The sequence below is a fragment of the Tiliqua scincoides genome, chromosome 11 (assembly GCF_035046505.1).
Source record: "Tiliqua scincoides isolate rTilSci1 chromosome 11, rTilSci1.hap2, whole genome shotgun sequence".
In the NCBI taxonomy this organism is placed as follows: domain Eukaryota; kingdom Metazoa; phylum Chordata; class Lepidosauria; order Squamata; family Scincidae; genus Tiliqua; species Tiliqua scincoides.
The window spans coordinates 4278523-4348754 of NC_089831.1; the positions used below are offsets into that span (position 1 = coordinate 4278523).

The window sequence follows — 70232 nt, forward strand, 5'->3', positions numbered from 1 at the left end:
GCACCTGGAGGAGGTCCTGGAGGACGTCATCAGTGGGGGGGTGGGAGATGGCAGCTGTGGGCGTTCTGGTCCTGCAACTTCATCTAACTCAAGGGCCAGGCTCTCTGTGTCCCCCTCAAACTTATCAGAGGATGAGATGCTGCTTCTACAGCAAACTGTTGATGATGCTGTTTGTGGAGGAATAGGAGATGATAATGGGGACTGTCCTAGGTCAGAAGCACTTTGGCTTTCTCCCTTAGGGTCTGCAAGTAAGCCTCCTTCTTGCTGCTTGTTTGCTGCTCCACAGACAAGAGGGGCTGAATGCTCTAAGCCTGCCCCATCCCCACTGCCAATCTCCCATATACTTCTTGACTGTAGGACTGCTGCCACCTTGAGGGAGAGTAAGTTGTCGCCCATTGAGAAAACATTGCTCGTTGAGGAGGTGGGCTCAGCTGTGCACTCCATCACCTGCAACTCCATCGGTTCTTCGGTGATATCTGGCATCTCCCCAGAGCTTTGGGATTTGGATGCAAGCCCTGGGGCAGGGCTCAAAACTGGAAGGTCTTTGTAGTATAGGAACTCAATCCGAGGTGGGGTCCAGTCTGGAGGAAACATGTCCATGTCTGCATCCTCCTCTTCCCTCAAAGGAGAGCAGCCACTGGCCCAAGCGCTGGTATTCCTGCCATCTTCAGCCACCTCTGCTAGTGAGCATTCAGGCAAAGACACACGAGAGAGCCTGCGAGAGTCCAACTCCAGGACTTGCCATTCTGAGCAACCAAGGTTGAGCTGCTGCTCTTCCTCTCTGGAAGTGCTACTGGGTTCCTCTTCCTTTCGCTGGTGGGCAGTTCCTGAGCAGGTGACATACGTCTCAGGGGCCGAAGCCCTGCGTTTACAAGCTCGTGCAGGCATCCTTCGAACACAAACCAGAGGTCCTGAAGAAGAGAGAGGGGTTATTACCCAGCTGCATGCACAGCTGCAGTTCCACAGGCACACAAGAAACCTTCAGAACAAGGACCTGAGTGCAGAATTCAAAGGGAGCATCCCAGTGTCCTATGGCTAGTGGAGCACAGTGGGTGAGAGATGGAGCTGGGCTGGTGGAAAGCTCGCCTCTGACATGAACTCACTAGGGCAATGGTTCCCAAAGTCCCTCTTAGGAAGAGGAAACTACTTAAATCTTCGTGGGGGTGGAAGGATGGCAGCAACATGATCCCCAGGATCATGCTACTGCCAGGGAAAGGGGGGTTCTGGCTTACCTGAAGCCAGTGCTAGCCTCCAAGGGGCGCAGGGAGGCCTGTGGTTGACTCTGCAGAGCTCCCCAAGCTTTGAAATGAATAAAAATTGCAATTGGAAACTGGAAGCTTCCAGCAAAGTCCTACAGCACCTGTGTCAGAAATCAGGGTTCATTCACCACACCCCTGGTAATATAACCACAGGTCAAAGAAATTATCTTAACCAGAGATGTCAAACCTCTGTGGGCCAAATGCAACCCCTGGAAGGAATTTATCCAGCCCGTTATAATTGGGCTTTCTATATCTTGAAAATATGAACATGATTTGCACATTTTCTCTTCCATCATTTGCAGCATCATGAGTTTCTATGCAAGAACCAAGTGCTCATTTCTGGCCATTATCTGCTTAATGATGTCACTTCTGGCCCTTGGCAGACACCATGAATGCTAATTTCGGCCTTCTATATGAAATGAGTTTGAAATCCCTGATCTTAATCAACACTTTTCCCTTATTCAGAGTCAAAAACACCAGCAACTTTAAGAATAAATAGAATTTTATTAGAAAATCAGATGTCACAGAATCAGAGAGCTTATGCTCAAAATGGTGAGCTCAAATAAAATTAAAGGTTTCCCCCATGGTATTCTAACCTAAAAAAACTCTCAAATAAATTGCTCTGGTACTTACACTTTCAGATGCTACTAAATGTCCAGCAAAGAATCTACAAATGCACCTCCTGCAAACTTATCAATATTCCCACAAGGCAAAAGAGGAAGGGGGGAGGCCCCAAAAGTGCTAGAGAATCCTCCAGCAGCTGCTCTTATAAGCAGCCTGCTCCAAAGAAAACCCTCTTCCATGCTGGGGGAAAAAAACCCTCAGCTGTACTTCATCCCCAATAACAATGTTTCTCAACCAGTGATACTTGTACCACTAGTAGTATGCACAGGACCTCCAGACACACACCACCTGGCAGTGAGACCAGCAATGCAAAGCAACAAGTAGCAGTAGGAGGCTCAGCGTGGCAGGCAAAACTCCAGCATGTGCTTTTCACGCACTCATAAAAGCCCTCCTATCCACCCAGAGCCTCCTACTGGTGTTTGTTGCATTGCCTCTGGCCTCCCAATCCAGAAGTAACTGGCAATGACATTATTGCCAGTTACTTCTGGTTGTACTCCCAATAGATGGCCCATGCAATGTGGTACAGTGTGGGGAAAACACTGAGGAATGCTACAAGAACTTAAAGGGAATTCAGTCAGCAACTAGACACTGGGTGGAGCTCTCCACCCTACCTCATAAAAAGACCAGGGCAAACCTCATTTGCATGACAGTCCCCAACAACCTCCACCCCAGTTCTGCTCTATTATGCAGACCACTCATATGCACTCATATGCAGACCACTCATATTATGCAGACCACTCCTTGACCACTCATTTGCTTTTGTAAACCCACAGTACTACATTATACATTTAATGAAACCAGTGATTTTGTCCTTAGACAAGACTTCCTCTCTCAGCCTCAGTCTCGACCATCTGCAATATGGGAATAATAAAATCTCAGAAAAGTTTGCATTACATAGCTACTGCCTCTTTGAGGGACAGCACGTTGCCCCAGTTGAGGATGCAGCTCCATTACCTGGGACTCCACAAGTTTTTTGGTAATATCCAGTATCTCTCATGAGCCTTTTGGGACACAGAAAGAGGTCCAGGGGCAGGGTTCACATAAAAAATGACATGTGTGAAACAATTTGCATACTCAGAATGCAAACCAGAGCAAGGACTGTCACGTTGGTTAGTACAAAGAAATTTTTCAAGTTGTGAGTTTTCCAAAAGTCATTTGGAGCTGCATTGTTTTATGATGGGTAATGTCGGGGAACCCAGAACTTCTGTGTGCACATGTGATCAGTTAGTAGGGTTCCTGTGCCCTGCAGAAATATTTTAACAGAAATACTAAAAATAATAGTCGTGTGTGTGTCCCCGTCCCCCCCCGTGGATACTAAAGAAAATACTAAAACTTGAGAAGCATGCAATGTTCTTATTTCGCATCATTCGTATAGGTGTAGAATTCAGTTTGTCTCACTGCAGAATGTGGATTTTTGAGGGGGGTTCAGAGATTTGTTTTTTTAAGCCCAGAGCACACACCTTCCTAGTTCTTGCTCCCAACTCTGGTGAAAAATCTCACTGAGGGATTGTTGTTTATATAGAATCAATCACTTAGAGAGAGAGAGAGAGAGAGAGAGAGAGAGAGAGAGAGAGAGAGAAGATCTTGATCATTGATCTGATCATTGTGAGCTGGAAGTGACAAATAAAAGGCACTGAATAAGAAGAGCCCCTTCAATGATTTTTGTTTAGAGAAAACATCTGTGTAAACAAGAGCAGAGACCTTACTGGACAATTAGGGGCTATTCACAATATCTGTCTTCCTAAGGACAGGAGTACCTTTTGAAGAGAGCACCTTTCAAGAAGGGGGAGAGCGGAAGAGGACACATTTAATTACAGCCTTTTTACTAGGCTTCCCTAACATTCAAAAGAAAGCAGCGCCCCCTGTTGGAGTGTTTTATTTCTACCTTTCTTACCTATCTGTGAGCATAGATATACATATAAAAACCCAATGGCAACAAAGAACAAAGGCAATCTATGAGACAGTCATAAGAGTCCTTGGTCTTGAAAACATGGGGCTGCACTGCACCCACACTTCTAACTGCCATATCTCATGTGCTAAGAACTTTGAAAGAAGAGTCAATCCCTGCAACTCAACGGAAAGCTGATTCACTGACTACTTTGGCTACTTGCTTGCCAAAAATCCATCAACAGGACTTCTCACATGTAACTAATATTTGTCCTACTAAATGTTGATGGCTGGCCAGCCATTGCAGAGGGGCTCGACTAGTGCAAGCTCTTGCATCACAGTCATCTCAGTTGGACTCTAAGGCTGCCCTGCCAAAATCCATATGGCCTTTCTCCCCTCTTGCATTATCAAAGTCACAGGGGATGTTCTAGCCCATTACCTTTTCTGCGGGAGAGGCTTTTGCGGCGTTTAGCTCCTCTAGCTCTCGAGTGTCTGGGACGATCAGGCTGTAGGACAAATCTGACATCAGTTACAAGTCACCAGTCTCAGAAGCAGCTAACTAAGCCTCTAGGGCAGTGGTTCTCAAACTTCCCGGGAGTTTTACTCCCAGGGTAAGTCTTTGCAGGGGAGAGAGTGAGGGCAGCAACACGATCCCAGGATTGCATTGCTAACAGGGGTGGAAGGGGGGTACTTTTACTCTCAGATGGCTGCAGGACGTTGCAGGAGGTGCAGGGAGCCCCACGCAGCCCTCCACAGGGCTCCCCGATGCTCACTACATAGGAAAAAAAGTGGGTGCAAAGCACTTCCTAGTTGCAAACATAAAGAGGAAGTGCTTTGTGCCCACTTTTTTCAACATTCTAAGCATCAGGGAGCCCTGCTGAGGGCTGAACGGGGCTCCCCGCACCTCCTGCAATGTCCTGCAGCCACCTGTAACTAAAAGCACACCCCTTTCACCCATTAACGGTGTGATCCTGGGGATTGCGTCACTACCCTCGCCTCCTCACCCACCCCTTAAAGGGAGAAGGGACCCTTTACACATACTGGTGGGTTGCACTCCACCAGTTTGAGAACCACTGCTCTAGGTCATACCTTCAGCAGGACCATGGGCCACTGCCTTGCCCAAGACCACCAGACCAAATTGAGGGTGACCAGGGATCCCATCATCTCCTCTGCCTCATGCAGGCTTGCAAGCCTTTAACAAAAACTGCCTACAAGCAAACAATAGGGCTATAAATGTCATTTTAAATGCTAACAGGCTGACAGGTCTGTGGGGAGGTTCATATGGTGACATGTGTGGCATGATCTTTTTACCAGCCAGAAGATTCAGGGATGGTCCTTTCCAAGAAGGAAGTCATCAAACACAGGCTCATTGCTCAGTGACGCAGCACCTGCTGTGCGGACAGAAGGACTGAGACACACTTCCTGGCAGCACCACCAGGTTCGGCAGAGAAAATTCCTGGCTGAAGCCCTGGAGAGCTGCTATCAGTCAGTGCTGACAAGCCTGCATAGGACAGGCCAGGGGTCCAAGTCAGCTTGGGGTGGTTTGGGGGTTTCTGTGACAGCTGCAGGGAGTTCACATTCTGCTCTTTTCCAAAAAGAACTGTTGCAAATGTTTGTTGTCCAGTGATTTGGGGAGGGACACCTGCCAGAGAACCAGGACTGCTGAGCAACTGTTCCCACTCAATTTAGCTAGGTAACATCCAGATGGACTTCAATGCTTGTCTTTCTGCATGCCCACTTCGCTCCTGAATGGATCACCCTTCTCTGTCTTTTCCCTACAATCTTCTTTTCCAGACACGGCACAAGTGGAAATACTGCCTGAAGCCTCCCCCCGCACTGCTGCTGCCACATGCACTCCCACCTCCTCTGGAGGAGTCCATGATGGTAGTGGTGGCCACTTTGTGAGTGAGTGGCTCTCTTCACCTGCCTACCTCCACATCAACAATGGCAGCCACCCTTTTCCTGTGCAAGGATCTCTGCTACTGTCACTGCCTCTCTCTCCGTCCCCCATTTTGCCCAGTTTACCTGCTTCCTCCCTCTGACTCTGCTGCTTTGCAAAATCCTGGTAGAGCTGGGACTGAACAAGGAAGCCAGAAGAAGTGGAAATGAAGCACTGCTCCTCCTGGATTATTTGCTCCATGCCTCTCTGCCCAACTATTTCAAACTACAGAGCAGCAGAGAGAGGCGGAAAGAGGTCAGGGGGCCAATGGGAACTAGGTGAGGTGGACACAGCCAATGGGCACCTGTACCCATCCATCACCTGAGGCACCCCGCCCCACCTCTGCTCTTTCCTGGTGTGGCTCATCTCTTGGATGGTAAACTTAGGGGCCGGGCCTCTGCCTTCAAGTGTGATCCATGTACAGTACCCAGTAACTGCAGATGTAGGAGGAATTCTGTGTTTATGGCAGCCCACCCTAAGAATCAGTGTGGGTTGTGTCCTTTGGTCATTCTGAAAAGCAGGAATGCAAGAAACAATGGACCTGAGAGCACAAGGCCTCTCTGAGTACGAGCGGGGACATTTCCTTGAAGCTGATGCGCATCACAGATCCATGTGAGGTGTCAGTTCAGCCAAGGTCCCATGAAGTGAGACATGTCCTCTTCCCAAGTCCACGCTTCTGGCTAAAAGTTCACGAGATGGCGGAACTCACCTGCTTGCAGATTTTCTGAGGGCAGTCAGTGAGCACTGCAGGTAAGTCAGGGAGAGGAAGAACGCTGAAAGGCCGGCCAACCTTCAGCCTCTTGCTCTTCCGAAGCTGCTGGTATGCTTGCAGGCTGGCCTGAAACATGTGGCTGAAAAGTCCTGCTTTGGGCCTCCTTAAAGACGACAAGGGGATCTGGTACCAGCGGGCATTCTTCCAGAGCCTGAAGATCTCAGTGCAATATGGCCTTTTCTGCAGCTGGGGAACTAGAGACTCTTGGCTCATGGCCTTGGAAGGAGGATTCTGGCACAACTGCTGTGTCACATCCTTGGATGCCACAGGATGGTCACTGGCCAGAGAGGAGGCCACAGAATTTGGCCTCCTGGTCCTCTCTGCAGGCATCTCTGCTGTCTCGTCCAGCTTGATCTGGAGAGAAGGGCCTTGAGTCGTTTGCGGCTTTTTGGATGAAAATGGCAGGAAAATCTTGACCAGAGGACACCAGAGCCCCTGTTCGTCTCTGCTCTTAGCAGTCTCCTAAATGATCTAAGAGTTCACCACTTGGCAAATGCAACCTCTCTCTCCTGCCCAGAGCACTGGAAAGCCTCCAGACTCCTGGAAAAAAAGAACATAAAGACATCTTTTCTTTCAAAATCCAAGTATGATGCAGTAGTTGGTGTGTCAAACTAGGAGACTCAGATTCATGATTCTTGGTCAGTCATGAAGCTTGCTTGGTGATTTTGGGCCACCCACTGTCCCCTACATAACCTACTTCACTGCATAACCTACCTCACAGAGCTATTAAAAGGGACGCATTCCCACATGTGTCAACCTGACTCCCTTGGTGCAAGGATGGCCTAAATGTAATGAATCAATACAGTAAATATAATTATTTATTTTTCACATTTCTGTACTGCCTGTCCTCCAAGGAGGTCAGGGTGGTGTACATGGTTCCTCCTCTCCTTTTGTCCTCACAACCCTGTGAAGTAGGTGTGGCTCAGCAACACCTATTGGTCCAAGATTATCCAGGAAGCAACAGGAGCTACTGTTGGAAACGCTCCAGATACTCAAGACTATGGACATCTATTACTCCTACCCCATCACCATATATCCCTTTGCCTTTTTGTGCATTTCTTTTTCAAGACAAAGGAGACATTTCACTGGATCAGGCTTTCAGAATTACATGCAGGTCACTCCTGAGTTCTGGGACTGGCCTAGCTGGCCTTAATTACCAGAACACAAGCAACCTGCCAGTTGCAGTGGACAAGAATGCTGGGAGCCTTTCACCTTATTACCAAGACTTTTATGCCCAGACTGCAAATAATTGCAACACAGAAAGAAACAGCCTTCTGGCCAGCAATCAAAGGAGCCCTGTTATCGTGGCAGAGCAGATCATACTTCCAGCTGGGAGTTCTCAAATCCTGAAGACCGATTCTAACTGTGGGCCAGAAGAACTTTGTTGCCTGCATACATAAACCCCTGCTAATTGGGTAAGAGGCACTTTTTCAAGTGGGTGCTCCTTTTTTTAGCAGGGGGAGAGTAACTGGCCCACCTCACCCCAGCACTGTCTGTTCTAGTGGCTGTCTGCTGGCATCTTTTCCTTGGCATCTTTTTAGATTGTGAGCCCTTTTGGGACAGGGAGCCATTTAGTTATTTGATTTTTCTCTGTAAACCGCTTTGTGAACTTTTAGTTGAAAAGCGGTATATAAATACTGTTAATAATTAATTAATAATAAAGCGCTAAGGGTTGTCTGTGTCTGTTGAAAGGCTCCACAGCCTGTTCGACAATCTGCACTGACAAGGTGTCATCCAGAAGAGCCCCTGCTGAAATGTAATATTTACCTTGTTTAATTTTGAAGCTGCTGCTTGTGGACTTTGGATTCTAACATTTTTGCCATTTCCCTCAGCAGTCCCCTGCCTGACCCTAGGGCCTTCTATGACATTACAGCACTGGAGTCAATAGAAAGAGGGGCTGCGCCATTTCACCTACAGCATTGCAAAAGGATGTGAGAGATCCTAAGGCCAGGGAGGAGGCTCATAAAAATAATGCAGGGGCTAGGAAGCTCATTCACTGGCAAGAGTAACATGGGCCCACTATCTAGCACTCCTATGGGATAGCTGAAGTCACAGAGAGAGGGAAGGACCTTGGGATTTCCTGTAATAAAAACATGGGTGTTTATACAATCAGTCTTACCAGATTATATTCATAATTATTTTCTGATTTTTCTCAACGTGTGGAGTTGCTATGGTTAGACCAGATCTTATTTTCATTTTATGAGAAAGAAGTGTACAGTACGAATTTTTTCTCTATAAAAGTTGCTACTCTCTTGGTACAGCAGTGGGTGTAAAGGGGCAGTTCAATCTTTCCCCTCAGCCTCATCTCCTCACAGGGTTGCTATGAAGACAAAAGGAGGGAAGGAATCTTGTACACCACCCCAAACTCCTTGGAGGAAAGACGGCATAAGTAATCTGTTCTTGTCTGGGGCTGATTAGGGTAGTATTGTGCAAATCAGCCCAGGCAAGGCTATAAGGGGTAGATAGGTGAGAAAAGTCAGGTATGCTGATCTTGAATTCCTTGAAGAAATGGTGGAGTGCAAATGTAAGAAATAATAGCACTACGCAACAGAAAGAAGGTACCAGCCATTCCTCCAAAAGCCTGTTGAGCAGATGTTGAGTACCCTTTACCCAGAATGCTAGGGACCATAAGTCTTCCAAAGTTGGATTTTGGAATACAACCTATTTATGCAAATATTCTATTTATATAAATATATGGGATACACAACCTGAATTTGTATAAACAGGGTTGCATCACAGGCTGCTACCACACTGGGTAGCACCCCAACAGGCTAACGCAAGGCATGCAGGGAACTATCCAGCTGGGGAAACAGGCAAGGAATGCTGGGGCGCTACCCACAGTAGCTGGCCATGCTGCAACCCCTGGTGTCAGGTTGCACAGGTGGCACAGGCAGCTTGAGAGTGACAGAAAGTGCACAGGGTGACAAAAAGGGACCTCACCCACACCGGACAACACAGTGCACAGTGTTGTCATCCACTCAATACTCTTTTTCCCAAATTTCTGGGCTGTGCCAATGGCAAGTTCATTCTTTGCCCAGTTGCACTGCAACACCTGGCTCTTCACTCAAAAAAATTTCAGATTTTGGAGCATTCCGAAATTCGGACTATGGGGCGATCAACCTGTATGTATGTGCAGACAGACCTGCTCACAGCTTTGGGTGGTTTTTAAAAAAAATATATTGGGAAAAATGAGGGAGGAGAGATGACAACTCTGGGCACAAAGGGCACAAACCCTTGGGCACAAACCCTTGGACAAAGGGGACAATACCAGGATTGGCCCAGGACCTCTCAGTGCCTGAGATGGCATGCCAGACCTTGCCCCCCTTTCCTGGGCATGTGCCAGCCTCTGCTCCTTCCCACTCCCCGATTTGAAAAGGAGGAGGGAGACAAAGGACCTAGTCCTATCCAACTTTCCAGCACCAGTGCAGCCACGCCAATGGGTCATGCGGTACATCCTTAAAAGGGGGGGGCAGTCATGGAGGCCTCCTCAAGATAAGGGGATGGGAACTGCACTGAAGCAGCATCAGAGCTAGAAAGTGGGACAGGACTGGCTGAAAAAGGAACCACAGAGTGGTGGGCTAGCATCTTTGAATAAGGAAGGAAAGTATGTCTCCAGCACTTTAGCCCACCACTCTCCTCTCCCCCACACCTCCCTTCCTCTCCATCTTTCTTTCTTTTCCAGTACAAGGAGCAACAGAGACAAATGGGCAGATGTGAGCGGCAAACCTGCCAATCTGATTAGGTTTACAAGAAACAAAGTGGGGCAGCATGCCTATACAGGAGGGACCTCAGTATTCACTGATTTGGCACCTGCTGATATTGAGGCCAACTTTTAAATGCCTTGTAACTAGGAAAAAGAGCACCAAAATCCCATTTCCTATCTTCACTCTGTTAGATAATTTCATTCCACTAGATTCCATTATTCACCCCATCTTGCAGCTGAATGCCATATACCACCTATACCAATGCATTCTGGGGTAACAAGAGGGGAGCAAGAAACCCACAAGTGGGTCTTTAAAGCTATTTTTTCCACTGATTTGATATCCACCGGAGGATCCGGAACAGAACCTGAGGGGGTAACAAAGCACAACATGCAGCTTTTTAAACCTTTCCATGTTGATTTGCACCAAAAGATTCCACTTATACACAAGGGTTGAAGGTAGAGGCTCTCTGATCCTCCTTTGTATCTGGTCACACTATGTCTGTGTGTTTGGGTCTCTGCACCTTCATATGAATGCAAGAGATGCTGAGGTTGGAGGTACAGAACTTTAGCCTTCTCAGCAGACTAGTCCTCACGGAGGAGCACTGCAGCACCCCTACGACTGTGCAGACTCCATCACACACAGACATATGGTGACCTGATACAAAGCGGTCACAAAGCGGAGGCAGAGTGTCTCTACCTTTAACCATTGCATAGAAGAGGGAACCTTGGCAGGTGTAGCTTTTTACTTTTCCATGCTGGGTGGCACTTGCCAAGTTTCCCTCTTCTATACAAGAGTTAAAGGAATAAGCCCTCTGATCCCCCTTTGTATCTGGTCACCCCCTGTCTATGTGTGCTGGGGTCTCTGCACCATCATAGCAGTGCAAGGGGTGTGTGGTTGGAAGCCTCAGAAATTCAGCCTTCTCAGTGGACTAGTCCTCAGTGAGACCCCACTGCACACACAGATATAGGGTGACCAGATACAAAGGGGGGGGCAGAGTGCCTCAGCCTTTAACCTTCACACAGAAGAGGGAATGTGGGCAGGCGCAGTTTTGTAAGCCCCGCTGAGCAGCCCCTGCCAAGATTCCCTCCTGCAAACAAGGGTTCCAGGTGCAGGCACTCTGCCCCCACTGCCTCTGGTTCCCCTAATCCGGTGCCTGAGGTAGCAGTCTCAGCCAGCCTCCTGGAGGAGCCAGCCCTGCCTGCCACACACGACCAGCACGCCTTCAAAGGCCACTCCGGCTTCTCCTGGGGCGCCCATGGACCCCCATCTGGAAGCCTCCACGGCCCCTGAGCGCTGCGTCTTCTGCTTCTCCCGAGCCAGAAGCGCGTCCCACCTCGCCAGAGGCGCTCCTGCACGTGCCGCGGCTTCCAGCCGACTAACGGCTACCTCTTGAAAACCTGCGTCAAAAAGGGCTTTGTCTGGCGTGAGAACCAATCAGCGAACGAGAACGGACGCGCTCGACACGCCATCCAATCAACGACGAACTTTTTTTTCCAAGAGACAATCAAATTCGATAAGGGGGCGTAGCCGCGCCGCATGGGAGCTCAGCCAATCGCAGGCTTCGGTTTGAAAGGCGAGTTGGAACGTCTCCAGGGGCCCACGTGCCCCCGCTTGTTTCCTAAAGAGGATGCTGCTGCCTGGGGAGGGGTTGGAGCAGCGGCTGCTGGGACGTGTAGTTTTATGCAAGCACAGGCTGGACTCTCCTTTGGGAGCTGGGCTGAGCCCTCAAGACCACATGCTGCTAGATGGCACAGTCCTACCCACACTTACCTGGGAGTAAGCCCCATTCACTGTCATGGGGCTTACTTCCGAGTAGACCTGCACAGGCGTGAGGCTGGGCTCTGAGAAGAGAGTTGAGGTGTTTCTAATATACTTCTCAGTGCGCTTACTCGCGAGTAAACCCGCTGAGCGCCAACACCCCACAGAAGGGCTCCCCCCTCATAACACTCAAGGCAACTTTTGGCGCCAACAAAATGGCGCCTCTGCTGAAAGAGCGGCGCCAACCCCGCCCCTCCCCCACAACAGGCCCCGCCCACTTTCCCCGCCTTTTCCACTCAAAAGTCCTTCATCGCAGTGGGCACGTCTATCGATGATCACGTGATAGCACCTCTCTATAGAGGTAGAAAAAAGAAAGAGTCACATAGAGACTATTGATTGCTGGTCACGTGACAGCTCCCTCATAAACATAGGAAGTGACCTAAATACTAATTTTAACTGACCATGTAGACATAGAAAAAGGATAGAGTCACGCGAAGACTATTAATAGCTGGTCACGTGAAATATCTCGCTATAGAGGTAGAAAACGTCTAGACTCAGACTAATTTTTCCAGTGAGCGTTGAAAGCCTGCACCTTGACCACGGTGCTCTCTGTGGGCGGGTCAGCCTTACTCCAGACTATCAAAAATATCAACACGAAGTTTAGGTGGTGTGGGGAAAAAATGCTCCTTCCTCTTTTGCACCTCCCTGCCTTTTTTATCTCTATGTCTTTCTTTATTGGTCGCATTTACACCCCGCCCGTCTCAGCCAAATGGAATTTTGCTCTTATTTCTGGGCAGCATCTAAATAGCAGATGCTCCTCTAGGAACTCCGAGTTCCTCGGTCGCTGATGCTGAGGGAAACGCGGAAGTGCCCCATGGAGAGAATGAGGTATGTTATTCCGGTACTTTCGTGATCTACGGGCGCCCCGTACGGAGACGCTGGAGCGGGGCTCTTCCGCCTGTCGGGGGTGGAACTTCCTGCCCTGAGGCCGTTGGGTCATGTGACAGGAAGACCCACCCCGGCAGGCGGAAGAACAGCGCTGCAGCCTCTTGGCACTGCGGCTGTCAGTCCTGCGGGGTTACCATGGCGTCAAGGTTACTGCGGCTGAGTGGGGCTCTCCGAGGCCTCAGTCGAGGCCGATACCCCGCGGGCCTGGCGGGCGCCTCTCGCTCCGCGTCGGGTGGAGGTGAGCCTGGGGGGAGTCCGGGAAGCGGCACAGGCCCCTTGGCGGCCTCGGCGCTGGCTCTGGGAGGGGCCTGAACAGACGGAAGGAGACAGTCCCTTAGCCGGGTGCGGCTGGTCTGTGGAACTCCCGGCTACAGGACGTGTGTCCCAGAGGCTCATGAGTCGCTGGGCGCCGCTCTCCGGGACACACATCCGGTGGCGTAGCTGGGGGGGACGGAGCGCTCAGCCTTCCAGGAGCCGTTTGGCTTTCTCTCTCGCCCGCACCGCTCCGCTTTGCTCCCCGCCGGGAATGGCTCCGAAGGGAGGGGCCGCCCGCCGGCCCCCCTCCAGCTACGCCACCGGCATGTGCGTTTTGTAGCAGAGTGAATGTGGTCGAGCAGGATCCGCTGACTGCCTCCCACTGATTCGGACCCTGGTCCCCTGCTGGTCCGGCTCTCCTTCCAGATGGTGGGAGACCCCTGGGCCTTCTGCATGCGAGGCATGTGCTGTGCTGACTGGGTGTTGGTCAGACAGAAACGAACCAAGCAGAACAGACAGACTCTCTCCCCAGGAACTGGAATTATCAGTAGGAACTCAAAGAGATGAGATGTGGGGCTTCTGTGGGCCTCTGCGCTGTGCCCTGCGCTGCCCCTCAGTTGTTCTGTTCACCTGTCTAGTGTGGAGTCCAATCACCAGCTTCTTTTCAGTTTAGAGAACGCCACTCCTTGTTCAGGGCGAGATTGGCAGCTGTGCCAGTAACTGTAACACGAGTGATGGATTCCAGTGCTCACCAATATCCTGTTATGCCAACAATCCAGTGAGATAGATTATTACCTGAGGTAGAATCTACCAGTGAGACAGATTATTAATCCCATTGACAGATAGGAAAATGAAGGCTGAGAGGCTGTGTCTAAGGCTCTGTATAGTGTCTGTGGTGAAACTTGAACTGAGCTTTTTGGGTCTAAAATGGAGGTCTAGCCCCTGGCTGTCATGCCTAGCATTTAGAGCTACCCTAAAGTATATCTGAGTCTACCCTCCTGTACAGCAATGATTTTCAACCTTTTTTGTCTCACAGCACACTAACGAAGTACTATAATTGTCAAGGCGCACCATCTGTTTTATGACAATTGACACACACTGTTGGTGGGAGGATCACATCCCCCAGTGGCCCTATTAATTAACATCCCTCCCCCAAACTCCTGCTGCACGTCTGCAGACCATTTCTGGCACAGCAGTTAAAAATGGCTGTTGTAAGGGGTTCCCACATTTATCTAGCTGTGAATGTGCATTCTTTATTTAAATTTGCTGATTTTTGTTTATGCAAGAGACTCGTCGGGTGAATCCTGGTGACTGGCTCCAATACAGAAAGGGCTGCAAAATTTTCAGAAGATGTCCCTCTGTGAATTGCATTGTGGGCCTAATCTAGCAAAAGCTTACTGGGCTCCGAAAATGTGTAAAGGTGCACTGATAAATCGTGGCTAGAGATGCAGTTCTTAGTACCAAATTGTGTGATAGGCAAAACCACCTTAAACTATTTGTACTGCTCTTGCACATTTCTTTTTGTTCTTGTGCGAGTGAGATAATGGGTGAGATAAAACGATATGTACTGCATTACTAATAATACTTGCGAGCTGCCTTGATTTTGTGTTAGAAAGGTGGGGGTAGAAATCCCAGAACTTCCTGGGTCAGGAGTGCTGAGGGTTTCCTGGGTGTTAAAGTGATTGATAATAGTGGGTGTCTTTTGAAGATGTGTAAAGCAGCCACTGGAACACTGTTTCTTCTTCAGTGGGATGGGTTGTGAAGAAATGGCCTGGTATGGAAGCAGTGGCCGCACATCTGGAACTCAAGCCTGCACCGTTCCTTGTTGGTGCTTTGGAGCTTGGTGATGACATCGCCAAGAGTTCCAGAGCCACCACCATATTGCTTTGTGCACTTCCCTTGGAGATTTGAGAGAACACAGACAGGGAGGAATCTTCTGCCTCAGACTGCTCATCTATCTTCCTTCATTGCAGGTATCCCCACAGATGAAGAACAGGCTACAGGTCTGGAAAGGAAGGTCCTAAAGGCTTTAGAGAAGGGCCTGGTAAGTAGAAACAAAGAATGAGACACTTCCTTGGTCAATAAACCTATATGAATGGGTACTGGCAACAAGTTTGTTCCATTAGCTGACCTCTCTTCCTGAAGATTGGTACCGTAGCTGTCTCACACTACATAACCTGGCAGCTGGAAGAAGCTTAATGGGTAACACTAACTGTCTGACCCTTGATGCCTTTGCACCTTGACCTTTTTGGTGGGGCGGGCTAAATGGGGCCTGTTCTGGTGCAACATACTGAAGTTCATAGTTTCTGGTTGAGGACAGAAACTCTTTTGTGGTCCTAACCTAATCTACAGCTATTGACTTCAGCACCTGACAAACTGTTTCCTGTACTGTAGTGAGAGTGGGCAGGGTGTGGTTCACTGGAGGATAGGTACTGTGGCCTGGAGACTGTCTTCCCTGCCTGTAAATGATGAAATTGGACCAATTTCAGTTGAAGTGAAAACTGTCCAAAGGAATGATTTTGGATTAGCAGCTGATGTGCTACCAAAAAGCTGAGGGTGGTGAGAGGCTGGGGACTTGGGGCATCTGCTCTGGCTGAATTGGGTCTCTCACCCCCAGCTCTTGTCTTCTCTTCTTGTCTCTCTCTGGCTGTAGGATCCCTATAGCATGTTGCGGCCTAAACGGTACGCTGGGACCAAGGAGGACCCCAACATTGTCCCTTCAATCACTGACAAGAGGATTGTGGGCTGCATTTGTAAGTGTCTCCTTATGTACAAGGGTAACTGCTCACTCTTTCACTTAAAGGGCATTCTCAATACACATTCACTCACTTGTAGGTTTATAGCTGCAGTTGTCTGAGGAAGATGGCACCTGTCTGAGTCTGGATAGAAGGATTTCTGTGGGCTGGAGATGATGCTGGGGCTGGAGCATGTTAGCTGCAGTGGCCCTCTCCTCAGATTTTAATAGTATTCAAATGGCCTTCAGGCACCCCTTACTGTCTAGACAAAATTGTTTTCCTTGACATCTTCATGTTTGTTTTGCATTTTTCCAGTGCTTCTCTAACTTGCTTTTTTGTCCTATGCAATGCAGGTGAAGAAGAGAACAGTGCAGTTATCTGGTTCTGGTTGCACAAGGGAGAGCCCCAGCGCTGCCCTTCCTGTGGGGCCCATTACAAGCTGGTCTCCCACAAACTGCCGTGACTTCACTCCAAAACCTGTTTCCATGATGGTTTCTGGGATCCAAGGCTGGACTGAGCAGCCCTTTAGTTATGATGTACTGTAACAATTCCTTGTAGCTCAATAAAAGTCATTGACTCCGTGTGTGAATAGATCACTTCTGTGTTCCTGACATGCTGAAAAAGCAAACACGAAGTATTGTATGTACCAAGAGGTGGGAGCAGCAGAATGGCAGCTGGATGGGTGGAAGGGAGCCATGCAGCATCTCACATGTGTGCCTGCATCAGAATGGGAGAAGTGTGTGTCAGGGAGAAAGAGCTACTTGCACATGGTTATCTAGCTATTGAGGGGAGCTAAGTCAGTAAAGAATGGTTTCTTTCAGGAACACAACTGCAGCTGTTCCAGTGCTGGGCTAAAGAAGTAACCCCTACCCTTTCACCAAACATGAAGATCAGCCTGTACTACTCTTAGGCTCTGGGGAAAGGGGGGGCCCTTCAAAAGTTGCAACTGCAGGAGTATCTGTCACTAGCAGCCCTTCATGATCCTGGCAATAGTCTTGCAAGCCTGCTATAGGTGTTCCTTCTTTGCAGAAAAACATCACTGGCTCCTTAAGATCATATGTAATAGTCCTGTTACCTGCTCTGCTCATCTTCAGTGCCTATAGAGACAAATGGGGAATGCAAGGTCATCTGAGGGGGCTCTCCTTCAAGTGCTGCCTTTATCTGGAGTTAAAGGTGGCATGTGGGTAAGTCTTCTCTATAGTGGTGCTGCAACTCTGGAATTCTCTATGGGGAAACTAAGAACTTCCCCCTCCCTCATGGTCTTCTGGCAAGGGCTCAAAACATGTTCCTTGGGTTTGGGGGATGTGTCATTGTCTGTCCCATGTCTCTACATCAGTGCTTTGATTATAAAGAGTTACCCTCCTCCAATTGGTTGTGTTCCCTGATTTTATTTATTGTTTATCTTTAGTTCTTGAATTGTAAGCCACCTTGAGCATTTGTTTTGACTTGGAAAGGTGGGATATACCTCTTAAATAATTTCTCCCTGTGATAGGGAACCTGGAAAATTCCTGGGTTCCAACCATGGCAAGGAAGTCTTCATGTGTCTGCTTTTGAAGCCAGATACTGCATGTGTGTGGGGGGGGGGGGCTGCTGCAGATTCCTGAGAAACTAATCCCATGTTCTTCCATAGGGGCTAGTGTAGGTGCTGGGTGTGTGGATGGGCTTGGAAGCCAACATTTCTTGGCATACCACATGGCTATAATTCTGCATTGACTCCAGCATGTATTTTAGACATGCTTTTCCAAGTGTGTTCTGCAGAGTGGTTGGCAATCCACAGCATGTCTCCTGGTTTTTCCTTCTTCCAGCCTTCTCAAAGTCTGGGGCTTGCTATGTGACAGAAGGTGCCAGGCCTTGCAAGAAGCTCTAAAAAGGCAGGAGGCAGCAAGTGTTAAATTGTGGACTGGCACTACACTCTGTGTACTGTATAGTAGGGGCTACGCTGTGCTCTTGAAAGAGTCTTGTGTCTAAAACAAGCGTGTGGGATGCATTGGGCTGCAAACTGGTAACAGACCTACTTGCACGTTGTAGCAGAGGGCCTTAGTTCTCTGCTAACTAGGTTAACTCTAGTTGGTGAGCAAGATTGCAAAGGAGGGGAGTTAGCTTGACAGTGGGAACAGATCCCAACTAAAGATGAATTCCTTTCCAGCCCTGATATAGTCACACCAATGCGGTTTGTGCTGCATCTTGTGGTGGGGAGGCAGTTATGGAGGCCTCCACAATGTAATGGAAGATTTGTTCTCTTGCCTCGGCTGCACTACTGCTGGAAAGTTGGATAAGATTGGGCCCTGAGTCTCTAATGAAAAAAATCTTGCTAAGGTGACTATTGACAGGCACAGGAGAAGCAGCAAGTCTACTCAACAGCTTCCTTAAACTGAAGGTGGTTAAAAGCTGTTGCTCTGTTTGAAAGTAATAGCTTCTGTAAATAAACAGAAATAGAACCCAGTTTAAGGGTTATGCTTTTAGTAGCTTCCTCTTGGCAATAAAGATCACTATTTAAAAGTAAAATATACAGACCACATAGTTCCTTTATGGAACCTTCCCCACACCCTGTCAAAGAACCTCAACAGCCAATTCCTAGTAACTTTTTTTTTAAAGTACATGCTTTGCTACGAGATCTTGGTGCTGTTGCCCTTTGTAGAGGTTTTTTGTGGCACGGCTGTGAGCCTCTAAGACCCTCTGGAAGGCTTCAGAACCTCCTCAGGTATGTTGAAATGACCCCGGGGCCCCATGGCACTGTGATCGCTGCAGTGCCATCAGGACACATTCCTTGCAGGAGTTTGGGAACCACTGCCCTATAAGCTTTCAAGGAACACCAATTCCCTCAATGCAAGGTTGTAGGAAAAACCGAACCTGGAAGAGTCAAGAACAGAAAATGTGCTCTTCTATGCAGCTTCCTCATATCACCCTGTCACTTGTTTTCTGTAAGGTATTTGTTTAGCACTGCATGGTGAAACCTTGTGCAGAACTCAGGTTTAACACTTTATACCACTTCAGAGTTAAAAGGGACTTCAGAGGTTATTTAGTCCAGCCCCTGCTCAGTATAGGCAACTGTTACAGCATCCCTACAGCCGCTCCTTGAAGATTTCCAGTGAGGGAGAACCCACAACTAGACAAGTGTGACTGTTAAATTGGCAGTCAGCTCTTACAGGTAGGAAATTCTTCCTCACATCTAGCCTAAGTCCACTTCCTAGTAGTTTCTTGCTTCTAATGCTGCTGTTTTTGAACAGCAGAAAGTTAGCTCTTCCCTCTGATAGCCTTTTGGCTACCTGAAGATAGCTATTATATATTCCCATTATAAACAGCAGCATTAGAACCAATGTGTTGAAACTGCAAGTCGACTTAGGCTATATGTGAGGAAGAATTTCCTAAGACTGCCAATCAAATAGTCATGCTTGTCTAGTTGTGGGTTCTCCCTCACTGGAGGTCTTGAAGGAGTGGCTGTAGGGATACTTTCCCTCTCACAAAACACCAGAACCAGGGGACATCCACAAAAGTTGAGTGGTGGGAGAGTTAGAACAGACAAAATATTTCTTTACCCAGCGTGTAATTAGTTTGTGGAACTGCCACAAGAAGTAGTGATGGCATCTTGCCTGGATGCCTTTAAGAGGGGATTGGACAAATTTCTGGAGGAGTTCATTACAGGTTACAAGTCATAGTAGGTATGTGCAAGCCCTTGGTTTTAGAGGTATGTTTTCTCTGATTTCCAGATGCAGGGGAGGGCACAGGTTGTGTCTGTTGTCTTGTAAGCTCCCTTAGGCATTTGGTGGTCCACTGTGAGATACAGGAAGCTGGACTAGATAGGCCCTTGGCCTGATCCAGCAGGGCTTTTCTTATGCAGCAGCCATTTCTCATAGGACCTGGGTTTCAGATCCCCTCACCAACTTTGGTGCCACCTCTTTATTAATGTCCTGAAACATGGTTTTCAAAAGTGGATGCGTTGTTCCAAATTAAGACTAATGCTCTATTTCTCATGCTCAGGACGCTAAGCCTCTGTTAATGCAGTCCATGAGTGGAGTTTCGTGTTCATGCAGTTGCATCATCCCACTGCCTCATGTTCAACTTGTGATGTATGAAGATGCCTAGCCAGGTCTTCCACCACTATCAACACCAAAGCAAAACCCTCCCAATCATTCAGCAGCAGTGCACTTACCTTCCCCACTGTACTGAGAAACAGTTCCAAAGGCAACTTGGCACAGAATTAGGTAGTTTATGGGTCCTTATGGTTTGACAGGCAAAGGGTTTTTCAAAAAAAACCTTTCTTTTGTTATAAAATACCAGATATTTTGCTGCTGTTGCTACTGATGTATGAACAAAAGGACAGAAAATGATTTGGGCCTTAAACTATAATGCCAGACTTCTTACAGATTGCAAACCCATAGCAACAGCTACTGCCCCCTTTCTAATCTGGAACTTGAGCCTTGCCCTGAAACTTCAGAGATCTAGAAAAGACTAAATTCTTCAAATTAATGCTTTGTAATTGTTGGGATGTTTTGTATTACATAGTCCCAACTCTATAATCCATTCCTTTGGCACAGGCTTTGGACTGTGTGTGTGTTGAGGTCACATAGATACCTACCTGAATTCTCATATCCATCATTGGGACACCCCTCCACTTACAGAGTCAGTAAAGACAACACAACACGCTTGACCAGGTACAGAGCAGTCTTAGATGCATGCAGAGTCACTGTTAATTTATAATCATTACTATAATGAATTTACAAAATAAAAATACAGGCAACTGTGTTAAATTATTGTACATTATAACCCAGAGAGATGCTGGGGTACATTTTGTTTCGTTTGTTTGGTGGGCGGAGGGGGGGGGCTGCACTTGCTTCCATTTGGTATAGATCACTGTAGGTGGATAACATAGGAGAAGCCAGTTTACATACACGCACTTTGAGGGGGCTTAGTCACTGTCCTCTTGAGGGATACAGTCTCAGCCCTCAGCAGGGGTTCCTTTTAAATTAATTCAAATTTTCATTATTTAAAAAAAAGTTTAACCCTTTCCAGCCCAAGGCTAAAGAGCATTTCAGCAATGCACCCAAAGACAGGAGAAGGCAAACAGGTAGCTTCCCCCCTCCACTTCTGTACAGACTCTGCTACCATGGAAACCCCACTGAATTGCAACCCCATCTTACTCCATTCTCTAGCTGTTTGCCTGGCCTGGGATTTGTTTTAACCAAAACTGTTGTACCTGGGGACAAAATCTGGGCCCTTTGGCCAGTCTTAGTCATAAGACAGCTGTGAGCAAAGCCACCCAAACCACCTTGAGCCAGGGAAGGGAGAGAAAGGGCTTGGTTGACAGCTTTAGCGTGAGCATGGAGAGCCAGGGCAGCTGCTTCCACCAGCAGAAGCCTCCTTGCCAAAAGCACTCCAAGCACCACCCTCAACAGAGGCAATTGTGCTTGCGGTGCCAGATAAGAGATACGCAGCTGAGGGGAAGCTGAAACTTGTCCCCACTCCCAGAACACACACCTTGCCACTCCACATTCGGTAACCTAAATTCATGATGGTAGGAAAGCAAGGACTGCTGCTCCCTTACCTCCCTTTGGTCTAACTAGCCAACTGTCTCCACAGGCCATTGATTCTGACAGAAGGCCAGAGAGAATCCAGAGGAATGGATCCTGGAAGACTTGTCCATCGGACACCATGTGGCTCTCTTCCCACTCCCAGTCCAGGAATGTCTCCAAGTGCTGGGGAGAAGCACTGACATTCACGAAGGACAGGCAGAGGCAAAACATCAGAAGTGGCTTCTGCCTTAGACACTGGTTGTGACAAGCTAGAAAGACAGCCAGTCAGCAGCCTCCTCTCCCCTGCTTCCTGCCCAAGTAACATCCGAGCCTCTTAACTAATGGAATATAAACCGTGCACTAACCCTCCAAGGGTAGCCAGGATGGGGGAGGGGGGAAGGGGTAGAGAAACATCCTTGTGCCAGCATCAGCTCAGCATCAGCAGGCATCTTCAGCCTCTCTCAATAGAATCTCATTTCTTATCCAATCCTTGGGAACTGGGTAAGAAACCAAACTGCCAGCAACAACAGGTTGTGGGGAAGGAGAGATGTGTGCTTAGGGAATGAATCCCCAGCTCCCACAGGGACACCCTGGCACCGAAGGCCTCCCAGAGGCAGCCTGAAAAACACTTGGCAGGCCCGGGCTAAGCCCCTCCCACTAGATTCAGTCAGCAACTCAGGTGCTGCAGGCAGCCCTAATGACAGGTTCAGTGTTCCTCCGTGAATACATGAAGTGCAAACTTCCTCCGAACTGAGGTATATGCAGGCCTCTGTCCTGAAGGGCTTGAGGGAGGCACATGACAGCCCTGTGCCAAGGAAAGCAGCCTTCAGGCCAGCTTGTAGGCACAAAGAGCATCAGGACAAAGCAGCAGTGTTGTGAATAGTACAGCAGCCCATCCTGCAAGACAGACTGAAAAGGAAGAATGATGCTTGAAGAAGTCCCTTCCTGGTTGGGGCTGCTGCCCTCCTCCGCCGCAACCAAGGCCTCAAAACACTGCTGCACCTCCCTTCCCCAGGAGGTGACTGCTGGCAACATGCATCGGACGGGGCACCACGACAGGAAAGCAGGAGGCGGGCAGGGATTGGCCCCAACCAGCAAGGAGGGAGCAGCCCTGGGAAGGAAAGGGTTAAGGGAGAAAAGACACGGCCTGAATGAGTCACCCAAGAACACCAGCTGCTGGTCCACCACCCACCACCCCTGCCCTAGAACGTCTTCCGATGAATGGCCCGAGATCCATCCTCTTCATATTCCTTCTTGGACACCCACATCTTCTTAAACGTATCCAGGGAGGCCAGAATAGAGCCACTGTGGGGAGAGGGACAGAGGCAACAGAAAAATGAGGTACAGCTCCCAGCCACACTTCCTCCAGATGTCACTAGCTATGGCCTATGGCTCCTCAGAAGTCTTCTCTAGCTAAGGGAAAGGCCCAAGCCTCACCCAACATTATTCATGGTGGAATAATGTCCTCCCAGTAGCTGGGGAAAGCTACCCTGCACTGCTCTCAGTTCCTGCAGGGACTCCAGTGCAAGTTCCAGAGCAAGGCACTGTAAAGGCCAAAGAGCTTGGCCCACCCCTGCTCCTCTGGAGCTTCTATTGCTAGATACCAGAACAGAACCCCCAACTGGGACTACTCATCCTTGGTTAAGGATGCTCTTACCCAATCCACGTGGAGTATAATCTCTCTTGAGGGGCAGAGATCTGCAAGAAAGAAAGCACAAGTCAGACCTTGAAGTCTGGAACAAGAACACTCACTAGATGGAGAGTCCCAGCATCAAAAGCAACAGCACCTCTGCGCACAAAGAGCCAAGATTCTCCTTCCAACAGTAGGATTGTTCATTGTGATAGACTAAGATGCTGCTGAAGGCACATTTCTTTAAAGCTCTGGGATAGGAGTCTGCATGATAAAAGAACAGATTCTCCTGTGCCAAGCCTGGTAACTTCTATAGAGCCCAGAGACTCACACTGAATTTAGAGAAGGGGCAAGTTTCCAAACTCCACGATTATGGAGCAAACACGTACAATGTGGCATGGAAACCAGGTCACACCCACTTGCTCCCATCTCAATGGTGTTGAAATTCAGCACGAGTTCTGAATAGCCTTGCACATGAGTTGCAAAGCCAGAACTGGGGCCTGACATTCTTCCATATCCTCACCTTGATTTTGACATCTTTCGGCGCAAGTTTCTTCACCTCACTAAGTAGCCGATCCCCGAAACCTTCAAAGCCAAGAGACAAGGAGGTCAGAGGTCAAGCACTGGCCAGCATGTACAGAACTGGAAGCCACCTCTTAGTTTCCAGGTTTCCAAGCCTCAACTGCTCATTCTCATGTCAGGTTAAGAAAGGGGGAGACACATTTGGCTTCTCCTTCTCAGTTCATTCCAGGCAGTCAGTCCCAATACTGCAAGGCCCCCACTTCTGAAGGCACGGCATGCAATTGGAGAGTCTTTTCGGTGGTAGCTCCCCACCTGCAGAACACTCTTCCCGGACAAATCCAACTAATTACTGTTTGGATGTCAAGTGAAGGCCTTTTTTATTTTGTTCTCCAAGGCTTTTAGTGGGCAATCAATGGTTTCAATGCTGTCCAATACTTGATTTCTGTTCTTGCGTATTATTTCTAAAGTACTCGCAGAAACTGGTTTTACTGTTTGTTGTTTAGAGCAGGGATGGGGTGGGTGAGCTCCCTGGTCTAATTTAGCACTGAAACAGCTGACCCTGCCTAATATTCCATGATGGTCTCTCTTCTTGAAAGTACTATGTGAGTGCTGTCTTTTCAGGAGCAAGAGACCCCATTCCAGATCAGAATGAAACTTAGCTGAACCAGGGTATAAGGCAGCTATTTTCAAACTCTCTCATCTCACAGCACACTGAGAAGGTGCTAAAATTGCCAAGGCACACCATCTGGTTTTTTGACAACTGACAAGGCACACTGCACTGCAGGTAGAGTGGGGGCTCACATCCCCCAATGGCCCTACTAATAAATGACCCTCCTCCAAACTCCCGTGGCACACCTGGCACACTTGCTGAAAATCACCGGTATAAAGCCTTACAATACACACTCCCTTTCCACCTGCTCTAGGGAGGACTGTACCTTTAAAAAGCGTAGATCCCCCTGACAGAACAATGTTTCCAAACAGCGTCCGCCTCAGGTCCATATCCGATTTCTGGATGGCAAAGGCAAGCACTTCGTGGATCCCTTCGCTTTCGTCTCCTATTAGGTCTGGCTGGAAGAGCAGCTCTGGGGCTCGAAACCGGGAGGGGCCAACCTGTCAGGAGAGCCACAACAGTATTAATTGTGGGAGGGGGGCAGCTAAGCTCTAACTGGACCAGCTGGCACTTAGCTTCATTGTTCACATGTCAATGGGGCTCCTTTTGCCACCTGGAAGAGTGCTTTGTGGCTGTGAGAGCAACCCCCAACCATGTTTGGTACTAAACCACAAGAGCACTGAGGGAAAAGGACTCCTCACACAAAGCAAAACTGATTCATGGAACTTGCTGCCACAAGAGGAGCTGACTGCCACTAGCTCTGAAAGGAGATGCAAGACATTCACAGAAGAGGAAAAGGTTTACCAGCCATGAGGGCAATGTGGAACTTCTGTATTCAGAGACAATATACCTCTGAAGACCAGTTATGAGGGGGCAGCAGTGAGAAAGGACTCCTGCTTTCATGGTCTCCCTGTGACTTCAAGATGTATCTGGTTGCTGGGCTAGATGGGCCTCTTGCTCCAGCAGGGCTGCTCTCTGGAGATTATATCACCACTGACTAAAAGTCCCACATTTCAGATTCTTATTGCCAGCCTCCCAGTGGACAGACTCATTCTCCAGCTCAGAAACTTACATCTAAAGTGCTTCCATCAGGCAGTGTGTACTGCACCTTCTCTGTCTCCAGGGCCTCATCCTTCTGGGGGTTGATGGACAAGTAGCAAGCTCTCTGCAAAGAAGGCAGGCAGCAGGTTAGGAATATTGGTTATTAAACTGTGTTGGATTGATGACCACTAGCCTGGTTTATTTGTGCTTTGTAGACCCACAAACCACATATTCTTCCCTTAGAGACACTACATGGAAGGCTGTTTTTAAGACTCTCAAATTAAAACTTAACTGTTACATTCGTCCTCTATGGCCATGGTATCACAGAGCTACACATATGCAAAGGGAAAACCAAGTCAACAGTTTTCTTTTCACTGCTGCTCAAGTTGCTGAAGAGACAAGCAGCATGAACATTCAAAGTTATTTCCCTTCACCACAGTACAGAAGCTTAAAAAGACACCTACAGATCGTCAGAACAGTTCACTGGGCCTCAGAGAACCTGAAAGCTCATCACATAAGAACCACCAGCTCATCTGCTGGAAAGATTTCACATCTCAGCTCATTCAGAGCCCCTTAAATTCACAGGACTCTTATTGGAGTGCTTGGAATCCAACAGCTTCCTTGGGCATCAGCAAGTTATCACTCCAACTTAAGCCATTTCTGCCCAGCGTCGCAATATACACAACAGGGACCAAATGTGTGGGCCGGGCAAAAATGAGTTAAGCAGAAATGCTCAGCCAACAAGGCAGTGACCCACTGGGGCAAGAATTCCAGATTCAGAATCCTGGTCCTGTAGCTCAAAGCTCTTTCTTAGAACCCTTGCAGTTCAAAGGCCTGGACTATTCTAGGGCAAAGACAGGTGGTTCTCTCACACCCCGTTCACACCCTCACCTCCTTTATTGTCTTGACCACCTCAAACTCTGCTGAGGTGTGGAAGTCGTAGCCTTCTTTCCGCAGCAACAGACGGAGATAACGGGAAACGTCTCGCCCAGCAATGTCTACCCGCATGATCGAGTGGGGCATGGCGAAGCCCTCGTAAATGGGCACTGCATGGGTCACTCCATCCCCCGCGTCCAGCACCACTCCTGTAGTGCGACCTGTGGCGTAACTGGAGCACAAAGAAATACGGGTGTGAGCACAAACTTCCAGGGACTGTGCAGAGGCCAAGCGCAATTCAAATAGGCCGATACCTTCTGGTCATATGAAGAATAAGGAAGAGATCTCAGAAGAGCCCTGTATGTTGGGAAAACATACAGGGCAGCATCCTAGAGCCTGAAGGGACCGTGGCAAGTTACAGCACAGCAGCCGTTAACAAGACCGGCCAAACCACCGCAATCAGTCCAAGTGGCAATCCCAGTTGCTTCTGCTTTTAGGATCCTGCCCCTACATCTCCACCACCCCTCACCATCACTCATACCCTTGCAAAGTAGAAAAATATTTCCCCCTCTCTCTAATGTGCATGCAGAGTCAGATGCAATTTCCTTCTTTAACCAAGATACTTAAAATATCTGAAACTTCTGCCACAGGATGCAGAGGGGAGGGGAGAAAATACAAAGCCCCCCCCCCCCAAAATCTGAAACTGCCAGGAACAGCGAAGAGGCTGGAATTCCTCAGTTATCACCATGCTGTGCAATGAATAAGAACATTTTCTCCTGGGTACTGGAGTTGGCAACAAAGAGACAGGGCACCCTACAGAGTCCCTCACACTTTTTAAAGACTTTGACCAAACCTCCTCAATATCTCCCAAGCAGTACACTGGTGTTTCAGAAACAGCTTAGCTCCCCTTGCGGCAGGGAAGGAGAAGGGATGGGACTACCCCATCCCACCCAGCTCTCAACAACCGGACACTCACAGGCTAAGGACAGCTTGCATGGAAATAAAGAGAGCTGGAACATTGAACGTCTCAAAGAAGACCTCGGCAGCTTTCTCTCTGTTTTTGCTGGGATTGAGAGGGGCTTCTGTCAGGAGAACGGGATGCTGGAAGGGAAAGCAGATAGTCCAAATGAAGTATGGAAATGGCTGGATGACAGAGCTGCCACCTTCAGAGGAGTTTCTGTCACTCTTACTCTAGGCTCTGCCAGTTCCCCCACTGTATGCAGTCACACCATGGATTCCAATTTTAATACTTCTACGGAAAGGTTAAAAAAAATGAGCCAAAAGCCTCCGGAAGCAGGAATGAGGCACAAACTGAAGTGTTCAAAACTAAACAAAAAGGAAAACAGTTGAAAACTGCGATTTGAAACTGTTTCCAGCTGAAAACAGGAATATCCCCATTTCTTTTCTCCTGATTCCACTGGAGCTGTTTCAGCCCTGGAGAAGGGGCTTAGAGGAATTTTCCAGTAGCACAGCAGGACTGCATCACAGGGCAAATCCCCACAAGGCTCTGGGGCTTCATGCAGGCATGTTTGCAAACCACATTAAAGGCCTAAAGGTGGAATAAATAAGTGGCCTAAAGTCTACTGAATAAATAAGGTACTCCAGGGCCATGCAAGAAAGAGCCAGACAGTCCAGGTTCTGGATTCTTTGCTCAACAGCACTCAGTTTGGGTACTTAAGGAGACAGTTTTGAGTGTTATGCCCCAAGACTGCCTTGCAGGGAGCGACAGAGTGGCAAATGGTTTGTTGATTGTTCACCTGTGCCTATACCACTTTCCCTACATACAAAGTAAGCAACTGAGAAGAGCCTCATAGTATCCTCTCTCATCTACACTCCCACCCCCTGGTCTAGTCATTCTAGCAGGGTCCAAATTGGAAAGGCAGCTAAAAACAGAAGAATCCCAAACCAAACCCAAAAGGGATGACCGAAAGTGTCACTCTTGTGACTTTTACCTCTTCGGAGAATGTCTGCAGCTGATCTTTGGAATAAACATACTGCCAGATCCTCTCCATGTCGTTCCAGTCCCGAACAATGCCATGCTCCATGGGGTAACGAATGGATAACAACCCTCTGTGTTCCTACAAGACACAGAGCAAGACATGTATTGCAGTGGGACCAGCACAAAGCAGCCAACACATGCCTCCCATCTGGGTCAGGAAGGAAGGAAACGGTGTACATCACAATCCAAATATTCCAAACAGAAGGGACAATCCAAATATCACAAATATCACAATCCAAATATCACAATCCAAATCCAAACAGAAGGGACAGGCAAAGAGGCTGGCCAAGTTGCAGGGCAGATGCAAGGCCTCTCAAAAAAAGAAGGGAGAAAGATCTGACATGCCAAGCAGGTCACCAGCAGCTCTGCCAGGGTGGCCAACACACCCAGGACAAGGAGAAATGTGCTATCTGAGCAAAGAATAGGATTTATAATCCCTCCCCCCCCCCAGTCATTTTGCCATTTTGGGATGTCATCCACTCCCAACAGCACACTTGTTTAACATAAAGTACAAGGAGCCACTAGTCTTTGCACAGTTTGCCAGCTGTTACTAAGTAAGCAGTCTGACCATAAGCAGTGCCCCCAATTTAGAGATGAAAAGCGTGGAAACATGACAGTGACTGATTGATTGGCATAATGCCATGAAAGTCCTCTGGCAGAGCTGAGAGTGGCACTCAGGAGATCCTGATTTGTCCACTGTACAGAACAACAATACTGGAGACATCAGTAGGGAAGAGCAACCAATGCAACGTGAGAGAATCAGGGAAATTTGTGAGAAAATGTCTTGCTTCCCTCTAATTAAGGCTTTGCTGGAAATATCCTCATTACAGGACACAGATCAAGTCAGTGAAGACTGCCCAACAAGAGACCCATGCCAAGCTCAGATGAAAGACACACCCTTATAGAAGAGGGAGTCAACCACACAGAGTCAGGATGGGATGTACCTCTGCCTTTGGTCCAATGAAGAGATCTCCTTCCAATGCTCCAGCCATAACCCGGACATGCTTTGGGCGACCCACACTGGAAAGAGAAAGATAAGATAATCATCCATCCACATTGCAGAGAGATGTGTGTGTATTCACAAAACTGAACCTCCTGCATTCAGAAATCCTGGTTCCACACACCCTTATCCCCAAACCCAACTGGTGATGGGCTAAGTAGCAATACTCACTAGTTTGGGAAGCAGTATTTGGGGATCTGATCTCCAGCAAAGCCAGCCTTAACCATCCCCGAACCCTGAATGAAGAAAGAAACTGTTAAGAGATGGTGTTTTGGCAAAACAAATTCCCTGGCCGATACACACTACTAAACTTCAGCTCCTCAGAGGAGAGGGGAATCCCCAGCAGCCACTGCTAATTTAGGGGTTAACTCCTTGATGGATAAATCAGCGTTCATCAGTTGAATGGATGTCGCTGCTTTCACTTTCATAACCAGAATTTTGGTTTACTAAGAGCAAACACCCTCATCACCTACAGAGCACCTGAGATGGAAAAATGCTTCACACAAGTTGCTGTTCTTGTGTTGTAGCTTTGCACTTGCTCCAATGTCAACTTAGCTATGGAAAGGTGCTGGCAGATTCCCTGCCCTGCATGCAGAAGGGCCAAGGATCATTTCCTGGCAGCTTCTCCTATTATCAAGAATCTTAGATGTCAGGACTGGAAAAAGTGTCCTTGTGCTCAAGACCCTGGACATCAAGCACAACTCAGAGCAGCTCATACAGAAACTAAGACCTCTGATTGCCACATGTGGGCACAGTGTTGCCAGGACTGCCATGGCACACCCTCCATTTTAGCTCTCATAAGCCACAGGGAGCAGGCTCAACTGCTTGCCCACCCACAGCAGTGGAAAAACTGCTACACTAATCACAGGTAGTGAAACGCAGGACTGAAATTCAGGGGTCTCCGGTGGGGAGGACATCTTCCTCAAAGGTTTGGAAAGCTGGATTCAAGATCCTCTGTTAGCTAGTACTAGATGCAGTTCTGACCCTTCTGAAGATGCTTGCCAGGCCAGTGGCAAGAATTGCATCTAGAAGCACAGAAGCCAAGCCCAGACAGTGGAAAAAAATGCCTGCCCCAGCATCAGAAGCCCAGAATAGAATCGAGGCCTGATTCCTTTCAATCACAAGATCACCCTCCCTCTCACTCCAGCAACAAAGATTCCCCAGTATTGCAACCAAAGACAGATGACTTTCCAGCCTTAGCAAGGGGGATCCAAAATCCAACAGCATGTTTTAAAATAAAACCTCCCAAAACCCTTAACAGGTGAGAGAAATGAAGATCAAGGATCCCTCAACCAGGCAACAGCCACAGAAAGCCCCTATTGTTGATATGCCCCTCCTGGAGGTTCATGGAGGAGCTGGGCCAAATGATTTTTATCAGCCTCCAAGAACAGCAATGAACTCAGAGGTTGAGCAGCTTTTCTCAGTCCAGTTGCTAAATTACTCCTCTGCAGCATGAATAAGCAAGTCTCTTTCAAAACCACACCCCAGGATGTGCAGACTGGCCACTGCCACTGCACTGTTTAGTGTTGCTGGACAGGGGCTACCTGAACAACCAGTTTCTTAGAAAGTCCAACACCAGACACCAGGTAAGGTTCTTTAGCTTCCATGTGCACCATCTTTCCCCAGTAAGGGGAGATTCTGTCAAAAAAAAAACACCTCCCAGTCCCTAGATTTGGAGCCCCCTGGACCTAACTTAAGATACTTTGAAATCGAGGGGAATCTGCTATTAATACATCAAGACAGCCAAGATTCTGCTGTCGTTCAGTTGATTTAATCATACTGAACAGATCCTCCCCAAGTTTCTTTGGCAGGAGTGGAAGTTCCCCCCAATCCCAGGACAGGCCAGAGAGCAGGGTTAAGCCCCATTTGTGCTATGGTCCTGAGCAAGCCACTGAATAAAAGCATGGTAGCTCCAGTCACAAACTTAAACCAGCCCTTACTTTGTAGGACTGGCACGAACAATTAGACACAGGCTAATCATTTAACATGCAACCTGTTATTTCCCCAAGTGTCTACAAGCCCAACTTTCTTCTTCAGTTCACAAAAGGTACTACAGAAGAGAAAGGTCAGATCTCCCCAGTGAATTAAAGCTACATGTGTAAGCAAGCCATAAGACAGCAAAACAGTGGGTCCCCCTATCTTTGGTGGGACAGAGGTCCGAGTTCCGATTCCCAAACAAGAGGGGCTGGTAGGATCTCCAGTAAGGGCAGCTCGATATCTGATTACTGTATCTGCAAAGATCTCCCTCTGTCTCTCAATGCTCAAAAATGCACTTCAGGTGGCAGCACTTTGGAAAACCTAGATCGTCTGTGCAAATAAGGACACTTTCCGGGAATCACAACTAGATACATAGAGTGTTTGTTCAATGGCTACCAATTCAGCAATGGATTTACTCAGGCAAGATTAAATTCAACATCTTCAATAGCTGGGTCGGGACCCAGTCTCAGGTAGGTTCAGGCTCCAAGCACTATGTGACTGCTACCACTTGACTCCAAGGCTCAGGCGGGGGGGGGGGGGGTCCAAAATCAGTTAAATTCTGCTTTGGTTTTGGAAGAGATGCTTTGACCAAGCCCACCCAATTTTCAAGAGGACCCTCGGTCTCCAACCAACCACCTGTTCTCTCCCAGAACCACAGCCTCTCTGCTTTCTGCCTGGCCTCCTAATTCTCCTCCAGACTGAACCACCATTGTTTTCATTCCCCCCTTGCTTCTCTTCTCCTTCCAGTCAATTCTAGAATGAGAGACGGGGCAGAACACCACAGCAGTAGTGCACACCAACTAGCCCAGTTCCAGGTGGGAGAAAAAAAGTTGTCTACTCACCACCCCCTCACATGTGCTGAGTCACATGTTGCAGTTTGAGATTGAGGTGGGCCCCAGCTCTTGACAAGTTGAAGACCACTGGATTAGAGACTACGTCAAGCAATTGGTTTTGGATGCAGGAGACAACCAGATCTGATTCATGGAGTACAATCCACCAGAAAGCTCCCCAGCAAACACACTGAAGTGAATGGGAGCTATGCAAGAAGACAGTGGCAACTAAAGGAAGACTGGCTGGTGAGCCGGGGACTCTCCCTGCATTTTGCTCAGTGGACACATGGCAAGCATGCTTCTCAAACAACAGCCATCTACTTGGTGCAAAAACTATTCCAAGGACCAAGGTCAGTTCCACTGAACAGACAACGGGATCCCCAACAAAAAGCTGTTGTCAACACTAGGCAAAGAGCAAATTGTTCTAGCTGGCAGTATCAAAGGATAGTGACATCAGTATCCAGTATTTTAGTGCCTGAATACCAAGCTGCTTTGAGAGGACTCTGGCACTTGCTCTCAAACAAAGGTTCATTGCTAACAAGTTGCCTTGGAAGAGGCTGCCTGAGAAAAGGATGCAACCGGCAACCGAAACTTCTACACTTCCCTAATCCCTCGACAGTGGAGAATATGAGACAGGAGGCTGCAGCCAGTGGGGTTCCCGGTGGACGGTGAGGTAACAGGTGTCTGGAAGAAAGCCTTCCACTGGCAAACACCAACACAGCTCATTAGCAGTGCAGGCAATGGCCTTGGCTGCAGAGAACCCAAGGAAAAATCCTTGACCTGCCACAAAGTTCAACAGGTGAGTTGAGCTCACCTCTCAACTGAAGGCCCAATCCTATCCAGTGTTCCAGTGCTGGCACAGCTGTGCCAATCGGGCATGCACTGCATCCTGCAGTAGGGAGACAGTCACAGAGGCTTCCTCAAGGTAAGGGAATGTTTGTTCCCTTACCTTGGGGCTGCAATACAGCTGCATCAGTGCTAGAAAGTTGGATAGGACTGGGCCCTGAAGCTATTCCAGGGGCTCCTGTGCAGCTAAAATGCACTCAACTCTTTTGGAGGAAGGAAATATATTTATACCCCACCTTTCATCCATCACGAAACTCAAGGTGGCCTTATGTGGGAGATCCCAGCACTACCTAGAACCACATCAAACCACTGCCTAGCAGTCCCATCACTACCCATCTAGCACTACCTAGAACTACAACTTCAGTAATCAGACTGAATCAGGCGCCTTCAGATCACAACCTGCAGTTGTCCATAACCAGCCTCAAGGCTCTAACTGACCCACTACGCTGGATGGTCCCCATCCAGGCAACATTGCTGCATCATGTGGCTTCAAACAAGGCTCTGAAGCCATTAAAACAAAAACAATTATATTGCCATCCAGCAGAACATACACAAAACAGCCCAAGCCCAGAGAAAGGATGCACCAGCCTGAGAGGGTCTTCCTAAGGAAGCACAAGCTTTGCCATGGCCCCACTGCACTGAGAAGCAGATCAGGCCTACCTGCCCGTCTAACCGTCAAGGGGTTGCATCCCCCATCCCTTATGTCAAATGACAGTGCCAGGAAGGCTCAAAGTTCAAGACATTAGCACATTGAGGACCGTTCCAACTCTGAAACCCCTTTTGTTATATCTGCTTGTTTAAATAAAAAATAAACCAAGACTGCACTTGTCACCCAATGACTAGGAAGGGAAGCTTTTGTCCATTGGAAGAGCTCCCTTTTCCCCACCCCGGCTACTGATGCACCACAAATTATTAAACAGATATGTAATGGCAGGCAGGCATGAAAAGAAAAGTGTGGTAACATTTCCAGCCCTTACTTGCAAGGCTGTAATAAATCCTGCATGCTGCAGAACCTCACGCCCTGGCTTGTTTGTGCTAAGCAGAGTACCAAAAGACTAAGGATCCACTGTGCCCAACAAGGCGCATCCATTATGTTCCTTAGATCTTCCCTATAAGATTCTTAAGGGGAATGCTTTTTCTCAGGAATATTTGGCAAACTCAATACTCTTTAATAAGGGACACAGAAAATGGTAATAAACCCTCAACAGGAGAGAGGAGATATGAAGACCCAGCCTCTCTGCTGCCAACATCAACTCCGATGGAAATTGTTTGCTTCATTTTATAGCCCCATGCTATGGGCCCAGTGCTGGTATCAATCTGATACTCATAAAACTGACCCAATTAAGCCCTGAACCATAACGACTTAGAACTGCAACTTATACACATTTATCCAAGATTAAGCTGCACTGAAGCCAGTGGGTCTTACTCCCAAGTTAATACAAGATTGTGCTGTAACTTTGTCCAAAACTGACACAAACAGCAAAGAGAACAGGGCTGAGCCAACTGTCAAACCGGGCAAAGTGGCTGACCTCAGGTAGCAGGTTTGGGATAACAATTTATATTGCATTGTATTTTAACAGCTACAGTTGAAAATCAGAGATAAGAGAAAAGGTGTGATACCATATAGTAATGCAAAGTGGCTCTTCTTGAACGTCTATTATTAACATCACCCCTGTTCAAAAAGAGTCAATTTGCATTACTATATGGTATCACACCTTTTCTCTTATCTCCCCTGTCTCTTCTTAGAAGGGTAAGACCCCTGGGGACAGGGAACCATCTCATTTCTACACTATGTAAGCCAGTTGAGAAATGTTTTGTTTAAAACATGACCATTCTTGACCATTCTAACACAAAATACTATGTGGCTTTAAAAGTTATTAATATTAATTCTTGGCACACTACAGGTTTAAACAATCGCCACATTTGAAGCTGAACTGCCGAAAGTATCGCAATCAGATAGTTGGTGGTGCCAAGGGAATCCTCCAGGCTTGATATCTGATGCAGATATTGTAGCCTCACTGATATTGACAGGTACCCTGGAACTTCATTTTGATTCTATCTAGTTTTGGATGGAGGGGGGGCTTTCAAGGAGGAAAAATTAGCAGTAGCTACATACACAAACTGTTACACATGCTACTCAAAGAAACAGCAACATTAGATGCAATATCCTCAGCAAGCACCAAGATTTATCTGTAAAGGCTACAAGGAGCAAATGACAAGATTTTCCTCACCCCACTCCCTCTGCAAGAATTCCTTTGAGGTGAAGGCAAAATTGACAGTGGTTTTGAAACCAGCTGTCAATTTTGCCTTCACCTCAAAGGAATTCTTGCAGAGGGAGTGGGGTGAGGAAAATCTTGTCATTTGCTCCTTGTAGCCTTTACAGATAAATCTTGGTGCTTGCTGAGGATATTGCATCTAATGTTGCTGTTTCTTTGAGTAGCATGTGTAACAGTTTGTGTATGTAGCTACTGCTAATTTTCATCCATACAAAGGAGGGAACCATTCAGGTTCACTGCTGTTCTTTGTAGAGTGACTGGACAGTGTGCAATCAGCACTGGAACTTTCCAAGACTATCAGCTGGATGCACAAGCAAGAAAGGTAAAAGACAGAGCCGTGAGGGTACAGAATCTCTCGAGAACTCCAATAACACTCCAGTTCCATGGAGTGTATATACAAAACCAAGGCCTGGAAAAGCAGACACCTCTACAGAGATATGAGGGCAAGAGCAACACATCTGCAAACACAACAAGGCCTTAAACAAATAGTAGCAACAATCTTTAAAGCAATGGAATAGTAATAAGCCAGGAAGTTCAGTGACCTCGGCCCAGTCACTCTCTCTCTACTTAACTACCAAAGGTAACATCTGCATACACCATCCTGAGCTCCCTGCAGGAACAGCAGCTTATAAAGGCAATAAAATATTAAGCAATTATGGGTGCACTGTATAAAGAATATAGTTCTCAACATAGGGCAGCAGCTTTCAAATAATTATATAGGGCAGTGTTTCTCAAAGTGTGTGTCACGAGCCAATTTCAGGTGGGTCCCCATTCATTACAATATTTTATTTTTAATATATTAGACTTGGAGCAACCATGGGATGTGGCTGCATTAGGGGAAATGTTACACTGTACTTTTAACAGGCTGCTCTGTATATGCTTTTGACAATGCTAGTCAGCAGGGTTTATTCCTGGGTAAGTGGGGGTAGGATTGTAGCCTAGAATTATTACAAATTTTCTTGCTTGATGATGTCACTTCTGGTCATGACATCACTTCCTGGGTAATCACTTCTGGTGGGTCCCAACAGATTGTCATTCTAAAAAGTGGATCCCAGTGCTAAAAAGTTTGAGAACCACTGATAAAGGGCATAGATGGAAGAGTGGGATGTAAAATTTATTATTACACGTTCTTCCTGACTTATGAATGGATGCACTGGTGCCTCCAGAACCCAGCCTCTTCATCAGTAGGGGACTTGGGGCCCAATCCTAGCCAGCTTTCCAGTGGTGAGGCAGCCATGCCTATGGAGCAGGTGCAGCACCCTGCAGTGGGGAGCACTCAGAGTCCTCCTCAAGGTAAGAACACATTTGTTCCCTTACTTCAGGGCTGCATCAGTGCTGGAGAAGATTTGGCCTTTGGTGTATTAGAATAAAGGTGGGACAAAAAGCACAAAAGCAGCAGCAACATTGAAGCCAGCCAGTTCCACCCAATGTGTTGGGGTGCACTGGAGGCCATGAATGGTCTGCAGGCGCGCTGTGGTCATTTATGAGTAGGGCCATTGGCGGATGGGAGCCCCCCACCAACAGCACACTGTGCCTTGTCAGTTGCTGCAATTCTATCCACACTTACCTGAGAGTAAGCCCCACTGACTACAAGGGAACTTACTCCTAAGTTGACATTACTCCTGAGTAGACTTGCACAGGCTTGGACTCCAAGGCTACCAACCACACTTACCTGGGAGTAAGTCCCCTTGACTACAAGGGGGCTTACTTCTGAGTAGTCCCGCACAGCGCTGAGGCTGCAATCCTATCCACAGCTACCTGGGAGCGATCCCCACTGACTACAAGCAGACTTACTCCCGAGGAGGCCTGCACAGGACTCCGAGGCTGCCAGCCAGCCCCACCGACTGGGCTCGGGCTCCAGGGCCAGCGAACGCAGTCCGGAGCAGGACGGGCGGCGCAGGCGGGCCGGGCTCCTGCTCGGGCCTCCGGGGAGAGCCGCAGTCGGGCTCCTCCCGAGGCCCCACCCAGGCTCTCCCTCCTCCCGCAGGCCGGGCGGCGGCGCTTACGTTGTCAATGACCACGGGCTGGTTGGCGATGATGTCGTAGGACTCCATGGCTGGGCTGGGCTGGGCTGGGCTGGGCCGGGCCTGGCCGGGCCGAGAATGGCGCTCCCGCCGCGCCTGCTGTGGCGGCCCCGGAGCAGCAGCAGCAGCAGCAGTAGCACCCAGCCCAACCCTGCGCAGCCCAACCCGCCTCAGCCGCCGCGCAGGAGGGTGGGCTCCTGCGACGCGCCGAGCCAATCGCCGTGCCGCTTCCACTTGAGTGACACGGACGGGAGGCCGCTCGCTCTCTCATCGTCCTCCTCTCGCTTTGACAGCCGGCAACGATTGGCCGGAGAGGGCTTGGGAGGCGGGGCCTTCCGCATCAGGCTAGGTGGCGCCCACACGCTAGGAGGAGAAGGGGGTGACGTCATGGCGCGGCTCTTAAAGGGGCAGCAGCCTGCGTGGCGGAGGGTGCTGGAGCGGGAAGGGCGCTGTGCAGCCCCACCCGCAGGCCTTTCTGGGCCTTCTGCGTGCGGGGCGGGCGCTGAGCGGTGCAGCTGCTGCCTGCTGCCGGAGTCCTCTGCACATCTTCCCGGGAGTAGGGCCCGCTGACTCTGACGGGCTTGTTTCTGAGCGGACTGAATTCAGAGGCAGTGCTTGTCCTGAACTCGCTCCCACCTGCCAGGCAAGGACTGCCAGGCGGCTGGTCCTGCAGCGAGGCAGTCCGCAGGGAGTGGAACGGGCAGCTGTGAAGGCTCCCCCGCCCTGCTCACCGGGCTGGTGGCAGAAGGTCCTGCTGGGCGAGGGCCGGGCCGTCCGGTGCTGATGCAGCTGCAGTGGAGCCCTGAGGCACCCTGAGGAGGCCTCGTGACTCCCCCCACTGACGGTGGGGACTGGGCCTGAAGCAGGAATGTTTCTCAGCCTCTTGGGAACTGACGGAGACCAGCCTGCTCCAGGGGTGCCGCCTAGAGAAGGCCTTTCTTGCTCTGAGCAGGACTCTGCCCAAGACCTCAGGCAGTGCTTTTCAGCCCTTTCCTCTCACAGCACACTGACAAGGTCCCTCACATTGTCAGGGCACAACGTCCGCTTTTGGACCATTGACAAGGCAGTGCTGTTAGTGGGGGGGCTCACATCCCCCAATGGCCCCACTAATAAATGGCCTCCCCAGACTCCCTGGAACACCTGCAGACCGCTCCCAGCACACCAGCAGAAGGCCAGTCCGAAGGCTACTCAGAGGCACCTGGCTGGCCACTGTTCTCCCTGAGCCTCCCTGTTTGAGGTTCCAGAGACCTGGCAGCCTCTCTGGAGTGCTTTGAGGATGATCTACTTGCTGTGATGATCACCCTACTGAGGGTGGCCAGGTGCCCTCTTTTTCCAGGACGTGCCTGTACTGGAATAGTGGAAGATGTGGCAAGGAGGTAGGAAGTGGTGTCAGCAGGGCCCCTGCTGGAAGTGGGCCAGGCCTGGGCATCCAGCAGAGTGTGCTGCACAGCTGCAGCCACTTGAAGGCAATAGGGCCCTCAGGCATAAAAGCACCTGATGAAGGGGGGGTTTGGTGTGGGTAGCAGAAGGAGGGAAGCTTGAGGGACTGGATTAATGGACTGAGGAACTAATGGAACTGCTGATGGGTGAATGGACTTTGGAGACTGCTGGAGACACCAAGATTAGTGCTTGGCTGCCACGCCTAAGACCTGTGGAGGACCAAGGGGCTGCTGTAGTGGTGGGAGGCTGCTGGCAGGAGAGAGGACCTCTGCAGATTGAACAGGCGAGCTACCCCGTGGTGGGGTCCAGCAGGACTGCAAGGCAGGGTAAAGCTAGTTTTAATAATAAGTAATACAATGTGTAAACAAGTGTAAACAATTAAATTTATGCATGTGAAATCAATATACCAGGTGTGTGACTGTTCAGTTAACTGTTCAGTTAACAACAGATCACATACATGACGGTGGTCAAAGCACAATAAAGATGCTCTTAATGAGGCAATTGCGTCTTCCATAGCCTGCAGCGGAGTGTCTGTTTACACAGCTCTTGAGAGACTCTTAATGCAGAGAAGAGGCCCTCCACCTCCAGTAGCCTGTGCAGTCCACTAGTGTCTGGCAGGGAGTGTCGGTTTACACAACAAAGGCAATAGATTGGACTGAATGTTCACTTAATGACCTGATCACATAACAGGGATAGGAGATCGTTGCGTGGCGCACACCTCAACATGTGATCTTGTCATGTACTACATTTTTGGGGGGTGTCCTAGACTTTGGGGTGTCTGGTCCTCTTTTGTGGCTGTGACATCTGGTCACCAGGCCTGGGCTTAATCCTGCCCGGCCTTTCTGTCCTGTTGGGGGCGAGAATCTCTCCAGGGATTCCTGCCAGGACGGGCCCTGCTGGCCGATTAGGGGCGACCTGAAAGACCCTCCTGGACATCCCTGCCGCTCGGAGCCGTGCAAAGCCGCAGGCGCCCTGCGGCGGCACAGCGCAGGCAAGCTCGAGGATGCTCCTTTAAGAGGCTCCGGAAGCGGGAGGCAGTCGCGGGCGTCGCGCTGCCCGGAGAGGAGCTCCCTGCCCTGCTGCGCAGCATCAGCATCGCCTGCGAGGACCCGCAGGCGGCCTGGCGCACCTGGCGCTCGCCCGGAGCGATGGAGTCTGCGGGACGCCTCGGGGGCGCCTACTGAACCGGCTCCCAGAGGGCTGATCATCCCGCTGGAGGAAGAGGAGGGGACTGGTGCAGGCAGCAGCGGCCATGGCAGAAGCAGAGGCCGGGGAGAGGTACAGAGGCGCGCACGGGCTCCGCGGGAGGCAGAGCCTGGGTGGATGGGGGGCTGGCTGGCGGGGCGGGGGCTCAGCCCGCTTCCCTGTCCAGGGTGTTGGAAGGGCTGGTGCCCTCACGACCTCGGATCAACCCTGGCTTGGCTGGGCTTTCCCCCCCTTGGGATGTCCAGACCAGTGCGGTCAGGACCCCCAAATGGCGGTGTGAAGCCTCGGTTGTGGCAACTCGGGGGGGGGGGGAGGGAAGAGGCTGTCCCAACCCTACTGGGGGTTCCAGGGATTAAACCTGGGCTGTATCCACATTGGGGGCTCCACCACTGAGCTCTCTGACCATGCCCCAAACTTGGAGGGGGGGGGAAATGGGGGTATTGCATAGATACACCCCATTCACAGCCTCGGAGTGGGGGGGATAACCTGTTCAGAGAGGCCAGCGTTCTTCAACCTTGGGGTCTGGACCCCAGTGGGGTTGCAAAGCCTCAGTTGTGGGGTTGCAGCAGTTTATGGGAATTGGATTAGAGCAGCACCAAGTCAAGGGGGAGGCAGCTGGTGTGCTCCAGGTACCAGGAGACTGTATCCTACTCAGGTTCTTGGCAATTGTGCTAAAATAGCTTTCATTGGTGCCAGGCTCCAGGGTCACTTTTTCTGGTCTCGCTAATAAGTTGACTACAGTGAATGGTGCTGGGAGGCAGAGGGAGTGGGTGGCAAGGGGTGGACATATAGGGTCCTGGGAGGGGTGTGGGATCGACAGTGGGTCCCCAGTCTCATACTTTGTTTATTGGGGCATTGGCACAAAAAAGGTTGAAGTCCACAGGTCTAGATAGATGATGGGGGACGGGGGAGATCAGGGAATGCTTCCAAAGGCATGAAGAGGCCTAAGGCTGGGGATAGATGAGATGGCAACTGATGGCAGCAGGTAAGGGGAATCGCTGTTCTCTGTGACTTTGCTTATTATTTGGTACTTTTTTTAGTTGGTTTGTTTGCCTGAGATTCTTTGAAATATGTCTAAGCTTTTCTTCCCCAAGGAGGGCTTTTAAAATCTGGTCAGGCTTTGTGAGGAAACTAAATCCTGATCGCCAAATGGCCTGGACCAGACTGCCTCACATGAGCTACTGTAGCGCAGTCTCTAAAACTAGAAGCCTTTGATGTGCATCTCACCTCTGCCATGAACTCACTCAGGTGGTCTTAGGTGTGCTGCTGTGTCTTAGGCTTCTCTATCTGAAATAAGGGCACAATAACATTGACCTGACTTTCAGTCACAGCTGCCACTGCCTGTGAATGACTAATGTGTTTTTTACCCTGAGAAAGCTATGCAAGGTGCAACTGGGGCATGCAGGGTGTGCCTTCACTACACCCACACCACAGGCACAGGTCCATGTTTCATAACCTTTTCTGGGACCTGTTGGACCACAGCAGCACTTGGCATAAAAGCACTTGGCATTTTTTCTTAACTTTCATTTCATTTTGGACTGTGACTACTGAGCTGTCACCCTTCTGCAAAATCCTATTTGTTGAGGAAAGGTAATGAACTCTGTTGGTTTAATTTTAGCTGCCTGTAAAACATCTGAGCATGGAGATCTTTGGTGGGGAGGGGGATTCCCTTCCCCACCAAAGGGTGACTCCTCCGCTGCCTCCTTTATATATGCTGATCAATGTGTATCCATTGTAGGACAAACCTATTTCTCCATATGACCTCTCAACGACCTGTGAAACTCATGTCTACTTCATTCAATAGCAGCCAAAGTTATAAATATATTCAGGGGAAAAAAATATCTGGGGAAAGTTTAGAGTGTCTCTAAACTGCCTCAACCTGGTTGCATCTGATATTTGTATGTCCTCTGCTAATAACTCAAGCTAACTTGAAATTCCTGAATAGAATTTCTAACTAATAAAGGAGAGGCCATAGCCCAGTGGTAAGGTACCTGCTTGGCATGCAGAAGGCCCAGGTTCAATCTCTGGCACCTTCAGGCAGGGCTGGAAAAAGACCGCCAATTGGAACATCGCTGCCAGTCTAGGCTGACTTAGATGGACCAGTGGCCTGTCTCAGCAGTAAGCAGCTTCATAGGTACAGTGTTGTATACTTCCACTGACCTTCAAAATACTCTGGGTAGCTTGCATGGGACTCCCCTCCAGATACTTCAACTGAGCCCTGCTTATCTTTAACACTGTGCAAAGCACATATTGGGTCTTGCTTCCCTGGGATCTTCCTTTGAGAGCCTTAAAAAGTATATTGGGATATGCACTCTTCTCCTTTCCTTTGCTATCAACTAACTTTTCGGATCTAATAGAATGTGTGACATGTTGTGCCCATCTAATTTTTTACAGTAGGGGAGGCTTCAGTGTTTCCTTCTCCTCTTGCTTGAGAAGACCTCTTATTGACTAACCTTAGAGACATCTCAAACCAGAGGAGCAGGTGGGCCCTACTGAAGGAAGTATTGTTTCATTTCTCTCTCTCTGGTTTCTCTCCTCCTCAGACATTGCTGGGTCTGTTTTGCCACTGAGGGTGACGACCGGTCGGCTGAGTGGGTCTGTCCTTGCCGTTGCAAAGGCTCCACCAAATGGATCCACCAGGCCTGCCTCCAGCGCTGGCTGGACGAGAAGCAGAAAGGCAACAGCATGGGCAGCGTGAGTTGCCCACAGTGTGGCACAGAGTATCGCATTGTCTTCCCCAAACTAGGTGAGTATAGAGCTGGCCTGTGCGGTCCACTCTGGTGGGAAGTACTGATGGAATTCTGGCCATTGCTTGACAGCAAGAAAGGCCTGACCCTGGAGAACAGGGGAAGGTGGAGGTGCCCATGTTCAGAGTCTGACTTATTTAGAGCCACACACTGCTGTCTCATCCTAGGAGCGGCTCTTTAAAATTATTTACTGCATAGTGTTGCTTTTTGTGGCTTTTGCTTCCCTGCTGGACTGTGCACACAAGTGTGCAAGCCTCTTTTTGAAATTGCCGCCACACTGTCCTGGAATATAGGCCTCCCAACCAGGGGTGAAACAACCCGGAATGCCACCTGGTGCCTTCTTGGATCCACTGCCTCTGTGCTACAAAAACAACACTGTCAAAACCCTCATTGTGCTCCCTGCACACTACAGTGAAATCTGAAAGTCAGGACTTCCGGTTTCACTTACAGGGACAGCTCAAACTCTGTCCCTGTAAATGAAACTGAAAATTCTTCACTCCTAGGCTTCACAGCAGCGTGTAAGGAACATAAGGAGGGGAATGATCTACTTCTTACTAAAGTGAGAGGGAAGCCAATCATTGTGACTTCCTTTGGCGGCAGGCTGGAGGCACCCCAAATCTGCCGCCCCCTCAGACCTATCGCCACCTGCCACAGATGCAACCCACATCAGGTGACTATGTGAGTGGGCTGACAATGCTCCCATCTAGCACAGCCTTCCTTTCCTGGCTCATGGGATCATTACCTGTAATATCCAATCCCAAAATCAAACCCTGAGCTGTAATTCTGTTTTTCTGCAAAACGTTTGGAGGGACTGATACACAGTCACCTGCATGAAATAATGCAGTTAGGACCAGAAGTCTACCTACTGGAGCATTTGTCTACAAAAGCAGTGGCTGCAGGCCAAAAGGACCCAAGTTGGTTCAGTGGCTGGGGCTTGTTGATTGTCCCCCAAATCTGGCCATTGTAGATATACAGCCTCTGAATATTGGGGCTCCATTTTTAATCATAGGGACATGAGTAGGGGAAACTGTTTTGGTTGGATCACACAGGACAACACACATTTTGCTTCCTTAAATGTTACATCAATTTCTGGGTATATTTGGGGTGCCGATTCCAAAAATGGCATCCATTTTGCCCTATCACATCTAGTTTTGGAGATATAGTATAGCCTCTTTAGTGAATGGTTGAAGCAGCTTCCTCATGAGGAAGCCATGGTGTAGGTTTCCTCATGAGGAAGCTGCTTGAACCATTCACTAAAGAGGATATACTATATCTCCAAAACTAGACATGATAGGGCAAAACGGATGCCATTTTTGGAATTGGCACCCCAAATTCATATCAAACCACCATAAAGTTTGGGAAAAACTTTTCTGACCCTCGATTTTATAGGCCTGTGTTATTAAACCACTCCGCTTTAACTTTTGAAGACCTGGGGAGCCCTGCAGGACTCCCCATATCCCCAGGAGGCTTTAGGAGGCCTAAAGGCTGCAGTAAGAGGCCCTGCTCTACTGGTAAGTCCAGCCAAGCTGCTGCAGCCCCCTTAGCGACGCAATCCTAGGGATTGTGTCGCTGCCTTCCCCCACCCCCGCAAGGACTTACTGCGGGTGTCGAACTCCCTTGGAGTTTGAGAACCACTGGCCTAGGCCCACAGACAGAAATTTTATGGTGGGAAAGTTGAAAGCTCAAAATGAAAGGAGGAAAGCTCAAATTATGAGGGTTATGAAAAATGCTTTGTTTTTATGCTGCTTTTTATCAGGAGTGGCCCTATCTATGAGGCCATCTGAGGCAGTAGCCTCGGGCAATGGGTTGGAAGGAAATGGCTTTCCTCCACTTGCACTCCTCTGATGTGTTCAGTAGCAGACTCTGACTTTCATAATTTCCCCTTTGCAGGGCCCTTGGTGTATTTCCTGCAGCAAGTTGACCGGGTTTTATCCAAAGTGAGCCCCTTCGCTGCTGCTGGCATTGTAGTGGGGACGCTGTACTGGTCAGCAGTTACTTATGGGGCTGTCACTGTGATGCAGGTAATGGTTTGGGTTTGCGAGATGGGAAGGAGATGTGAGGAACATTGTCCAAAGGCAGAGTCTTTACCTAAATCATACCTGAGAATGGTTTTTAAAGGCTTCAAGATTTAACTGACTAATTAATTGACCAGCTAATTTTCGGGGTGGGGGGGGAATGTAATTTTCTGAACTGCATGTTCTTTGGGTTAGGTTTCCAGTGTTGTAGCTAATGGGGACTGGTGGACAAGCCTAGTGCTTTTTACACTATAGAGAAGCAGGGAGGTGTAAGCAGAGACTGCAAGACAAACACTGCATAGATAATGCTGGGTTCAGACTGGAGCTCAGCTGTAGACCTCTTGCCTTCAGCCCTTAAATGCAAAATGGGATAGACCATATGCCTCTTGGGGCAGAGGCCTTCCTCTGTGGGTTGTGATGTCCCATAAAGTTTCTGGAGACATGGAGGATACAACATAAATGATGCTATAAAATTAGGAAGGGGTGGAGGCTGAGAAGAAATAAAACACGGTGTTGCTTACCCCAGGAATGGGCTGTACTATACCTTCATAAATGTAAGCATTTTACATTTTGTGCTAAGGAAGTCCCCTGAATGATGGAGGTGGCTGCTCCTCTCTGTTTGCAGGTTGTCGGCCATAAAAAGGGCCTGGATGTGATGGAGCGGGCAGACCCCCTCTTCTTGCTCATGGGACTTCCTACCATCCCTGTCATGCTGGTGCTGGGGAAAATGATCCGCTGGGAAGACTATGTGCTGCGCATTTGGCGGAAGTACTCCAGCAAGCTGCAGGCCTTGCAGGCCCTGATGCCAGGTGAGTACATCTACCCACAGGCTCCTCCTGCCACTCTGAGTATCTGCTTTGAGGCTGAAAGGCAGGAACAAAACTTCCCTCTCCTTGCCTGTGAGTTTGAATGTGGCACCACCAAGAGGAAAGGTTAGAGGCCGGGGGGGGGGGGGTTTCCTCCGCTGCTTGCATTTTGGGCTAAAGATTTTAAGCATTTTGAATTACGAATTGAGCAAATTGGTGAAATTTCTTACTTTCTGTAATTTTAAACTACTTTGCATAATTTTGTTTTGCATCTACTTTTCATGCTGAGGGGGTAATGGTTTACACAGGGTGATAGTAAGATTTGGCTTCTGAGTTTTTGCCTGGTGTTTTCGTAAGGGCTAGAAGCTCAGGGTCAGTGGTGTAAAAGAAAGTTGAGATTTTCAGCAAATTGCTACTACTTTCTGCAACTTCTTCTCTGATCCCGTGAATTTTGGCGACTACATAGCCCTGCCTGGAGCAGATAGGAAGAGACAGGGTACAAAAGGCTACTTGTTAAGCACTTATTGGGAGAGAGCAGCTTGGCTTTGACAGTTGAGAAAACTCCCCCATCTTCTGACAAAAAATGCTGGAGGGGATCAGTCATGCAGACACAGGGCACTATCTCCACTTTCCACTCTCCCTAGCAGCTAATGTTCCTTCGTTGCTGGGAGGTGGAGAAATAGGGAAAATTAGCTATTAGAGAAACATAAAGAAAGGCAGCCAATGTGTCTGTGTGTGTGATCTGATGTCACTCCCTGTTAGTGGAGGTGCTTCAGAACTCTCAAAGGTTAACCGTAGGGTGCTGTGGTGCACATAACATGTAGCCGTTTTCTGTAAGTCTTGCAGATGCCAGATCTGTATATAAATGAGCATCCAGTATGGAAAAGCAAAAAACCCAGATGATTAAGTTCAGGAAGCTGCTGTGGCCTCACCCTTTGGCTTCTCACTCCTCCCATATGTTTTCCCTTTTCCATCATCAGGGGTCAGCCGCCCTCTTCCACAGGTCCCACTGGCCGAGTCCCGCTTCCAGAGCGATCACCTGTCCATTTCACGCACGCTTTGTGGAGCCCTGGTCTTCCCCACCATTGCCAATCTGGTTGGCAGGGTCACCTTCCGCAGGGTGAACTCCAGCCTCCAACGAACCATCCTGGTAAGCAATGGAACCAGAGAAGGAAGGGATTCAGTTGAGGGCAGTGCTTCAGCTGAAGAGGGACCTCTCCTGTGCTTGGTTCAGCATGGCTTAGGTGCCACTTAGCCATACTACCTAGTGGTATGTTTGGGAAGGTCATAGCTCAGCAGGAGGAGCATGCTGTTCATGTGCTGCTAGTTCAGGACGTATAAAGTTCCTGAGTATCATTAGCTGAGAGTCCCCTTTCTCTGTCTTGGAGAGCTACTGCCAGTCCAAACAACTGTACTGGGCTAAGTAGGATGCACCAGCAGAAGTTGGTGTAGCATAATGGCTAAGAGACCAGGCTATGAATTGGGACATCCCCAGTTTGAGTCTTGCCTGTTATTCATTCTCATTAGGTAACCCAAGGCAAGTCATTCTCTCTCTCTAAAAGTATTATTATGGGATAATGTTTATGCACCTTACAGGGCAATTATCGAGACTTTGTCAAGGTAATCAACATCTATGCTGAGGCTCCCAGGACGGTTGCGGCTCAGGGCTTCATGGCCGCCATGGCAACCATGGGTCTGTCTCAGAGAATATCTGTCCCAACACATGATGCGGGACATGAGGCTTATCGCAGCCTCTTGCCTCCACAGCGGCAGGGGGCCGCATTGTATGATCTGCCTCGGAGGTTGATGGATCCAGATGGATTCCTGAGGGCTCTGGGGGACTTCCCTGTTGCCAGAGCTGGCGACTCACCTGGAGCCCTGGCTGATCTCTGGAACTGGGAGATGACCAGGGCCGTAGATGAGATTGCTCCTGAGCGGCCTCTGCCCAACCGCAGAGTAAAAGCAGCTCCTTGGTTTTCTGGGGAGCTGCGAACAATGAAGCGGCAGGGCAGACGTCTAGAGCAACGTTGGCGAAAGACTTGTGCTGTGTCTGACCGCAAAGAGGCCAGTCCATCTAAGAGCCTATTCTAGGGCGGTGGCGGCAGCGAAAAGCATATTTTTCTGCCGCCATCACATCTATGGAGAACCGTCCGGCTGAACTCTTCCTTGTGTGGTTCATGGCCTACTCCATCTTGCCCCCACTACTGATGGGGAGGAGCACACAGAGGCTGGCTGTGATGAGTTTGCTAAGCACTTCGCAGACAAAGTTGATCAGATCTGGCATGACTTGGACGCCACATTAGCAGTACCTAGTGATGTCCCTGGGGCATCTGTCTATCCTATCTTGTGGAATTCTTTCCAGCTTGTGGAACCTGAGGATGTGGACAGGATTCTCTGGAGTGTGAGACCATCTTTTTGCCTGCTCAACCCTTGTCCGGCATGGCTAATTAGATCTGCCGGGGGGGGGGGGCTGGCCGAGTGGACAGGGAGGGTGGTGAATTCTTCTCTGAGGGAGGGAGTACTACCACCGACCTTGAAGCAGGAGGTGGTTCGCCCCCTCCTGAAGAAACCCTCCCTGGATCCTACTAACTTGAACAACTTCCGGCCAGTCTCTAATACTCCATTTCTGGGCAAGTTGAGCGGGTGGTGGCATCCCAGCTCCAGAGGGTCTTGGATCAAGCTGATTATCTGGATCCTTTTCAGTCTGGCTTCAGGCTGGGGTTTGGGACAGAGACTGCCTTGGTTGCCTTGGTGGATGACCTGTGCCGGGGAATGGACAGGGGGAGTGCATTCCTGTTAGTCCTGCTGGACCTCTCAGTGGCCTTCGACACCATTGACCATGGTGTCCTTCTGGGTCGGTTGGCTGAGTTGGGGCTTGGAGGTACTGTCCTACACTGGTTCAGCTCCTTCCTGGCTGACAGATCCCACAAGGTGGTGCTGGGGGATGCTTGCTAGGCATCCTGGCCTCTTAGATGTGGGGTGCCGCAAGGCTCCGTTCTGTCCCCCATGCTGTTCATACATGAAGCTGCTGGGAGAGGTCATCTGGAGGTTCGGGGTAGGGTGCCACCAATATGCTGATGACACCTAGCTCTTTCTCTCCTTTCCTCCTGATTCCAAGGAGGCAGTCAAAGTTCTGGACCACTGTCTGGAGGCTGTTGGGAGCTCCTCTGAATGGGGTTGCACTCCCTCTGAAGGAGCAGGTCTGCAGCTTGGGGTGATCCTGGATCCGCAGCTGCTCCTGGATTCCCAGGGGAGCCTTTGCTCAGCTTCAGCTGATTCACCAGTTGCGACCATACCAGAGTTGTTCAGACCGGGCCACTGTGACCCATGCCCTAGTGACGTCCAGATTAGGCTACTGCAACGCACTCTACATGGGGCTTCCTCTGAAGATGGTCCGGAAACTGCAATTAGTGCAGAACACAGCCGCCCATGTGGTTGCTGGGGCTCGTTGGTTTGACTCAGTTGGGCCGCTGCTTCGGCAGCTACGCTGGCTGCCAGTTTGTTTCCAAGCTGAATTCAAAGTGCTAGTTTTGACATTTTAAAGCCCTACATGGCTCGGGTCCAGGGTATTTGAGGGACCACCACCTTCCATACAATCTGACCCATCCTCTTAGGTCATCAGAGGGGGCCCTTCTGAATGTGCCGTCACCCGTGGAGTCTGGGAATGGGGGCAAGAAAGAGGGCCTTCTCGGTGGTGGCTCCCTGTTTGTGGAACTCCCTTCCCCTAGAGCTGAGAACAGCTCCCTCTCTAGAGTCCTTTTGGCAGGGGTTTTTTATTTACACAAACCTTTTAAAGCTGACACAAGGGGGCATGGCCTTTTCTTCTTTTTTTGGGGGGGGGGATCCAATCTTTCGTTTTTGTTGTTTTTAAATGTTTGATTCATGGTTTTTATATTTCACTTGTTAGCTGCCTTGAGTGCTCTTTTCTGGAGTGGAAAGGCAGGGTATAAATTCTGCAAATAAATAATAATGCATGTGAATTACTTTTCAAACTCAGAAAGCACTAGACAAGTGCTAAAGGCTGTGATCATGGTGGATAGTGATTGAGCACATGCTTTCCATAGAGAAGGCCCCCAGTCTAGCTTCTGTCATTCAGAGTCTAGAAGGGCTTGGGGGGGGAGTCAGGGTAGGCAATGTGGGCTGGGTGGTCCTCCTGTCTGATTAAAGGGCCTAGAGTCCACTAACAGGGCACATACAATGCATGCAGAATACCCCGGATCTCATGTCTAATATGGCCAATTAAAATAATCTGGGAGAGCAGCAGGCTGGGAAGACAACTGGCCAATGATCAAACTTGGTATAAGGCATACCTCCCTATCCAGCCTTGAAGGCATACCTCCCTATGAAGCCTTGACCAAGAAGGCTTCAAGGTTGGAGATGATTTGGGGCTTCATCTCCACTGTCCCCTTCTTTTTTGCTCCGGCAGGGAGGCATTGCTTTTGTCGCCATCAAGGGTGCCCTGAAAGTCTACTTCCGCCAGCAGCAGTATTTGATCCACGCCAACCGGCGTATCCTCAACTACATGGAGAAGAGAGATGTGGAGAAGGGAGTGGCCCAGCCTGATGAGGACAGTGGCAGCGAAGCAGGGCTCAGTTAGAGGGAGACCCAGGCCCCCGGAGAGCCTCCCTGCTTCACAAGTCCTTCAACATTTGGGATTATTCTTTGGGACAAGAGTTTTAGGCTGGCTGGACAGCTCTGCTCTGCACCCCAACAGAGGTGTGTAGATGTACTGTGGACTTGGCCTCTGTTTTCAGAGGAGGAAATATTGGTTTTAGGTTGAACTGGACAAAGGGCATTATTGGGGTTTCTACAAAAGTAGCACTCTTATTTTTAAACAGATGGCTCATTTGCAGTCTGGCAGATTGAGCCTGTTCTGTCTAGTTTCACTCCGTGTTCCTTTCGACTCCTGTGTGGGTCTGTCTCCAGAGCACTTCTCCACCACGATTGAAATAAAGCAAAAGATTTCAGTTGGAAACATCCTGATCGCAGCTTAGGAATTAATAATGCTGCTTGATGGTGCTCACTGTGGAGAGCTGTGTGTTTCTCATATCTGCATCCTCGACATTGCTTTGGTCGGCCTGCACAGGGGTTGTTTTACTTAAACCTTAAAACCATCCCATGTGGGAGGTTACGCTGAAAGGGGCAGGGTCATCCATGAGGCTGCCAGAGACTGTTGCCTAAGAGGTGCTGGATTGATGAGGATGCCCCCCTCCACCGCTGCTCCTACTGCTCCCTGGACTGGACAAGGAAGATGGGAACGGAACGGGGCGGAAAACAAAAGGTGGGGGGATATTCCTCGTCTCTTCCTCTTCCTTTCCATTTTCTTTTCCTTTCCCAATCCAGGGGGGAGATGGAGGAAGAAGCAGGTGTAGCATTTGGTAAGCAGAGCTGGTGCACTGCCACAGTCCTAAGAACATAAGAACAGCCCCACTGGCTCAGGCCATAGGCCCATCTAGTCCAGCTTCCTGTATCTCACAGTGGCCCACCAAATGCCCCAGGGAGCACACCAGATAACAAGAGACCTCATCCTGGTACCCTTGCATCTGGCATTCTGACATAACCCATTTCTAAAATCAGGAGGTTGCGCATACACATCGTGGCTTGTACCCCATAATGGATTTTTCCTCCAGAAACTTGTCCAATCCCCTTTTAAAGGCGTCTAGGCTAGACGCCAGCACCACATCCTGTGGCAAGGAGTTCCACAGACCAACCACACGCTGAGTAAAGAAATATTTTCTTTTGTCTGTCCTAACCCGCCCAACACTCAATTTTAGTGGATGTCCCCTGGTTCTGGTATTATGTGAGAGTGTAAAGAGCATCTCCCTATCCACTCTGTCCATCCCCTGCATAATTTTGTATGTCTCAATCATGTCCCCCCTCAGGCGTCTCTTTTCTAGGCTGAAGAGGCCCAAACGCCGTAGCCTTTCCTCATAAGGAAGGTGCCCCAGCCCCGTAATCATCTTAGTCGCTCTCTTTTGCACCTTTTCCATTTCCACTATGTCTTTTTTGAGATGCGGCGACCAGAACTGGACACAATACTCCAGGTGTGGCCTTACCATCGATTTGTACAACGGCATTATAATACTAACCGTTTTGTTCTCAATACCCTTCCTAATGATCCCAAGCATAGAATTGGCCTTCTTCACTGCCGCCGCACATTGGGTCAACACTTTCATCGACCTGTCCACCACCACCCCAAGATCTCTCTCCTGATCTGTCACAGACAGCTCAGAACCCATCAGCCTATATCTAAAGTTTTGATTTTTTTGCCCCAATGTGCATGACTTTACACTTACTGACATTGAAGCGCATCTGCCATTTTGTTGCCCATTCTGCCAGTCTGGAGAGATCCTTCTGGAGCTCCTCACAATCACTTCTGGTCTTTACCACTCGGAAAAGTTTGGTGTCGTCTGCAAACTTAGCCACTTCACTGCTCAACCCTGTCTCCAGGTCATTTATGAAGAGGTTGAAAAGCACCGGTCCCAGGACAGGTCCTTGGGGCACACCGCTTTTCACCTCTCTCCATTGTGAAAATTGCCCATTGATACCCACTCTCTGCTTCCTGGCCTCCAACCAGTTCTCAATCCACAAGAGGACCTGTTCTCTAATTCCCTGACAGCATCTCAGGCCAATGCAGGAAAGATGAGGGCCCAAATCCATGGCAGTGAGCTTCATGGCTGAGGAGGGATGTAACCCAGAGCCCGTGTGCACTACTGTCACTTGTACCACATTGTCTTTTGCTGAGAACCAAAATCTGTATGTTTTTGTCCTCTCTTTTAGCGTCACACCAAGCCTTTACTTGACTAGATGGGCCTATGGCCTGATCCAGCAGGGCTGTTCTTATGTTCTTAAGTATACAACCTTGAAAATCAAATCCTGAGAATAAGGCCCGATCCTACCCAACATTCCATTGTGGATGCAGCCCTGAGGTAAGGGAAAAAACATTCCCTTACCTTGAAGAGGCCTCTGTGACTGTTCCCCATCCTTGCAGGATGCTGTACACACCCCCTTGGCACAACTGCATCAGTGCTGGAAAATTGGATGGGATTGGCCCCTAAGAGCACAATCCTGGAAATGAGTTGGGCCGGTGCAGGAGGAAGCTGCGTTGGCACACGGAGATGCACTGACACATGGAGGCTTCCTCAGTGAGGCTTGCTTCAGCCCCGTAGGGCCGATGCAAGCAGCAAAGGTAGGTGGGGAGGAGTTGGGAGGGAGTCATTCCTGGGTGAGGGAAGGGTGGGCAGTGGGCAGTCCTGGGGGCCGCTTTCCTCCTGCACCCGCTTCCTCTCAGGCCCTGACCATTCAGTGGCCAGAATCTGATCCCTCTTGTCAGGTTTTGTAACAGAGTTGCCGATAGCAGTCCTTGAACATATATAGTTGCCTTCAGCGCAGTCCATATAGCTCATTATTAGCTCCAGGGAAAGGCTTTTTCCAGCCTTACCTGCAGATGCTGCCAGGGATTGCCTCTCCTTCCTTCCTGATTGAAAGGGGGCTGGCCTTCCCAGGTGAATTTACAAAAGCTCAGGAAGACAAAAGGCTGCTGATGGGCGTAACCTACTCTGCAGGCTCCTGAATGGGAATTGCCCCTTCCTAGGTTCTTTCCCTCCTAGTTCTGTTCTCTTAGGCTGGACTGTTTTGTAACCTCAAGCTAGTTTTTATTTGAGTTTTTAAGTATTTATTGCTGTCTAGATCCTGTGTCCCAATTTACTGAACTGTTTAGGCTATGTTCTAACTTAGATTAAGTTTAACTTGGGTTAAGTTAAACTTAATCTAAGCTTAAATAAGCTTTTCACACCACACAGTTCAGTTCAGCTTCCGGGTACTGCTTGTGCACAGTAAGAACAAAGTATATCTCTGTAAAACTAGCAGATGATGACAGTTCAGAATATGTGTTGCCACCTTCAGGAAGAAAACAGTGTGAATTCACCTTTGGGTTTCTGGACCTCTGGCTTTCACCCCTCAGCCCGTGTTTTAGGTGGCTTGTTAAAGAAATCAGTTTTGTGCTGAGCCACAAGATGGTGCTGTTGCACTAAATAAAAACACTTAAGTTTTCAGTTTCACTGACATGAAGCTGTCATCACATCACCAAGGCTGGCCCATCCATGAGGATGACTGAGGTAGTTGCTTCAAGCAGCAAACTGCGAAGGGAGCATGCACCTCCCTCAAGATGCTCTAGCCCACCATTCTCCTCTCCTGCACACTTCCTGTTCTGCCAGTAGCAGACTTCCCCAGCCCCGCACCCCGGTGGCAGGTCTGTGTTCTGCTCGGTTCCCCTCTTCCTTTTGAATCCAGGAAGCAGGAGGAGGAATGATGGCAGTGACTGGTACACTAAGGGACGATGTGGCATTTGGCTGGCTTGCTCAGGTGCAAAAGGACTTGGGCTGAGACTGGCACTGTGTTAAATTCTCTGTTTGAAAGTGACCGTGCCCTGATGCAGTAGTAGTGGAACAAGAGATCAAGCAGTTGTAGGTCCATGGCAAGAAAAAGGAAGTATTTCAAAATTACCTTTGAGAAACACATCAGCATAATAACGAATGGCCCATAACAAAGCTCACCTTTTGAAAAAGGTTGGTTACTGTGCACCAGCGACCGCCAAACTCACAATTGTGTAGCAAAAAAGTGGTCCCCATTTGGACCAGCACTTACCATTCTGCCATGCTGCTCACAATCAGCCCACCCAATCTCTCAGTGTGACACTCTGGGCAGTTGTGGCTGTAGCTCTCTGCCCCAGCAGGCTTTGTGCCCACACTTCTAGGCAGTCGTGACTACACTGAAGAGATTGGGTGGGCTGATAGTGAGCAGTGTAGCAGAACGGTAAGTGCTGCTCACAATGGGGAGGGATTCAGCATTGTGCTGGATCCAGCCCACAGGCTGTGGCTTGGCAAATGCTGCCATTCACCAATGGAAGAGAGATCAACTGGAAGCTATTCATATTCAACAGCTAACAACGGAAATTCTATGTTCAGGGACAGTTGTACTTCTTAATTACAGCTAGATGCTGGAGACAAAGCAGAGGCCTATCTCCTTTGTGCTATGCCAGCAAGCTTCCAGAACAAACTGGTTGGCCATCACTGAAAACAGGACACTAACTATGATGACGGGTCATGGAATCAGACACAGTTGGCCATCATGGCAGTGATAGACCTCATGTAAGTCAATGATTGCATTCTGTGAAGACGGCCTTTCTTTTGTCTGAGCTGAATCTCCTGCCTTGGGAAGGGTTGTTGCTCAGTAGCAGAACATCTGCATTGCATGCAGAATGTCCTGAGCTCTGTGGGCAACTCTGGAGAGCTGCTGCCTGTCAGTGATGACTGACTTCCTATGGTCTGACTTTCCAAAGGTCTGACTTCCTATGACAACTTGATACATGTTCACTGCAGGTGGCTGGACCATGTGTTTAGGGGGCTGGTGTTCCCCCAGTAAGCTGCTTCCTAGAAGGTATAAGCCACATCCACACCCCCTCAGGAGTCTCTTGCCAGAGAGGTTCCAGGAGTCGTGCTGCCATCTCATCCCCCAAATCTCCCCACTTTGGACTTAATTTAGATGCTTTTGGCAGTTCAACCCACACTTGGCATCCTGGTTTGGCATCCGTGGTTGCTAAGCGACAAGTGCTTGTGATTTGAATCATCCCTTCCCACCCCATCATTCTATGTGTGTGTGTATACACGCACGCACGCACGCACCCCCAGCTGCATCATCCCTGCAGCACCCCTCACCATTTCTCTCCTTTGCTTCTTTGCTTCCCATTCATTTCAGTGAAGTTTGTGCAGGAGAAGGCCTTGGGTGGATTGTGCGCCTTTCCTGTCTCTGTTAGTGGGAAGCAAAGAGGACCATCCTTCTGGTTTTCTGCCTCAGGCTCCCAAATGCCAGAGGCTGCTGCTCTCAGGCCAGTGAAAAGCTGGCAAGCCAGCTACAAACCTGGCTAGAGAAGGGTGAAAATGGGAGCTCTGGGCTCCTATTAGTTTAATGAGGAAGCCCTGGCAAGGAAACAGAGGAGGAAAAAGTGGGTTTTCTTGTCTTGATTCCCTATGCAAAAGGGAGCCAAGAAGCATCTTCAGACTACAAGTGCATTGGCTCCCCCCCTTTATGTGTGTTCATTCTCATAGGCTATGAAGGAGAATGTTACATAAATTATCCCCTCTCTCAGGAGGACAAACAAAGGATCACAACACTGTGCTGCAGACTGAGCCTAAAAGATTCTAAAAGCCTAAATGCTTTTTCCTGGGCCTTCTGGTCACCCATTGAGACTGTAAGTACCTTGCGACAGAGACTTGTGCTTTGATCTTACTCTCCACACCAGTGTTTCCTCAAACCAACTCATCTAAGCTTCCCCCACCCCAGTAAACTAAAATTGAATGGCTGCTCTTGTACACCCAAAACGGTTCTGAGCATGAAACAGTCAGAATCGCCTTCCCCAACTTTGTGCTTACGGGTAAGTCAGTGTTCTGAGGGTGCTTCCTTATTGGAAGGAGCCCAGGGAGATGTAGCAGCATCCTTGGAGGCAGGATCAGCCCAAGCCCTCTCAGTGTCTGAGGGCCCAATCCTATCCAACTTTCCAGCTCTGGTGTAGCCATAATGCAACCCCATGGTAAGGGAACACAAATTCCCATACTGAAAGTGCCCCAGTGATTGCCCCTCCATGACAGAATACAACACACACCCCACTGGCACACCTGCACCAGCACTGGAAAATTGGATAGGATTGGGCCCTGAGGTGGCACTCATAAGGCTGCCCCTCCTATACCCAGTGGTGCGCCAGTCGTCACCTCCACCTCCACCTCCACCCTCCTCCTCCTCCAGCTCCCTGGTTTTCAAAAGGAAAAAGAGAAAAGAGTCAAAGAGAAAGTGTGGAGGAGAGGACAGTGGCCTTCAACTCTCCACTGTTCTCTTTATTTCTCTCTTCCTTTTTGAATCCAAGTGGGGGGGAGGGGGAGTAGGAGCAATGAAGGTGGGCACCTGGCCATCAGCTGAGTAATTCTGCTGCTGCTGCAACCTGCAGTGAGTGAATGATCCAATCCCACCCCAGACAGAGAAGGAGTGGAGGCTGATAGGAAAGTAGATCTTGCACAGACAGAGTGAGGAGCTTTCTCAGGGTTGGAGAGTTGGAAACTGCTGGCTTCAGGTTCTGGGAGCCTTTTGAACTCTTCAATTCGTGTGTTTCTGATGGCACACAAATAGCTCATGGCTCAGAGTTTGGAAATTAGTGGGGCTAACAGGACCAGCCTGACTTGAGCATCCAGTTAAGAGCTAACAGGGGTGAGCAGGAAGTAGATTGGGCATTACTGGTGGATCATGAGATCATTTGCTGGAGATCAAAAAGGATTTCTGATTTCACAAGAGCCAGGACAAAAGGGCTTCCTTGCCCCACCAAATGAGGCTGTCAGAATCTCTGATCTACCATAACACAAATGTAGATGCTGAACTTGAATACTGACTGTCATCCTAGGGTAAGGCTGAAGTAGGTAACTGGCTCCACCCTTGAGGCACCACCTCCTGATCTACCATTTTACATCCTGCTCCACCTCCAGGGTAGTCTTTTGCTCCAGTTGGTGGGCTTAAGATTTATTGGGGGGGGGGAGTAGATGTGCCACCTGCTGTGAAGCTCCACACCCTCAACCTCAGCAAGCCACAGGCTCTAAGCAGTTGGGAGTTAGAGCCAGGGAAGCTGGTTGCCAATCCAAATGGATCCTCCTGGAGGCAGGGGTGACAAGCAATGGAGGTGAGAACTTTGGAGCTTAGGCCTGGCGCAAAGTGCCTGAGACCAACCCCAGGTGATGTCCCTCAAACCAGGCCACTGACATTCTCTTCCTCCTCCTGCCCTGCCACTGTACTTATGGTTCCTGCTGCCCTTTCAAAAGGCAGAGAGGGCAGTGGAGGAGGATCTCTGCTTCAGGGAACCAGAGGACAGAGCGAAGGCAAAATCTGTTGGGTTAAATGAGGAGCCTGGAGGAATCTAGCAGGTTGTGGGCAGAACCTGAGCAGGCTGTAGGTGGAGCCTGAGTAGAACATGGAATTTTCAACGGCTTTTCAGAGCCCAAGACTGATTCCCTGGCAGAAAACGTGGAGCATTTGTAGAAAATGTGGAGCAAAATTCTGGAGCAGGGACCCCAGGAAGAGGGGAAGCTCCTAAAATCACAGCTCCTAAAATCCAAGTCCCTTTGAGGCTCAGCTGTCCCCTCCCTTGTATAAGCCACGATCCTGCACCTTTCAGGATGTCAGTGGGAATGCATGGCTTTCGAGTCATTGCAAGGTGTGTGGGAATTTGTTATTCTCCTTGGCAACAGCAGCACACATGAGAAACTGCTGCAAGTATCTCAGGAGGCAATGCTGGCCTTCAGCTTGCTACAGCCTCCCTGAAGTGGTGGTGGAAGGTCGACCACAACAGCAGGAGGGTCATTTATGCAGGGAGAATGAGGTTTATGAACTGGGGTTCAAAGGAGGTCAATATCTTAAGTAAGCAAAGGCAAGATAAGTTCTCATGCCACCTTTCCACCAAGGGTGGCACACATGGGCCTCTTCACAACAGCCCTGTGAGGTAGACTAGGCTGAGAGAACAGTGACTGGCTCAAGGTCACCAAGTGAACTTCATGTCTGAGTGGAAAAATGAACTGAAGCCTCCTTGCTCCTGGTTCAACACTCTCTAATCATTACACTGGGAACAAGAAGTTGTTGGCTGAACTTGGTGAAAAGCAGCACATAAATATAAGTGACTAATCAATCAAGGACCAATTCAGGCCTGTAGAACAGGATGTGACTGATAACAGGGACAGAAGGAGGAAGCTAGACAATCATGGGGCAACAGTCCTAGAAAGCATCACTTAGTGGCGTAGCTAGAGGGGTGCAAAGCACTAAGTTTTGCAGGCAGCCTCACTGCAGTGTGCAATTTGCTCCCTGCACCTGGAATGGCTCCAAAGGGGGGCCCTTTTGCACGCTGCAGTGAGACTCTGCAAAATCTAGTGCTTTGCACTCCCTCTAGCTATGCTACTGGCATCACCAGCACTTCACCGGTCTACACTGTATTGGCTGGTGCTGCAATTTTGTGGTAAGACAAAAAGATGCGCCAGGCAACAGGTCTGATAAAACACAAGGGAAGTACTGAAATGCAGCTGTTTGGCAGCAACACCCTCTGGATTTTTCCCAGGTTCATTCCAGAGAAAAGGGGCATGTGTGAATGGAACCCTAGCAGAACCAGCCCAAGACCTCTCAGTGCCAGAGCAGTGTGCCAAATGCCACCCCCCAAATGTGCCAGCCTCTGCTTGCTCCCACTCCCGGAATTGGAAGAGGAAGACGGGGGTGGAGAGAGAAGGATGTGTGGAGGAGAGGAGAGGGCTAGAACCAACTGACGTTAAGCCTGGGAGGGGAACTATAGCCCACTACTCTTCTATTCTGCCCTCCTCTTCCTTTTCCTATCCAGGGAGTGGGAGGAAAAGGAGCAGTGGAGGCCAGTGGATGGGTGGACTGAGTGTCCCTCATCAATCTGCTGCCTGAGGCAATAACTTCAGCCGGCCTTGTGGAAGGGCCAGCCCTGGAACTAGACACAGAAAGACAGATATGACTTCATGCCAGGATCTCTGTCTTCCCCTTGTTGCTAAGACCAGCCCTCCAAGCAGACAACCCCATGCAGTGTCAAGGAGCCAAGTTCCTGGCAAATCTGGGATCCCAGATGCCCTCCCACGGGAATGTTCTCAAAAGCATGGGCAATCTGCAAAGCCTGCTGGTTCCTGATGGGTTCTATCTGGGCTTTGTGTTTCCAGAGGATATTGACAAAGCCGTATACATAAGAGATCTTAAATGCAAAGATCAGTCCAGTGTTATTTTAAAAGGCTCACATTTTTCCTGTAGCAGAAGCTTCTGTGGATTACAATCCACTTCATGGTGTGATCCAACAATTAGCAGGTATGTCGAAAACCAGCAAGCTCTGTGTGTGCATGCTCTGGGGGTGCGCCACTGGGAGGAGGTTTCAGAAATGAGACTCCCTACCTGCAGTCTGAAGAGTATAGTGCCTCAGGGAGCACCCAAGACATCAAGAGACCTGCATCCTGTTGCCCCTCCCTTGCATCTGGCATTCTACGGTAGCATTTCTAAAACCAGGAGTTTGCACATTACCCATTACCTGTGATGAACTTTTCTTCTAGAAATCTGACCAGGTTCCTTTTAAAGGCATCTAGGTCAGACATCATCACCAATCCTATGGCAAGAAGTTCCACAGACTAATTACACGCTGGGTAAAGAAATATTTTCTTTGGTCTGTTCTAACTCTCCCTACACTCAATTTTTAGAGGATGTCCCCTGGTTCTGGTGTTGTGTGAGGAAAAAGGACACCCCTCTATCTGCTGTATCCATCCCCTGCATAATTTTCTACATCTCAATTATATCCATCTCCCCAGGCACCTTTTTTCTAAAGAGCCCCAAATGCTGCAGCCTTTGCTCATAAGGGAGGTTCCTCATTTTGGTTGCTCTCTTCTGCACCTTTTTTAGTTCCACTATGTCTTTTTTGAGATGTGGTGACCAGAACTGTATGCAATACTCCAGATGTGGCCTTACCATTGATTTGTACAATGGTATTATATTGGCCATTTTATTCTCAATCCCCTTTTTAATTATCCAGAGCAGAGGTGCTCACACTTTTTTGGCTCGAGAGCTACTTTGAAACCCAGCAAGGCCCGGAGATCTACCAGGGGGGAAGGAAGCATCTGACAGACACCCCCTTTAATGTATGGAGCCCCTGCTGGAGTCTAGTCAGTTTCATCAGTTTTGTTGCTGCATGCCTGAAGAGCAGCTAAAGTGTCAGTTTAGTGTCAGCTAAATATGTAAGTTTCGTCTAGTTACTAGACGAAACTGACATATTAACAGTTTGGAGAGACAGGGCTCCGTGATCTACTCATTTTGCCTCGCGATCTATTGGTAGATCGCGATCCACCTATTGAGCACCCCTGATCCAGAGCACTGAATTGGTCTTCTTGGAATTGGTCAAAGACAGGCAGCCCCTGAGTCATCTGCCTATTGGACAATGTAATGCCCCCTAGAGTTCTGCAGGTGGCACTGAAACTACTTTCCATCAGCGTGGAGGAGAGGAGATGCTGTAGCCCACCACTCTCCTTTCCTCCCTGCTTCTCTTATGTTCCATTCCTCTCTTTCAATCCAGGGACTAGTAGCAGTGGCTGCATTATTTTTTTAGCTTCTAGCACTAGAAGCTAGAAAGCACTAGAGGGCTGAGTTTTTTTTAGCTTTCAGTGTGCTCGGTCACATTCTTTTTTTTATTCTAGCATGCTAGTCAGGCTAGAAGTTTTACAAGAGAACTCAGTGCTAGAAAAGATGACACTGCCATGCTTACGTCACTTCCACTGATTTTCTATCAAAATGAATAAAGGAAGGTGTCAGGAACATGGTGGCCTACATAGTATATGGAGTATATGATGAAAACATAGTGACCTTCAATGAGGGAATGCCATAACATCATTTCCGCCTATTTTTCAAGCTTAAAAAGGAATGCAGCCAGTGACAGAGATGGCATGCCACTGGGCATGGAGGATGGCTCAAGGGCTGGGAGGTCCTAGTGCAAGGAAACCTTCAGGCCCCTACAGGGAGAAGCACCACTCTAAAATAACTGAAACTGATTTATTTCTTTAAAAGGTGTGGTAGTCACTAGGGTTCATGTCACCCGGTGTGGGATGCCAGTGTGTCACCCCCATGCAGTGGGTGGGGCAACACCCCAGGTGGTAGGCGTGGTGATGTACCATCACTCTGACCCCACTGGTTTTTTGGCTATACCATTTGATTGAACAAAGATAGAACACATTCTGCATGAAATTACCCATTGATTGATATGTATAACATGATGGTATTATTCTTCCAAATTATGATTTTAGTGATTTGGTCACTAGTGGTGTCACACACCCCCCCCCCCAAGGGTGTCAACTTACTAACACCTTATTGCAGCAGTTCTCAAACTTTTAGCACTGGAACCCACTTTTTAGAATGACAATCTGTCCAAGACCCACCAGAAGTGATGTCATGGTGGAAGTGACATCATCAGGCAAATTAAAATAAGTATAAATAATTAAAGTAAAACAAATAATTAAATAAGCAGAAGCCAGCCCTGGTCCACCAAGTAAATTTTCTCTGTAGCCTGCCTGCAATAACACCCCCCCCTCCAAAACCAGTAAGGTTTTCAGCCCTACCCAGTGCCCAGTTCAATTTTAGAACTACTGTCTAAACCAAATCACTATCAGGATCCACCTGACTTTGCAAGTCTCAAAGATGTTCACCTTTTCAGCTGAAGCCTCTGTTTTGATCCTTTTTAGTGAGGGTGGGCTGCATTCTGGAGCACTTGTTTAGCTCCAGGTGCATAGGATCAGGACCATTCTGGTAGCCTTGCACTCTTCTTCACCTGATCTTCCACACCAGCCAAGGCACGTTTGCTTACTTGTGAGTAAACACGACCGTGAGGCTTAGTTTCGCTTTCCATAGGGCTCAATACATTCATCTGCTTGGAGGGAGGGACTTTCTTCTCAGGTGTTTTTGGGAGCTGCATTCCTTGGATCAGGACCATTCTGGAGTCATTGGATTCCTCTCAGCCTGCCCTTTCCGAAGGACTAAGGTAAGTTTACCTACTCGCAAGTAAATGTTCTCCAGTTTTTTGGCCATAGCTTTTGATAGAAAGGAGATATTTCACTCTGGTTTTTGCATTGCATTCCGCCCGAAATTCCACATCCAATGGTATATAATATGATGGGGTCACCCCCCCTGTGTGTGTCACCCAGTGCAGTCCACACACCCCTAGCGATGCCACTGAATGTGGCCACTTCCTATCATGCATCTGTAAAACCCACACTGGCTAAAATGTATTATTATGATTATCATTCAGAATATGTCTATGTTGCTGTTCAACAACAAAAATTTCACAAAGCAGTTTAAACAGCAAAAGCAATGGACAAAAGTTCCCTATTTTCAAAGAGTTCACCATCTTAAACAAGACACAAGGGAGGCGCAAGATGACAGTCATGGAAGAAGATACTCTGCTGGGGTAAAGAGGGACTCCCCCCTCCCCCAGAATGCAGCATGCACTCTGGTGACAGGCCTGCATCAGTGGGACAGGGAAAGAATAGGTTTGGGCCTGAGGCAGACATCTCAGGCAGCAGACTGGTGGGGGACACCTGCTAATATTCACCTACTCACCTCCACTGCTCCTTCTGGAAAAGGAAGAAGGGAATGGAGAGGAAGACAAAGTGTTGGAGAGCACCCTGGCTGCCCACTCCTCCACACTTCCTCTATCCCCTCTATCTCCCTTTTTCAAGCCAGAGAGTAGGAGGCTGATCACCAGGTAAAGGAGACTTTAAAAGTAAGGATGAGACATCTGTGCAGGATATGGAAGGAGACAGGAATCCATTAAAGGGACACGAGGAGGGTTTTGGGGTATGAGGAGGGACCAAGAACCAGTGTAACTAGTATAGGTTAGGGGAAATGAACACTCAGGCTGACAACTGGGGACTTCTGCTTGCCCACAGTGGCAGGATTCAGGACAGGAGCGACTGGGAGTGGCCTCTGATGTAGATGGCTGAGAAAGCAAGGAAGAAGACAAAGATACCAGGAAGTAAGTGGAGAAAGTGTTTTAAGTGGCAGCTCTGTAAGAGCATTTTCTTTCTCTCTCTTTTGTCTCCTGCCTTTAGAGCAGGGGTGTCCAAAGTTTTTGGCAGGAGGACCACATCATCTCTCTGACACTGTATGGGGGGGGGGCCGGGGGAAAAAAAGAATTAAATTACATTTAAAATTTGAATACATTTACATAAGTATACATAATGAATATATTAAAGATGAACTTATATGAATGAATGAAGGTCTTGCAATAGCTCAAGGCCTATAAAAGACCTTGCAGCCTTTCCTTTGCTGCCACTACTGCATCATGAATGTGAAACAGCAAGCAGTGGAGGAAGTCCTCATCCCACAGCTCACGCAAGAGGTCTCACATCGAGAGCAGTTGCGTCAGGCCAGTGTGGGCTTCAACAAATCTCTGGAGGGCCAGAGGCTCATTGGAGACTGGGGTCTCCCTGAGGGCCACATGTGGCCCCAGGGCCGGGGTTTGGGCACCCCTGCTTTAGAGGCCCTTCTCCGTGCTCCCTCCTACTGTCCACAGTAGTGTCCAAACCTTCAAGTACAGGAGGGAATGAGGCTGTCTCCTTGAGCTCCACGGGCTTTCACTTGGATGGATTCCATTAAGTCCTGTAGCCATCTCATGGGAAGAAGTAGGCAGTCTTTCAAGCCACATGCCCATTTCCAGGACAGGAGGTGGTTAAAAAAGCAACAGATCTTGGGGTGACAAACCAGTTGAGAATGGGGAGGAGGAGAGCTGGGGCTGGTAACAGTCACTCCTGCCTACCTCCATCCTGGGCCCTGCAGGAGCTGCACCCTTGTAATCAGCCTGACTCCCAGGAGTTTGGCAGGGAACTCAATTGACTGCCCTTCACCAGTGCTGTGGCCCCCACTAGCTCTACTATGTGTACCTTTAGAGGAGACTCCCCCCACACAGGAAGCTGCAAGTGTCTAAACAGGGTTACTCATTAGCAACTAAATAGCAGATGATTGATTGCCTTATTTCAAACCCTGCCAGTGTAAATTAGACCTGCAAGTCCTCTATTTTGAAAACATGTAAATCAGGACTGCATTAATTGAGAGATGCCTGTACTGCCCCCTAGCCTAGTGCTACTGCTCTGTCTGCTGCTGCTCTCTGGATTTCAAAAAAGAAGAGGAGAATGAAGCAGAAGTGTGGAGGGGAGGGGAAAAGTGGGTCAGAGCACTGAAATAATTCTGTTCCATCCCACATGTAGAGGTCAGCATGTAATGTGTGATTAGCCACCACTGTCTGGAAATGGAATTTCAGCTGGCCTGGGTCTCACTCATAAAGGGCCATCAGGTGAACAGTTGCCACTGCATTTGGAATGGGATCTCAGACACTCCACAAATTGTGTCAGGGAGGTAAAAAGAATATGGCCTGCTGGACCACTGATTTGGCCTGCCCCAAATACAATTGGCCTAGCCATTCACACACACAATTTATTTAACACACTAATGAGACCAGAGAGAGAGAGAGAGAGAGAGAGAGAGAGAGAGGTGACTCATTCTATCAAAGGGAAAAACACACAATTTTCCTTCAGTTGGTATCCTTCAATTGGTAAAGAGGATTTTTAAAAAACAAAAACCCTTTCTCACCAGCTAAATCAGTCCATTCTGACTCAGTACTAGAGGTGATGTCTCTGCAGCTAATTTATCTGACTAACAGCCCAATCCTGTTGGGCCTCTCTGCCACTGGAACGTGGTGTTCTGGTGGTGCAGTGTGCTTTATGGATTGCAAAGCACAACCCTCTACTCTGCACAGCTGGGCTGTCATAAGTGGCAATGGCTGCACACCAGTGGCAACCAGAGAAGCCCCAGCGCTGGAAAGTCAACACGGGATGAGCAGGTGTGGGCAGAATGGGGAGAGGAAGGGGGTGGAGATTGGGGCAGGGAGGGGTGTGTGTCGAGGCTGGGATGGGAGCAGTATTGGTGGCAGCAGCTCTGCCAACATCCTATACCCTTTTCCCAGCCTTGATCCACCTACCTGGGTCCACTCAGACTTGCGCCAGCAAAGTAGCTGGCACACGTCCTAGTAGACCCATCAAAGCAGTGGAGGCTTGCCCTGGGGCAATGGAACAAATGCTCCCTTGCCTCAAGGAGAGCTCCATGACCTGAAATTCCACCACAGGATGCAGGGTGTGCCCCATTTCTCATGGCTGCATCAACACAGGGAGACTTAGGTTGGATCAGGTTGTAATACCTGGAGATCTGGCTGTTGGGTGGGGATGAAACAAAGTTACCCTCCTTTCTCTCACAATGAAAATGTGTTCCCTCTTTCTTTGCATTTGGACTCTTCACTGATCAGAGAGTTTTTTGTTTGGTCTGCCATTACACCAATGAGTTTAATTAGCTACAACAAGGACACGCCAGATTTAACAGCAGTGGAAAAGAAAATGGTTTGGATTGTAGATGGGAAAACTTGCAGGTGTGCAAATTGAAGACAACAAACATGAAAAGTAACCAAGTACAAGGTACAAATCTACTTCAGATTGAAATACAATGGCAAAGAAAGACCAAAAATTCTACCAATTGGTGCTTTAGGTCCATACCAAAAAACTTGTACATCTTACCAAAAAACCTGTACACATTAGGTTTGCTCCAGGGCAAGGGAACAAATGCTCCCTTACCTCAAGGAGGCCTCCATGACCTGAAATTCCACCACAGGCTGCATCTTAGGTGTGCATGAAATTTACATTTCATATGAGTGCAAAAGGCAGCTCTACTTGGAACTACTCGTATTTTTATGTAAGTACCTCTCAATATCCTAGGTCCTTGGGAAGGACTCTATATTTAGAAAACAGCACCAGTCACCATCATGAGAACTGTGATTAATAAATCGATCACACTGCAATTTATTTGCATATTAGCAAATCCTCAAGATGGGCTAAATACCTTTATGAGAATTCATGACACATAACAAAACCCAGAGTTATAGGATCAACATGAGACCTCTTGCTGCCTGAGATGATGTGTCAAATACAGTCAGTTCTTTTTATTTGCAAATTCAGTATCTGCAAATTCGCTTGTCTGGGAGGGGCAGAATTGCCACCTTCTCTCCATGCCTCTGTTCTCATCATCTGCTATGCAGAGACTGTCCAGAAGTTTCAGGGACCTCAGAATGGTGACCAGCATGGACACCTTTAAAACGGCCAACAGAAACTGCTGCCAGTCAAGGGGTCTGCACTGGCCATGGGTGCCATTCTGAAGGTCTCTGCAGCCTGTGGAAGGTCTATGAAGTATTCAGAGATATTTTGGCACTTCTTGCTGCACTCTGCTGGCTTCCTGAGAGTCTCTGCTGGTACCCCTTCCTCCCTGACCAGGGTACTCCTTGTACCTCATCCCACTGATCTCATAGGATCAATGGTTTGTTATCTGTGAATTCGCTGTGAAGGTTTCCAGGAACCTAACCCTAGCCTAGCGGATAACAAGAACTGACTGTACCAGGCAGTGTACCAAGTACCAGCTCTGACATTTCTCTCTCTGCTATCTGGACTTGAAAAAGGAAGAGGAAATGTGGGTGGGCTATAGTTTCTCCCATGTTCTCCTCTTCCTTTTCAAAACCAGGGAGGAGTAGCAGCAGTGCAGGTTACTGGGTTGACAGAGGTAGGCCCCCACCCAATCAATCGACTGAGGCTGCAATCCAATGCACACTTATCAGGAAGCAAGCCCCATTAAACAGAATGGGACTTACTTCTGAGTAGACATGCATAGGATTGCACTGTGAGGTGACTATTCAGGGTCACCAATGAGCTCCAATTAGACCACCAGTTCAGGAGGCTGTCTCACTGTGCCCCCACCAACCCCGTGACCTTAGGCCAACTTCCCTTTGGGTGGCCAGAGTGAAAGAAGCAGGAGGAGAAGCAGCTTGGTAGCTACCTCAGCCACAGTGACCACCATTATGACTTCTTTGCTTTCTCTTTCTAGTCCCCACCCTGCTGCTCTCTTCAAGCAGGTGGCAGGTGGCAAGAGTGCACTGAGAGAAACAGAGCAAGAGTCTGTGGCAGTGGCAAAATCTCAGCACCAAAGAAGATGAGGGATGGTGTTGGGGGAGATACAGAAGAGGAAGGTAGGGGCAGAGAAACCACCAGTGAGAGGGCCTTGCTCACTGAGAGATGAAGATGAGGGGGAGAAATATATGGGGGGGATCAGCTGCAAGTGGCTTTGCAAGCTGAAGGTTGAGGAGGAGAGAGGAGAGAAACAGGAGCTGAGCATGGAAGGAAAAGAAAAAGGATTGAAGGGGGACGGGCAGTGGTGCCAGAAGGCTTTGGGCAGGTCTACTTCAGGTGCCCTCATGGACAGGATACCCCAACAAATCTATCACTCATAGTTAAAAAGCAGGAGGGGGGAGAATGTGCATAGAGGTGGCTGGTGAACTTTGGGGGGGGCTGCAGGAGGGAACCTAGTGAGATAAACACATGCTGTTCATTTGCACCACCATGGCACTCCTGGATGCATCATACTTTCTGTGTGTGTGTGCATACATTTTTGGGCCAACCCCTCTATCCTTCCAGGGGATAGTCCCATCCATACCTACCACAACATCAGCAACTCAGGATTTGCATTAACATTTCCTGGACCTTTCAGGCAGGAAAATGTCTCACATCGTCCAAGTCGAGTGCATTTCCCTCCTTGCTCCTGAACAACGGACGAATCACATGCTCCTGCTTGGACCCCAGGGAGCCACATTTTTGCTCACATCATCTTGGTGATGGCTGATTCAGAACTGCCCAAATGTGTTGTAAGAAGGAGAACGGCACAACTCCTGATTGGAACTGCACATTTTGGACAGAAAAGCGCATTAAGAAATACCGTTAGAAGGACATATTTCAGAGATTTTATCTTCCATTCTCTATTTCAGCAACAGGCCAGAAATGTCAATAGCTTTGAAACGCATACAACTGTGCTCTTAACCTCAGGTTCATCAATTTAATTTGTCCTCACTTGATGTATCAGCTAAAGCAGGGGTGTCCAAACTTTTTGGCAGGAGGGCCACATCATCTCTCTGACACTGTGTCTGGGGCCGGGGGGGGGGAATTAATTTACATTGAAATTTGAATAAATTTACATAAATGAATTTATTAGAGATGGAATTTATATGAATGAATGGTCTCGCAGTAGCTCAAGGCCTATAAAAGGCCTTGCACAAAGCAAGGCCAGCCTTTCCTTCGCTGCCACTGCTGCATCACAGATGTGAAACAGCAAGTAGTGGAGGGAGCTCTCATCCCACAGCTCAGGTGAGAGATTAAACAGTTGTCCTCACGCTAAGAGCAGTTGCGTTGGGCCAGCATGGGCTCCAGCAAGTTTCCGGAGGGCCAGAGGCTCATTGGAGACTGGAGACTCCCTGCGGGCCAGACTGGGAGCCCCTGAGGGCCGCAAGTGGCCGGGGTTTGGGCACCCCTGAGCTAAAGTTTTAGGCCCAAATCCTAACCAACTTTCCAGCACTGTCGCCGCTGTGCCAATAGGGCATGCGCTGAATCCTGCAGCAGAGGAGGCAGTCACAGAGGCCTCCTCTAGCTAAGGGAATGTTTGTTCCCTTTCCTCAGAGTTGCATTGCCCTTACCTTGCTGCTGGAATGTTGGTTAGGATTGTGCCCTTTGTTAATTAACCTACAAATTAAACCTTGTAGTATGTGTGAACATGTTGCTCTAGATGCAAATGTGGAGTTGTGTTATACTGTAAGAAGACAGCAGTCAGGAATGCCAGCCTGCCACTGTTTTTATGAGCCTAATATGAATCTTAATGACCCCTTTCGAATTAGGATTTGATCCGAACAATTTGATCCGAACAATTTGATCCGAACAATTGGAATAAGATGCTGAAAATCGCAGGGCATATTCCTTTGAAAACCCCTGCCGTACACTAATCAGAGACTTCGCTAGAAAAACAAGAGGCTCCCATATGGCATCAGGTCGCTTTTACCTGATTCCCTGTCTTGAATAGTCTGTGTAGGAAGAGAACAAAAAGAGAGTGACCGGCTGGCAATTTCTGGGGCAGTGTGTATTGGGAGTGTTACGACAACCTGATCTTGTGAGTGAGAGGTTGAGGCTAGAACAGGGAAGTGGGTGACTGGGCCAGATCCCAGAGCACCCGGGGGATCCAAAACGTCCATGGGACAGAGGTAACCATATGTTGCTTGCAGGAGTTGTGCCTCTACCAACTCCATCCAATGCTCAACCTGCATAATTGTACAGAAAGCGGCTAGTACAAAGACACCATACGCCTCCAGTGATCTCACTTCTGATGGAGAGGAGGAGCCAGAGCCCAGGTGATGCTGCTGTGCCCCAGGAACCTCTCAATGCCTGGGAAGTGGGGCACATGAATACCTAACAGTGTCAGTGATTGTGAAGATGATACCAATTTCCTGACCAAATGTCAACCCTTCCTAAACTAGTATATTGTAGTCTGTTTCTTTCAGCTCTGCCAAATGAGATCTCTTCTATTTGCAAAAGCCCCTTCTGGATTTCTCATTAGCCACCTGCTTCTGCCTCCTCCTGCATCCCATCAGAGTTCATGGAAACCACAAGGCTTACTGCAGAAATCTCCTGAGTCCCCAGCTGGCAAGGCACTTCCTGGTCAAGCTGCATCCTTTACCTGCTGGGTTTCCTGCCAGCTCAGAGAATGGCAGGAAATTCCTTTTACATCAATGGCTGCAAGCCATTCAGGTGGCTGCGGCTTCCTTCTCAGGATGCATGAGGTCTTGAGGTTCTTTGCCCATTTCATGTCTTCCCTCCCTCCCCTTCTGCAAGGAAAAAAAACAAATTGTGGTCCCAAAGATGCTAGAAGTTCTCAAATGTTGGAAGCCAGAATATCCCCACTGCAAATCTCACCCCAGCCCATATTCAGTCTGGTGGCATTAAGCATAAGAACATAAGAATAGCCCCACTGGATCAGGCCATAGGCCCATCTAGTCCAGCTTCCTGTATCTCACAGCGGCCCACCAAATGCCCCAGGGAGCACACCAGATAACAAGAGACCTCATCCTGGTACCCTTGCATCTGGCATTCTGACATAACCCATTTCTAAAATCAGGAGGTTGCGCATACACATCATGGATTTTTCCTCCAGAAACTTGTCCAATCCCCTTTTAAAGGCGTCTAGGCTAGACGCCATCACCACATCCTGTGGCAAGGAGTTCCACAGACCGACCACACGCTGAGTAAAGAAATATTTTCTTTTGTCTGTCCTAACCCGCCCAACACTCAATTTTAGTGGATGTCCCCTGGTTCTGGTATTATGTGAGAGTGTAAAGAGCATCTCCCTATCCACTCTGTCCATCCCCTGCATAATTTTGTATGTCTCAATCATGTCCCCCCTCAAGCGTCTCTTTTCTAGGCTGAAGAGGCCCAAACGCCGTAGCCTTTCCTCATAAGGAAGGTGCCCCAGCCC

General features: G+C 48.9%; 3 protein-coding genes across 3 annotated transcripts; 2 read left to right on the top strand and 1 right to left on the bottom strand.

The window, feature by feature from the left end:
• Positions 1-12950: 12950 nt before the first annotated feature.
• COX5B (cytochrome c oxidase subunit 5B) lies at positions 12951-16462 on the top strand. Its single transcript, XM_066639515.1, has 4 exons — positions 12951-13129; positions 15120-15190; positions 15800-15899; positions 16235-16462. Exons 1-4 carry the CDS (start codon positions 13027-13029, stop codon positions 16342-16344), a joined length of 384 nt encoding a protein of 127 aa, XP_066495612.1. The 5' UTR covers positions 12951-13026; the 3' UTR covers positions 16345-16462.
• A 4063-nt stretch (positions 16463-20525) lies between these two features.
• Positions 20526-37192, bottom strand: ACTR1B (actin related protein 1B). The gene is made up of 11 exons (XM_066639785.1): positions 37005-37192; positions 29241-29305; positions 29014-29089; positions 28023-28148; positions 27047-27171; positions 26086-26302; positions 25226-25318; positions 24479-24653; positions 23545-23606; positions 23049-23089; positions 20526-22696 (listed from the first exon to the last, which is right to left on the bottom strand). The coding sequence occupies exons 1-11, from the start codon at positions 37050-37052 to the stop codon at positions 22594-22596; spliced, it is 1131 nt and encodes a 376-aa protein (XP_066495882.1). The 5' UTR covers positions 37053-37192; the 3' UTR covers positions 20526-22593.
• Positions 37193-39490: 2298 nt separating this feature from the next.
• LOC136662322 (E3 ubiquitin-protein ligase MARCHF5-like) lies at positions 39491-50224 on the top strand. The gene is made up of 6 exons (XM_066639518.1): positions 39491-39740; positions 42212-42414; positions 44306-44436; positions 45056-45239; positions 46217-46386; positions 49663-50224. The coding sequence occupies exons 1-6, from the start codon at positions 39715-39717 to the stop codon at positions 49831-49833; spliced, it is 885 nt and encodes a 294-aa protein (XP_066495615.1). The 5' UTR covers positions 39491-39714; the 3' UTR covers positions 49834-50224.
• The last annotated feature ends 20008 nt before the right edge of the window (positions 50225-70232 follow it).

Excerpts from the sequence above, each read along its gene's own strand:
- ACTR1B (XM_066639785.1), bottom strand. The coding sequence starts at position 37,052 with ATGGAGTCCTACGACATCATCGCCAACCAGCCCGTGGTCATTGACAAC. Across the intron at positions 28,149-29,013 it reads TCATTGGACCAAAGGCAGAG|GAACACAGAGGGTTGTTATC; the intron begins GTACATCCCATC and ends TGTGTCTTGTAG. Across the intron at positions 24,654-25,225 it reads CTGATGGAAGCACTTTAGAT|GTTGGCCCCTCCCGGTTTCG; the intron begins GTAAGTTTCTGA and ends CTCTCCTGACAG.
- COX5B (XM_066639515.1), top strand. The coding sequence starts at position 13,027 with ATGGCGTCAAGGTTACTGCGGCTGAGTGGGGCTCTCCGAGGCCTCAGT. Across the intron at positions 13,130-15,119 it reads TCGCTCCGCGTCGGGTGGAG|GTATCCCCACAGATGAAGAA; the intron begins GTGAGCCTGGGG and ends CCTTCATTGCAG. Across the intron at positions 15,191-15,799 it reads AGGCTTTAGAGAAGGGCCTG|GATCCCTATAGCATGTTGCG; the intron begins GTAAGTAGAAAC and ends CTCTGGCTGTAG.
- LOC136662322 (XM_066639518.1), top strand. The coding sequence starts at position 39,715 with ATGGCAGAAGCAGAGGCCGGGGAGAG. Across the intron at positions 39,741-42,211 it reads GAAGCAGAGGCCGGGGAGAG|ACATTGCTGGGTCTGTTTTG; the intron begins GTACAGAGGCGC and ends TCTCCTCCTCAG. Across the intron at positions 45,240-46,216 it reads CTTGCAGGCCCTGATGCCAG|GGGTCAGCCGCCCTCTTCCA; the intron begins GTGAGTACATCT and ends TTCCATCATCAG.